The sequence below is a fragment of the Mauremys reevesii genome, linkage group 2 (genome assembly GCF_016161935.1).
Source record: "Mauremys reevesii isolate NIE-2019 linkage group 2, ASM1616193v1, whole genome shotgun sequence".
Lineage (NCBI taxonomy): Eukaryota > Metazoa > Chordata > Testudines > Geoemydidae > Mauremys > Mauremys reevesii.
Window position 1 is genome coordinate 43,627,333 of NC_052624.1, and position 72,089 is coordinate 43,699,421.

Genomic DNA, 72,089 nt, shown 5'->3' on the forward strand with positions numbered 1-72,089 from the left:
AGAGGGAGCAGAATAGCAGATCTAAAGAGCGCATTTTGGGCTCAATTTTTATCCAGGTTCAGATATAGTTGCCTCACTTGGTACTTGTAAAATTGCCTTGAATAGCCTGAGAGGTAGAATTAAATATTTAACATTCTTACACTTATTGTAGCTTTTAAAAAAAACAACCCCAAACTATGACTTCTTTACTCCTTGGTTGGCAGCAACAAAGCAAATGAATTAAGTGGGAGGGTGGAAAGCAGTTTAGTAAAATGAGGTCTTCAACCCACAATTTGAGGACTTCAATAACTCAGACATAGGTTAGGGGTTTGTTATAGAAGTGGATGGGTGAGATTCTGTGGCCTGCATTGTGCAGGAGGTCAGACTAGGTTATCATAATGGTCCCTTCTGAGCTTAAAGTCTATGAGTCAATGAGGAAAAAAAGAAAGGTTTTAATCTTTTCAAACTGGTCCTTTGATGTGGATAATTTTCAGGAGTGGGACCTTTTGTAGAGTAAAGTATCACGTGAAGTTTTATCCTTAGAGTAATCAAACTTTGGTGAATCTTTTGAAGGAGAGGAAGTGTTAATAACAGCAAAGAGTGCAAAGCTGTTAGATACGGCGGGCCAAGGTCTCCATTGTATTGAAATAAGTAATGTGTGTCTGCAAATTGAAGCAAGCTGAAGGCAAACATTCCTAATGTACATTTCTTTAAAAGAAGATAAAGAGCATTGAATCAATAAATCACTGAAAAGATTGTTATTTTGTACAAGCTGAAGGTCGGTGCAGGTCATTCCCACTAACGCAAACAGATCTTGTTAATTTAATCCAACAGATTTGGCAGAGAAACGAAACAGGAATTTAATCAGCAGCAGAAGGTGGTGAACATTTCTGAAAATTGAACGATCATTGTGCCAGACAGTAAACATCATTATAGCAGGGTGGGAAAAGGAAAGGAAAAGTATTCCCCCTTTCATGCGCTTCATTAACTTAATCAAGCTCATAATAAATTATTAAAAACAAACTGCATCCAGAAAAACACAAAACAATACATGCAGGAGCAGCGAGGCAATAAATTAGGGCAACATTTATGCCAGCATTAAAATGCTCTCTTTACTATCCATTCCTTTTCTATTTTGCAATTCTTTCCTTAAATCTGTCTCGCTGCAAAATGTAGGATCAGATGCATAATGTAATATTGTTATAACCCATTCTAAAAAAAGACATCAATTCACTTTTTAACTTTTCTCAAGCCACAAAAAAATGTGACAAATCAAACACTTCCAGATGCTGACTAGAAGTCAATGCCTTGATTTCTACAGCCATTGCCCCAGAAGGAAGTCTGGGATTTGAAGGGAAAATGGTTGTTCAACACACTAGCTTTTTTGTTTTGGTTTGTTTTTTTACAACACTGAAACTGCCACAAACCAACAGTGTTCTCATAATCTCTATCCCCGAAATGCTACTCCATGGACACTTCTACATTTTTTTCTTTCCTGTTCCACAAACCGAGTGAGGTATATTAAAAATTGCCAGTTTGTTGTGACATCATTTGTCAGAGAGGAGAAATTTGAGACTTTTATTGTAGATGTAGGGAAAAAGACATATGGAACAACGTTCAAATCACGTATTCTAGGAAGAGTTAAAGTCCAACTGTTCAGCATCTCCCATGTATATTTTGATGGCAGATCCTCTCTGTGTCAAGAGATTAAATCATCTATCCATTAAATGGCATTTCAGAATTTGCTGAATTTACATTTGATACTAACTCAGTTCCAAATTACCTACAGTGCTTTGGTCAAAACATTAATCTGACATGTTAGAAAACAGACTATTTTTATAGGCTGTAGAAACATAGAGCCTGCCCTTTGCTACATTAGCAGATCAGCACACATTTAGGTGGTTTTGCTGTAGTTATTATTTAGGTGAAAGCACTACCTTATGATACTTTTCCTGAATCCTTCAATAAGGTGCTCAGACACAAGCTGAAATCTTCAGACTTTTCCCCTCAATTACAATAAAGAGTGAGATTAGTAAAAGAAACTAAAGAAGAACGGTGTCAAATGTGTTCACTTGCTTTTGTAGGGTGAACTATTACCATAAACTGCAAATGTATGCACCTGGACTAATCCTATATTCCTTGAACTCACACTCCCACTGACTAAAGATCAGCATGAGCAATGCAGTTCTTCTATAGGTTGCAACTAAAGTGCTTTCCTAGTTTAAGTTTATATGTGTTTCCATGAAGAAATGGTTAAGCCAGAGCCAAAAAGAAAGGAAACATTCTGAAATTGTTATTGATAATACTTTATATTTAAATCTAGTGGAGTAGAAAGAGTGTTATCACCACCATATGCATAATCTGTTTTTCTCCAAGTACAGCACAGTAATATTTATTTAACACTTACGACTTTTCTGCATTATTATTGATAATTCTACCATTTCCATCTAGTAATGAACCAATATAATTATTATGATTGTTTTTTTCCTAATATATTTTACAGATACTTTACTGTCCTTATCTCTGCTGACTATCGATTTATCTCCAATTATCATTCACATTTTTCTGATTAAATTCTTCCTCACAGCTGATTTGGCTCATAATTGTTTTCAGCTTTCAGCTTAAAGCACCAATTATATACTGTTTATTACTGGTCCAGATTTTATTCTGTCTCCACATTATAAATATGATCATGTCATGATCACTTGTACATAGTGCTTCATTTGTGCCAGGGCTTGCCAGCACTGACTCCTGGCACCTCTGGGCTTGCTGTGTCAGTTATGAAAGTAAAAAAATTGCTTGAGCCGCGGCATGTAATTGCTTGAACTCTTTCATTACAAATTAAGCTCTGTTTGTAGCTAAGGTACCACTAACTTTTAACTGTTAAGACAAGGTCTAATATAGAATTCCCAAATGTTAGTTCCTAACTTTTTTCATTAGGAAACTGTCATCTGTAACATTTAGAAATTCCCAAGATGTTTTAGTACTGGCAGTGGAGACCTCCAGCATATGTCACTCAAATTGAAGGATGCATAACCATACGATGAAGCAAGCAGTCAGAAGGCACAAAGGGGAAATGAGTACTAAAGAAAAACTGCCATTACCACTGAAGTGGTTTTGTTTTAATTAACATGCATTCATTAGAGAATATTTACATATAAAACATATACAATAGTTACATTTACACCACATTTGCATCAGTAGCCCTAGAAAATGGGGCTAGAGAGGAATGCACTTTGCAATATCAAGAGTTAAAACAAGCAATTTGATCATTCAAACTAAATCCCTGGTTAAATGAAAACACACACAATGATGAACAACGATACCGTTGACATTTGATCAAGCAGTAGGTAGCTTGGAGGACTTCAGAGATGGTTTGTTCCTCACTGCAAGAGAAATTAGTAACAAAGGCCTTGTCTAGATTAGAAACTTCAGTTATTTGTGATTTAGTCTACTGTTTTGCCCTGATTGAATCACCAACAATGCAGTGCATCCTTGAATCAGCTTAAATTTTGCCCTGCACCCACACTGGGGCTTCTTTAACCTTATTTGAGGGGTTGAGCTGGCAGAGATTATAGTTGTCTTAACTTGTGAACCTCCTTCAGTTCACCAACTAAGATACCCATGCTCTCTCCCTGAAGACTATGGGCACTTCATGACTTTCAGCTCCACTTCTCCCAAGGCAGTCCCATCTGGCAAATCTGTCTGAGAATCAGATTCTGATAAACCATGGGATTTGCAACTATCAAAGAACCTGTGTTTCACCAGCTGCTGGGAGAATTAGAAGTGGCCAGGGACATTTCAAGGGGACCATGGGCAGAGGGGACAATACTGAGGATATTAGGTAACCCATATCTTTCCCCACTATACTACTCAAATACCAAATCATAGGTGGTTCACTAGCTGAGAACATGGGATGGATATTAATAGAGGCAGGAGGTATTTTAGAGGATGACAGCTCTCAGAGTGGACAGCCCACCATTTGTACCAGTGGAATGCATCCACACTGACACTCAGTGGATTGATTGAGTCTTAGTAGTTACAGGTTCAATGATTGCCGCTATAAACTCTGGGGCTAACTTGCAATCATTACCTTCCTGACAATCAGTTGTTGCACTTCCTGTGTAGATAGATACAAGGTGCATCTCAATGAATTGGGTGGAAACACTTTACCATAGTAACTTCTCCAATGTAGCTGTGACTTTAGATTTAAACTGAGGTTTTCCAAAAGAGTCTAAGGGAGTTAGGCATCTAGTTTCCACTGCATTGGCAGTTGGGTATCTAATTCCCTTACACTCCATTGGAAAATCCCAGCCTTAATTCATATGTCATGAGTTTCATATTCATATCTCAATACTTCACTAACATGCCTTTCATTTCCACTTTTACTGGAACAATAGAATGTGTACAAATGAAAAATACTTTAACAAATCTGCTGCCACTTAGAAGTTCATGGTAACTCATCACACTGTACTGCTCACAACTGCCAAGTGACAGCTGGAATAGAATTCACATTTTTCTAGTCCAAAATAAAAAGGTGCTTCCAAACTGAGCTCCAGGAAAATCTCCCTTGAGTGTCATAAGTTTAAGGGTTATCACACGCAGCTTAGCAGTCCAGTAAAGGGCAACGGTACACTTAAATATTAGCCAATTCAGTATAGACGGTTATATGCTGCCCTGTTTACTGACAAAAGTTTGTCATAGGGAAGAAAAATTAGAAAGCTCAAATTTCAGATAAATGATCATACGTAGATTAAAAAAATTGAGATAAGTGAAGAAGATATTTACACAGTCACAGATTTTCACAAATATTTTAAAAGTGAATGAGATTTCCTAAATTAGCTTTTTGTACCCTTTGAAAATACTTTATCCTTAAATTGTAATAACTCTGTCAAATGCATTAGTGTTAATTTAGCTCTGCTATGGGCGACTGTCAAAAAAGGTTTACTTTTTGGTAAATTAGGCTTCCATACACCCCCCAAAATTGTATTTCCTTGTTCTTGAACTGAAATGTTACTAAAATACCTTAAAGTTCAAAACACTTTTGGGTGATAAATACTTTATATCTGATGATCTGTGAGAAAATGGGAAGTTGCTTTAAAAAAGTGATATAAAACAAACCTAACAAATGTTTTGGGGCATTTTTTTTATATTGCTGATCTGTCATTTCTAAAATATTTGAAAAGTTTTGAAATTTTATATCTTTGAATCTGGCTTAGTAATAAAGACAATATTAATAATTTTAATGCAGTTTTATCCTATATCCCTCTCTTACGGATTTTTTTCTCAAAAATACTCCTAAATTTCAACAAATGATAGCTACATTTTAAAGTGTTATTGTACAAACATTTCCAGACTGCAGATCATATTAGTTACAACATACACACTACATTTTATGTCTTTTGTCCATCTTTTTTAGCTTATTCTCAACTATTCCTTATTTTTACCCATTCTGGTTTGTTTAACAATTTATTTTCAGTGCTCATGACAGTGAATTTAGTGCTGGGTGATTTTCTTTGGTTCTAGAGACCTTTGTGTAACTAGTGCCTGATCAAATGCCCATTGAAGTCAATAGGAGTTAACATTTCAGTGGAAATTATTAGTTTTAGAAGTCTTTGGGTCAGACTTATAGAGAACAGCCACAGCATGGGCAACAACAACACAAACTGCCACTTTTCCACCAGCATGACTCAGTCCTAACCTGGAGAGACCCCATTTAGAGATACTCTGTGTCCATTCAGTCCTGGGCCTTTTGTTTATTTTCTCAGAGCCCATGACATAGCTGTGGTTTTTCCTGCTATGTCTCACAAGGGAGTTTCTTCTTACAAATGACATGGAACTTATTTAGCTTTATTCCCTGAAATAAAGAAAAACTACTGAAATAAGAAAAATTACAGAAATAATGAATTAACATGAAAATGGGCTTCTTCCCCTGATTTCTACAGAAGGCTCCTGTCCTGCTCCCATTACTATTTTGAGGGAGTTTCCCCACTTGAACTGGGGAAGGAGGCACTCAAAATTATGCCAGGCCCCTTACAGTGCAGCTAAAATACAATGGTCATGTCCCGAATAGTTTATAATCCAATGTCAGACAAAGGAGAGCAAGCACAGCAGAAGACTATGCAACTACCCACTTAATGAATGTGCATACCCTGGAAAGACCCTTTTCTAAGTATATTAACAGAGTATCACTTCTTGTGGGTGTTATGGTAGATGTGAATCTTGAGGAGAGATTGGATTAAGGAGGGGGTGATGGAATGCTCTCCTAGTACTGGTCCTCTGGGGCAGTGGTTCTCAAACAGGGGTACATGTACCCCTGGGGGTATGCAGAGGTCTTCTAGGGGATACATCAGCTCATCTAGATATTTGCCTAGTCTTACAACAGGCTACGTAAAAAGCACTAGCAAAGTCAGTACAAACTAAAATTTCATACAGACAATGACATCTTTATACTGCTCTAATACTATATACTGAAATGCAAGTACAATATTTATCTTTCAATTGGTTTATTTTATAATTATATGGTAAAAATGAGAAAGTAAGCAATTTTGCAGTAATAGCGTGCAGTGACACTTGTATTTTTATATCTGGTTTTGTAAGCAAGTGGTTTTTAAGTGAGTGAAACTTGGGAGTATACAAGACAAATCAGACTCCTGAAAGGGATACAGTAGTCTGGAAAGGTTGAGAGCCACTGCTCTGGGGAATTACCTCCTGCTCATTCCAATCCCTCTGGAGCACATACAAGATAAGAGTCAAAGATACTTTTTGTAATGCCTGATCGGCCTCTGCCCTGCTGATTTTATGCCTGGGGCTGATCCTTTACACAGCATCTAGGGACTTTGGGACACAGCCATCTTTGCACCCCCATGGCCATCACCATGGATCTGGTCCTTTGTATGACCTTCTTGAGTCCCCTGCCAGCATAGTTCCTAATTTGGGGAAAGCAGGACACCATTGAATAATCAGAGTTGAGCTTACTGGGGTAAATAAATATCAAATACTCAGCTGGAAATGCACCTGACAGTACACAGCACAGAAAATGTATTGTTAATAGTTGGTTATACAACTGTACATACTGAACGCAGGCTAACACTTACAATGGACATTTTTCAAAGTAGTCTAGTCAGTAGAAACATCTACTACTGTTTTGGTTTTGCCAGGATTTAAGGAGACCTAGACAGCACAGCTCATGCATCATCTGTGATCTAAAGAGCCACTGGAGCTACAGCATGCTCTCCTTGTCCAATAGAATCCCCTATACAGGGGTGAAAGTGAACTGGTGACGAACTGGTACGGCATACCAGTAAGAATCTGCACCGGCCCGAACACAGCCCACATTAAAGCACTGCTGTGGCAGCACTTTAATGTCCCTGCCCCTTTTCCCTCCCCCGCTGGCGGCCCTGCCACTACGGTCTGTACCAGCAGGGCCACTGACAGGGGAGGCAAAAGGGGCAGGGACATTAAAGCGCTGCCACGGTCCTTTGCCACAGCAGGACTTTAGCATTGCTGTGCCCCCACTTTGGCAGCCCTACCAGCATGGCCACTGATGGATGGGGATGCAGCAACATTAAAGCACTGCCGCAGCAAAGGACCCTGCAGTCAGAGGTGAAAGTAAGCCGGTACGGTCCGGTAAGGCATACTGGCAAGAGCCAGTACGCCGTGCCGGACCGCACCAGCTCCCGCGGCTGCGGGCAGACCAGAGCCCTTTTAAATCCCGCCCGCGGCTTTGGCAGCCCAAGCTGTGGTAAGGATTTAAAAGGCCCAGAGGTCTGCGGTGGCCGGAGCCCCAGGCCTTTTACTTTGCCCCTGGGCCACAGGGGCTCCCAGCCACCCCTGCAGCTGGGAGTCCCAGGTTGATTTAAAGGCCCTGGGGCTCCCAGCCACAGCTGGTGCCTCAGGGCCTTTAAATCTTGAGAGGCACCGCCTCTTCCGGTTGAGGCCACGCCTCTTCTGGATGAGGCCACGCCCTCTCAAGACTCCGGCAGTACCGGTAAGTCCTGTAAATTACTTTCACTCCTGCCTGCAGTGCTTTAACATCCCTGCTCCTTTTGCCCCCCCTCAGCCACTGATGGGCAGGGGGGCGGGCAGCAAAGGGAGCAGCTGCCCCAGGATCGGTGATTTAAAAGGCCCCGCTGTGCAGTGTCCGGAGCCTGCGGCCCTTTAAATCACCACTGGAGCCCCAGGCGGTACAGGACAGACAGCCTGGAAGGGCTGACTGGGGGAAGCTGACCACAGCTCCACCCCTTCTGCATGAGGCCCCGCCCCTTCCGGGGGCTGGAGCTGGCCCCAGTAAGTGTCTGTAGTTACTTTCACCACTGCTCCTATATATTAGAGTCAAATACTCTCTTTTTCTACAGGAAGGACACTATGTAAAGTCCCCGCCTGAGCTAACCATTCATGAGGGACTGCTCATTATACTACACATGCCTACTCATCTGAACTCAGCAATACTCAAATGGGATTTCAAATGCCCTACTAAAACCTTTGTCCTCTTCCAGATGTAACAAACAAGTGCTCTGTGTGGAACATGTATGTTTTCAATTATGCACTTATCATTAATTCTTCTACCAAACACTAAATTATATTAAATTCCAAATTTGTACTGCCTGAATTAAACAGTGTATTATATTAACAAAAATATTTCAGCTGCTACTTGTGGTCCCTCTGCGGTATAATTACTGTTTCCCTAAAGAAGAAATTAATTGATCTTGTTAACAGAAGTATTTAGAAACAAATATATTTAAAAGTTCATGCGTTCAAAATTCCTAATAATTCCCACAGAAGTTTGGGGACACTAAAATACAGGACTGGACTGAGAACTGGGTCCAGTTAATTTCAGGATTGCAATACCCTCCATTGCCTGCTTTTATCAATTTGAACTCAACACGGTGGTGACCATGAGCATATGTTCAGGTGAACCTGGACCTCAAAGGTGGAGGCCTCACCTTGATGAAGCCAACACCATCAATGTTGGGACTCAACAGTGACTACACAGGTCTTGCAACATTCATAATTCTGTATCTCTACATGAGTTTCTGCAGTTAAGTTTTTGGGGTGAGTTTTTTCTGATTCAAGCATGTACCAAAGATTGAAAATGCAAATAGACAGACCTGGCATATTTAAGGTCTAGTTTTGTGTCTGATGCCTTTGGGTTGGGAGGGAGGAACTCCCAACCCAAAGGCATCAGACACAAAAATAGATCTTAATTATGCCAGGTCTATCTATTTGCATTTTCAGTCTTTGGTACATGCTGTCAATAAGGAACATATTGTTATAAGAGCAGTTCTCACTTGATTCTCCATAAATATGTTGTAAACATACAGGTAGAGTCATTACAATGCACACCTTCTTGAAATAATTTTAACTTTTTTAATTGGAAGCAAGATTACTATAAGCCAGCTAAAAAGGGTGAGGAAGGCAGATACCACCAAAAACACTCACTGGTCATCTTGATTTCAGTTAAAACATGTAAAATTGCTTGAAAAAGGATGCACGATATGGCATTTATACCTGATTGTCTATGCTTTATTAGCAGTGTTTGCATTACACTAATGCTTAAAAGATCCAATCAAAATTCAGGTGCTCTATAGAGAAGTAAGAAAAAGACAGTCTCTTCCCCAGAAAACTCACAGTCCTGGTTTGTCTCAAGATGAAACAGAATGACAAAACAAATAAACGGATGAGGTAATAACAGTAAAACAAGTATGTGTTTTATACAATTAATTGTATTTTCAGCTTGCCACGTGCCTAGCCAGCTCTCATTACACTGGTGATGTGCTTCAGCCACAAACTAGCTCTCCAAATGAGTGTGATGTTTAAAACTAGACTGGGTAAAAACTTTAACCTTTAACCAGTTGCTTTGAAGAGGCCACTGTGTATTCAACACCCTGAAAAAAATAATGGACTGGCAATCTCTGTCCTGGATCTGGCAATTGGATCAATACGGGCAGATCCTTGCACTACTGTGGTGTCTCACTGATTTCAGTGAGGCTGTGTTGGTACAAGATCCACTTTAGTTAGTGGGCCTGATTGCAGGCTCAGGGCCTGTGTCTGGAAATAAATTAGAGATAGGACTGAGGCACGTGGTTTGGATCTGCATCATATTTTCAAATTTGGAGTGCTCAGATTCAGGTTTTTGCTTATACTCCATCTCTGGAATGACTGTCTCCAATCCAGATGAGGAACAGAGGTGTGAAAGGACAGGGAGCAAAGGGAAGAGTAGGGAAATGAAGATGTGAGAAGGAAACAGAGGGCAAAGGAGAAAAGAGAGAAACCGCAGCAACAAAGATGACAGAAAAGCAGACAAAACCTGAAAATAGAAAGATAGAAGATTGAGAGAAGGAATGAACAAGAAAAGAAGTAGAAGGAAAGAATGGAAGTAAGTGCATGGAGGACAGGGGGAAGGAAACCAAAGAGCTGGAGAATGGAAAGGAAGTGTGGAAAACAATTGGTTGAGATCATGCAGAGAGCCTTCCCCATACCGAGGCATAGCAGTGGGCAGGCTCCCCCAGGGCAGAGCAGCCACACATTGCCCCTCACTCTGGGCTGTGCCTAAATGACAAAATTTACCTTTAGGTAATTAAATTACATTTACAGCTCAGTGTGCATCTGCCCTTCTCCTTTTGCTACTGGGTCCTTGGTCTTTGCTAGTACATTTGAGTGTATGCCAGGTCAGTGAAGTTCTCCCCTTTCTTCCTGTAACCTTTCTTTGGTTTCTAGTTGCTTTGCTGTACTGTTCCTTTGATGTTCTTAGATGTAAAACTCCCATAGTACCATTTTACATGGCAGGGCACCTTTTGCTAGTGCAGATACCTCTCGGCTACACCAGCTATGGAGAGGCCGATTGCTGTCTCCTTTTCACAAAGTTTACTATTATAGCCAATATTTAACAAAGCCCAGCATTCCTTGATAGACAGCTCTTCAATTTTATTTTAATTTAAAAGGCAGTACTTCAAAGGAGTCCTTTGAACCAGAAGAGGTGGATACACCTAACCCTTTTGCATACCTAAAAGGAAGTCAGTGCTATGCATTCACCCTGCAGAATGCATTCTTCTCTGTTGTGAGCAAACACCTCTTTATGCCTATAGTCTTTCTGACTGCTAATCACTCTCCCTGCCTTTGTCTGAAGTGTTTTATTCAGGCTACTTTATTTTATCTGTACCTGGGTCATATTTAATCATGCTTTTGTTTTGGGTGTACTACATATTTAATTGTAAGGCCTCTGCTGTTCGCAGAGGTAGGCGGGCATGTCCCGTTCAATGAAGTGAGGACTGTCAGAAGAGATGCCCACACACTCCAGAGACTTTTCTTTTGTTTGTTCCTATGTATTTGTTCTTGGCATCTAAAATGAAGGTCATTATAATTGAAAGTACCTGTGTGCACTGGTTGTATGTGTAACCCCCAAGGAGATTACATAGATTCCTGGAGCTCTGTCTGCTGGCCACTCAGGTGGAGGAGCCAAGGCAAATTCAGAGTCTGCCCGGCAACCAATAGGGAGTGAGATGCCCCTCCCAGGGGGCTGAGGAGAGGGGAGAAGCCATTTTGAAGAGGCGGGAGCCAGTGAGGGCCGGGGCAGGACTGGTTGTGTGGGGAGCTGGTGAGTCCCAGGCCTGCAAGCAGGGTTCCCCCTGCGAACTGGCCTCTAGGGACCTGACCGCAGATCCCTCAGCTGGGTTTTCCTTCCCCACACATGTTTCCCAACTGGTAGCGTTTGCTGAGAAATTTCCCCAGCCAGGCTGGGTTCACCTCCAGCTCCCCTGGTGAGACTAGTCCCCACATGGTCAGCGCTGCTAGTCCAGGGCTAGGGTGTGACTGGAGGCTGGGCTAGGAGGCTACAGTTTGGATGTGAGGGTAGTTGTATAACCTACACCTTGAGCCCTACACCCCTTTGTGATGAGGGAAGATCCTGGGATCAACGCAGCCTGATTCCTGCCTGAGGAGGATCCCTGACCGCAGACAGCAGCCCCTCTGCAGTGACTGAGGAGTCCAGCGTCACATTCAAACCTGAAGATCATTCATGGAGTTCGTGAATGCACTGTCTTTAGTTAGTTAGTCAGGGAATTTGTTTTGGGGACCCTCTACTCCCTGAACTGTGTCCTCACACCAGGGAGTGAGGGTTTGAGGATTTTATAACCTACCGCTTATTACACCTGTGGAGGGATTCACCACCTCCTCCCACTTGTGGGTCCTTTGGGCTGTACTGAACCCAGTCAGCCACACTGCTAAACCACTGCAGAGAATTGTATAGGTCATCAAGGGCCCCCGCAAAGTACGCATACTAACAGGACACTAATTTTACACTTGTTACATCAAGTCACGGGTATTTTAAGTGTGGACACCAGTGACCCTAAAAATAGTTTCACCCTATTTTGTATTTGTTGCCTGTTTAATATAATTGTTGTGTTGAATATATTTTTATGTGTTGTGTTATTTCTTGGAAGTCTCCAACTATCTGGCAAGTAAGTGGGGATTCCTCTGTGGTTAGAATTTTCCGCCCAAGCTGCCCTGATGACCCTGCTGGGAAGGAGCAAGGGGGGTGGAGGCACCGCCAAATAATTTCATAACAAAAAAGAAAAAAGATTCACCCTGCTGAGTGGGTGGCGGGATCCAAAAGAACCCAAACCTGTCCATCAGAACCTGTAAGCGGATTGCCATTAAAGGAGGTAATCAGGTGGAGAGGGGCGCTACCTATGGAAAAGCATAACACACACCAAGATCATCTGCAGTTTATCTATATCCAGTCTCTGCACCTGATGGCACTCAGTCTGTCAATGCTCTAAGGCTTTTTTCATAACTAATTTCTATAAACCAGGTGCTGATCCTGCTTTACATAGAAGTAAGTGGCACATAGGCCCATAATCCTGGATATGTGAGGTTCACACCAGCCTCACTGCCAAGTAGGGTCAAGCTAGTATATTCAGGATTGTGGAGCAGAGGATCCTGCAAGGAGGGGTGAAGTGCTCATGCCAATTCTATGTACATTAGTCACTTTTCTGACAATAACTCCGGGCTTTTCAATGAAGCCCATCAGCACTTAGATACTACAGTGATTGGCTCTGTAGAAAAGCTGAAGAGAGACAAGTAGTTAGGCCCAGTTCACATTTAAAACATGATTTCCAGTTACCAATACCTTTTTAGAGCTGAGCTAATTGCAGAAACATTTATCTGTATCCCCTGAAGCTACAAGGGTGGGTGGGAGGATGCCAAAGGTTAATAATGTCTTGAGGTCACCCTCTTAAGGTGAAAGCAGGCACCTCACTTAACTCCACTGTCTTTCTCCTAGCAGTCATAATCCTGTGGTCTGGTTCTGGGGTACAGGGCAATAGGAGTGGGGGACAAAAAGCAGTCCACACCAGAGAAAATATTTCCCTGACCCCCATCCAGGAGAGGGAAGCAGTCTCTCACACTCTATAGGCAGTTGCATCATAATCAGTGGATCTGGAGCAGAGGATCCACAGATGGACAGTTATAAACAAGACACCAGAAAAAAAAACAATTAAGCTGAAATCAACTCAGTCACATAGGGTTTAATGAAGTCCCACTTGTTCAACATTCAGTTTTATTCATTGCACATAAAACAACAGTCTCAGGTCCCACTCCTTGTAAGACCAAAAGTCAGAGCTTAATCCTTGGAGAATTTCAACCAAGAAAATCAGCCCAGCCCATCTTCTTCCTCAGAGGCTTGGACAAGCAGCATTTGTAAGCTATCAGTCAGTTACTATCTTCTGTCCCACCCAGCCTAGGAGCAATGTGGTCTAGTTCTGCTTGGTTTTAAGTTCCACCCCAACTCCCCTAAGTTCCTCCATTTTAAGGGCCTGACTTCGGGCCCAGCAAGCCTCACAGGTGTGGCAAGCTGGGGAAGACTGTGACCACAGGAGTTCGTTAGCCCTTGCCTGGCTGTTGGGGGAGCTTTCCAATAAGGGCCCCACCACATGGGAGTTCAGCTAAAATGGGCAAAACACGACTGGTTTGGGCCTTGCAAAACCAACCCATTCCCAGTTTTGCCCAGCTCCATATTTTTTAAGTTATTTAAAAGTGACCATGGAGCTTACCACTTTCTGAACTAAATATAAAACTCATGTCTTCAGCTTAACTTGCCATTAACAGTTCTTCACACACATACACGTAAACAAGACCAAAAAAGGAAGAACCCAATCCATGAATCAAGCTATTTCTCATACAGGCTGGACCTGAAGAATGAATGTGTAAGAGAATGGACAAAATAGAGAATTGTTATTTTATTCCAGTGCTTAAGAAGCACTGTTTATTATTATTTGTGCAGCAATAGCATCTAGAGCACAGGTGGGGAAACTACAGCCTGCAGGCCACATCCGGCCCACAGGACCCTCCTGCCCGGCCCCTGAGCTCCCGGCCCGAGAGGCCTGTGGCAGGTGCTGTTAACATGGTTCTGATTGCTGGAGGTCCTGATTGGTTCCCAGCTTCCCTTTAAACCCAGCACAGGAACAGGAAGTTGTCCATGCAACTGGATTCTCTCTGCTTAGGACTGCTTCCCCTGCAATTCCTGGCTCCTACTGATCTCCTGGTAACATGCCTCCTGACACCTGCTTCCCAGTTTTGCCCTCTGGCCTGTCTCAGGCTGAGTGTCAGAGTGCCCAGGTCCCAGTCCTGACACACAGTGACAAACAGTCGCTGCCCTGAAGAACTTACAATCTAAATAGACAAGACAGAAGGCAGGAGGGGAAACAGAGGCATAGAGAGGGGAAGTGACTTGGCCAAGGCCATGCAACTGGTCAATAAGAGAGCTGGAAATAAAACCCAGGTCTCCTGATTCCCAATCTTGGGCACCATTCCAGTAGACCACATTGTGGTGGGGGGTGTGATGCCGGCAGACCAGGTGCCAGTTCATGCTAGGCCCCTAGGCCTCACTGACAAATGCGTAGGTGGAAACCAGTCTGGCTCACCTGTACAGTATTGTTAAAATTGGTATTAGATGTATAAAAATGTTTAGTGTTTAAACTGAAATGCTTGTGAGTTGTTGCTTGTGTTAATCTTACTCATAATATCTGTATCCCACATTATAAGGTAATATTTAAGTGGTTGCTCTGTAACTATAAAAGTATTCACTTGGAAACTGTAAACCCCCACAGTCAGGAGAGAAGCATTACCGACTGTGAAATACTAGTTTACCACAAGAGATGTCATCTATTCTCCAACAAAAGAAGGCCCATACATACCAGACAAGCCAGTGTGGAACATCAGTGGACAAAAGACTTTGTTGATTGCTTCCCCCACATCCATGAAGAGGAGATATGTGCACAAGCATTTGTCCCATCAGCTTGAACACTGGGGGAAGGGAATGAAAATCCTTGTCAAGAAATTATTATCTCTATGCTGCTTGGACTTCAGAGAGAGGGCATGTCTCATAAGCATAAGCAAGGGATCCCTAGCTGTTTAGCTTGGGTTAGCCCTAAAGGACCTAGAACTTGCACATTACAGCAGCTTCTCTTACTTTTTGGAACCTGTGATGTGGTGTATAAACCCCACATTGGACACCAAAGGGTTGAAGAGCAGCTCTGAACTCAGGAAACCCCATCTCTCCATCCATCTCAAGCATGCGCCACCAGGAAGTGGGTCTTAAAAGGAAGCCAACTGGCTCAGTTGGGGGTGGACAAGGCAGGGAGAAGACCATCCCTGGGAGCTCCAGAGGAGGAGGCAGCCTGACCCAGATTGCTTTTACAGGCTGGAGATGGGTTGGCAACACACAAGGTAGTGCTTGCCAGGACAAACTACAGCATGCCATAGGAAAGGGGGAGATAGGAAGTGACCCAGGGAGGCTGACTTGAGGCACTGGGTGAAAAGCTCTGGACAGGCCTCACAGGGCCCTGGGTCAGAACCCAGTGAAATGAGAGGGCCCGGGTTCCCCTACCCTTCCTACTGTGACCACTGTCAGGGTGACCACTTGAAACTTGACCACTAGACAGCAGACTCGGGACCTGTTCACAGAACCTAAGACTGACTCATTTGTGTGTGTAAGTTTACTTGCTTTAACCATGTAAATAACTCTTAGTTCTTGTCTTAATACAAGTAAAGTTAATACAGCTTTACTTAATTTATTATAAGATTGACTACAAGCATTGTCTTTAGTGTGAGATCTGAGGTACACTTGACCTGGGGTAAGTGACTGGTCCTTTGGGACTGGGAGTATCCTGAATATTGTTGTGATTTTTGGTGTAAGGACCCATCTATCACAAAGGCAAGCTTGCCTGGGTAACAAGATAGACCAGTGTACCCAAGGGAACTTTCTGCGATTCCGTGTTAATGCTGTTATAGTGCTTAAAGAGTTCACACTTGATACTTGGTTGGTGAATTCTTAGTATTGAGCTCACAACAATTTGGGGTTTGTGCCCTGCTTCTTCACAGTCTGCCCTGAGGTTGGCACTCATGCTGTTGATCCACTCCAAACAGCCTGACAGGGGGTCATAAAAGCACCTGGATAGATGGGTATTTTTTATCTGCAGAACTGATTTTTTTTTCTACAAGCCATACCTTTCATATGGTAGCCAATCTGATGTGAAAGTTGAAAGTTCTGTTGAAAGAATGTTTATTTGGTTTTTAACATGTCATTAAATTTTCAGAAAAATTAAATTAAAATTAAACAAATTAGATAAATTTGAATTCTCTAACTAAAAGCCATAAAACAGCTTCCCATCATTCTGCATCCAAGATATATGGGCATATAGCCACTATGAAGTTGGGCTTTTCATTCTTAGATCTTGTGTTACAAGCCTCAGCTGGTCACCACCTGAGACTAACAATCCCTTTCCCTGCTGTGGCTGAAAAGATTATTTACTCAGCACAATGGGTGCTTTACAACTCTGTATTCAAAGTCAAACTCAGAGGCTGCCTAAGGACTTGGAAAGCCAATGCAACAGAGGGCAGCTGAGACTTGGTGCCTGGAGATGACAGTGGTGGTATGATTGGGCTCAGAAATTGCTGAGCTACTTTTTTGATCATAGCTTGGTGCTTGTGCAAATCACATCTGCAGCCAATGCAGAGGACATTTTTTATCACAACATGGACTAAAGATTGGCTCTCAGGTAGTACCATATGCAGCTCTAATACTAGAAAACAGATTTTAGCTTTAGGCAGACAAAATTCCAGCATTCTTGAGTTTTTACACTTTAGCTAACTTGTTGAGGTATATTTATTTCCTGTTAGCATCTTGCTGCTGTTATACAAATTCTTTGGATAGACAAACATGGCAGACTGTAAGGATGTTCAAATATTCTGGGCCTGATTCTCAGTTACAGTAAGATTCTCTTATGCTATTCTACCAGTGTAAATGGCCTTAATGTGGGTGGAAAAAGAGCCCTGAAAATACTACCCCCACAGTGGCTGATAGAGACCTAACGTAAGGATTTTATGCCAGCCCTGTTCCCAGCCCCTCATGTAGAAGGTGGATTGGACACATGACTGGAGTGCGCTACGCTACTGCTATTCTATGCTTCTCAAGGTCCTTGGAAAGCAGAGCATAAGTTAGGCTGCCTTAAATTACAACGGAGGTCAGGCAGGATCCTTCATGGCCTCACAATATAGGAAGCACACAAGTGACTTAAAGCCACATTTGTCCCCTGTCCTTTCCTGCTCCATACTCAGGGAATCAGTTTCTTTATATCTGCAGTGATGGGGTCTATATATCTATCATAGTCAGATGACGAAAGGAGTAAAATCTGCAACAGGAGAAGTTGCCTTGGCCATCATTCACCTTCAGCTGGAGTTCATTATCATCCTGTCATAAAAGAGGGATAGTTTAACGGCAGAAGACAATGAGTTTCTAGAAAAGAGGACGAGACCCCTTCTCCACCATAACCAAGCACACCCCTGGACTTGTCTGGGTCCTGAAGCAGAGGACAAGCGTTTGAGTGAACCTTGCTTAAGAGCATGTTTATCTATTCCACAGCGAGGCCTGAAATGCAGGGCAAATGCCTGACTGAGCCCTGCTAGAGGAGATTATATACTATGAAGCCTAGCCACGCAAACAAAACCTCTCTTCATCCTCACCTGAAGTAGGTTAGATCCTGCTAGGCCATCAATCCTGTAAGACGGAGGTAAATGGTAGGAGGTGTACAGAAACCTGGATGCCTGGGATGGCACATGGTGGAGGGGGGTAATGAACTGGAAGGAACATGGACTGGATTAGAGTCTTGCAGTTGTGCTACCTGGTCTTGAAGTGGGGGAGAGGGCACTCTAGGTGTGTGTTGGGGGAGTTAAGGAGGCTTGGAAGCAGGTGCCAGGGATTGCAGGAGGCAATTGCAGGAGGGAAGGAGATTGTGTGGGGAATGGAGGGAAACACAGACTCTTTCTGGTAAAGTTTAAATACTTTCCGTTTTCCAGCTTTTAAAAGTGTAGGTGGTTAAAGTTTTTTTTTCCATCCACTTCCTATAGCCTTCTTCCCTATCCAGGTATAAAACTGTCCCATGCATCCTATTGACTTGATAAACCTACCAGAGAGAGCCCTGCTTTGGTAGGTGTTAAGGTTCACATGTAAGCTGTCCTGAGATCTCTCTCTGTAAACACTTCTTTCTAATGACAGGCTTGTGCCTCTCTGCAAGGTGTAGGTGCCAGGACCAGGGCATAGGCAGTTTGACCTAATGGTGGTAGCTGAGCTGGAATCTGAACATCAGGGACAGTAGTCGCTGAGCTGAAGTCAGAGGAATTGCAAGAGCCAGCTTCAGTAAGCAAGAGTTGTGGTCAGTCAGGCTGGGGTCATAGACCAGAGGTAGTACGAGGCTGGAATCAGGAGGGAGGAATCAGGTCTGAGTCAGGCTGAAGTTGAAGATCGGAGATAGTACCAAGCTGGAGTCAGAGTGAGGCTGGGACCAGAGAGCAGGAGACAAGGCAAAGTCTGTGTGGTTACCCAGACAACTTCCTGGGACAAATCCAGGGTTAAATATGGCACTTGGCCAATCAGAGCTGCAGGATACTGTCACTCTGGCTCCCTTAGAAGGTACTTCCTGGGGCACCTACTCTCCATAGTGCTCCCTGCCTGTAGCTCTGCATGGCTACCTGCAGGCACTGTCAGCTGCCCCGGGCTCTACAGAACCACGTTCTAATGTGCAGACTCTTATGGTGCATTCCATGATTCACCCACTTTTGACTGGAACACAAGGTTACCTCACTTTTATTTCCCAACCATATTACCTTCAGCAAGTCCATCTGGGTTTGGCCCGTGCAACAGAATTCTCTTCAGGAGCCAGGACCAGCTGGTGAACACATTGACAGGGAATAGCTTGTTCAAAATAGTATTTATGTATCCATGGGACCATCACAAGCAGAGAGAAAAGCGTTAAAAATTAGAAAAGCCTAAATGGATATTGTCTTACCTAAACTTAGCCTTTCCTTACTAGTAAGAAGCTTCCACTTTACTCAGGCTTCCCCCAAACACTGGGGTTCGGTGAGGAAGGTTGCAACTCTGCAACTGCTGCCTCTCTGAGACCTGGTCTACACTCGGGGGCGGGGGGCGATCTAAGGTACGCAACTTCAGCTCGAATTACCTTAGCTCGAATTACTTACCCATCCTCACGGCGCGGGATCGACGTCCGTGGCTCCCCCGTCGACTCCACTACGGCCACTCGCTCCGGTGGAGTTCCGGAGTCAACGGGAGCGCGTTCGGGGTTCGATATATCGCGTCTAGATGAGACGCGATATATCGAATTCCGAGAAATTGATTGCTACCCGCCGATCTGGCGGGTAGTGAAGACGTACCCTGAGTCTGACCTTCAGTTAGTGGGTATCTCCTCAGGACACAGGCTTTTATCCATTTCAAAGCCATCTGTTTGAAAGAGGTCACCTAAAGAGCTCCTAAGGTTTTGAGTGGGACTCCTGAACCTAACCAAACTGGTTTATGCCTTTTATCAAGAGGGGACAGAGGAAGCCATACAGTAGACTCCCGGTATTGTCCAGCTGAGAACCAGACAATTGAATTCTGTCCAACTATTGTTTAGGTTCCTGCAGGTTTTAATCCTTGCTCGCCTTTTAACCAGCACTGCAATAACTATTAAACCAACAAGTATACAAATAACGTTCATAAAAATGAATGCAGATAATTCCCAATGTTCTTTACAAGAGGCCTCATATGATCTCTCAGAGCAGGGACTCCTCCTGCACCCTTTACACACCCATCCAATTTACACTTCTAGTGCTTGTTCAAAAAAAATCTTAGAAACTCTCAACAAAAAGAATCATCTTTAGGGTCCACTAGTTGCCTCGACATCTTTACAAAATTAAAGCTACCCCCAGTGATCAATATTGGAAATGTTTTAGACAAGAATCTACACTTGCACATATATTTTGGTCATGCCCTATTGTTTTGTGCTTTTGGGATGACATTAGAACCAGAATTAACATGATTCTAAAGATGTCACTTGATCTTTAGAGCAGATACTTATATACTGTATGCAGCAAAGGAACGCTATTGCCAAGCTACATAAAGCTTTACTGGTTGCAGGTTGTCAAATTTGCTACATAGGAACAGTAAATCCCCACCCAAGACATGAAGACTGGCATACTGGACTGGCCGACCTGACTACAAATTAAAGGAGCACATTCAATAGATAGCAAGCTCCAGAAAACACTTGAGTCCATTTGGGATAATTTCCTTGAATTGGTCAAGATCCCTCCCACAGGCCTACATGAAAGGTGGGAAATAAATCCACACTCTCCTTCCCCATCCCAGATCCTTTTTGTCTCTTTCCTCCGCTCTTTCTTTCTTGACTTTAATTTCCTTTGTTGTTGCTGTTCAATATGTGTGATAAAAATCTGTGTGCTAGGGACATTGCTGTTAATATGTGAAAATCCAAGCACTGGGTAAATATCTTGCTCTTTTATGATGTACAGTACTTTTGAACTTGTTTTATACAATGGCACCTAGAATTTATTTGGTTTGTTAAAAGACAACAGATTGAAAAGATTTAAGAAATAAAAAAAAGTTGGTAAATCTCTGATACCAAGAGAGAGAAGTATACAGAGAATTTTTAATGAAAATACACCCCCAGAAGGATATGAACTCAATACCTTTGAAATACATGGCCGGCACTTTATCCGCTAGGATAAAAAGACTTTGGTTAACACTCATGGGAAGTTAAACATATTTTTTTGGCCACAGGGCCCAGATATCCATCTGTAAATTAAACAGAAATTGAATCTTAACCTTAATCCCACAAAGTTTACAACTATTTATCCTGCCAACGCATACAGGTATATTTTGGGGGATATTAAGGGAGCAGAAGACTTGCTAGTGACTGATCAAAGGCCCAGAAGACTCTGGAGTGGTGTCAGACTCACACTTGGTAACTTTTGTACTCTCTTGTACGGCAGTGGGCAGTTTGAAAAGCCACTGGAAATTCTCTCATACAAGTAAGCACAGCTCTGCTTTGAATGTTAAATTTTCCTTTCTACGCCTTCAGGGCTCATCCTGCAGTCCTTACTCAGGCAGAATTCCTATTGGGGTCAATGGGAACTATCGGCACACTGCGCCTCTCAAAATTATGTGAGATTACAATATGTTTAGCAAAGTATAATAAATCATAGTGATATAGACAAACAGGCCAATTTGTGGTTTTCACTTGTGTCTTCAGCTGTTCATTTATTCCAGGAACGTGAATTTAACCATCATTTAGGGCCTGGTTCTGAAAGCACTAGCAGTCAATGAGAGTACTCACTGTATTAAGTGCTGCAGAGCCCACCCATGAGAACCTTTCTAGTGTTGACTCGGGACCCAGGACCTCATCCTGGAAAGGATGAGACACAAACTTAGTTAATATAGTGTGTGTAAAATTGCTGTTAAATAATTGAGTGAAGCCCAGTATAGCTGAAATGCAAGTGGGGAAAAATTTGGGTATTAATGTTAAAGTAGGTTGGTAACAAGCTAAGGCCCAGTATAGCCTATGGTAGTTTAATAGTTTGAAGTGTTTTCGCCAAAGTAGCAAAGGAGTTAGCATGACTGTTTAATCTGAGGTTATAAACTATAGCGATATATTTCCATATATAGCTTGCAATAAAAAAAGTACATCACAGAAGCACAAATTAATGGATTTGGGGGGATTTTTTTTTAGTATGTGTAACCATAGGTCAACCACATTGGAAACACTGGAAAATGTATGAATGCAGTATTGGCATAAATAGTATACGTCAGCAATCAGACCCCTGAATATGGGTACCCGAAAATGGGTAAGAGAACAAGACCTAAGGGCCAAAACTGATGCATGAATGTTCACAAGTGGAACACCAGGAGTGATTGCATGGGCAATAGCCCAAATGTCAGCTCCTCTTGTGGGTGTGCTCCACTGACTGTTTCTTCCGTCTTTAAAAGCAGCAAAGAGTCCTGTGGCACCTTATAGACTAACAGACGTATTGGAGCATGAGCTTTAGTGGGTGAATACCCACTTCGTCATCCATCTTTGTTTCTAATGGCCTGCATAAGGAGTACATATACACAAGGTTGAAAGTATGTCAGTTCTTGAGGAACTGCTTTATCTTGTACCAGCCTAAAGCTGTAAGTATGCATGATCCAGGGGGTTGTTTTGCTGGTTTTCATACTCTTAATTTTCCTATTATTTCAATTATATTTGCCTGTACTAAATAAAACTCATAATCTCTGTGTGCACTTCACCAATCTCACTTTCTTAATTAACTCTAAGTAGCCACCTGAATAAGGAAACTGTTATTTGTGACCAGTGTATTTGCATCCCAAAGTAATCCGAGGCTACATTAGTGACTTCAGTGGACTTTGCATCGGGCCCTAACCCCAGCAGTACTGTGTTTGCACAATCGGGTCCTTAGCTTTTGAAGATAACTGGTTAAATTAATGCTCCCAAACAGTATAGAGTGAATAGCTGTATCTACCATGGTGGCTAAATGAGTCAGACTGAAGAGATAGAAATTGAACTCCTACTTTACATCCAATGATTGATTAAGTGAGCTGACTACAGTGATATTCACATGATCACACATGAAAAATATATTTCTTTGACTCCTTAATTTCAAGTGATTTTCCTCTGCTCCTGAGCCAGGCCCCCAGATGTCATGAGAGTGGCCTAACTGTCGTGAAATTTTAAAAATAATAAATCTTGGGTTCTTTTTGTTGCCCTTCTGTTTTTCAAGCATGAAAGATTCATGTTTTCAAGCCTGTCTTTGCAACCATAAAGGCTAGAACCCTTTTTTCATTTGTTAATGAAAGCTGAGATTCTCACAAGACTCCAGGAGCTGGGGGGTCTGAGAAAAATTCCACATTCACAAGACTCAGAATAAAACTGCAAGAGGTAGCAACACTGTTATGTCATATTTCTGGAGGTGCCCTTCCCTATAGTTAGTAGAAAGTGCTTAGTAGATCTCTTCTGAGGTCAAACATGCCTCTGCAAAACATGGACTAAGCTCTGTTTATTGTGAATCCATATTATGCCATGTAAATGTTTGTGTTTAATGTTATTATCTGCTGTTTTATTTATATTGATTTGATTGTGCATAATAGAAACATAAGTTTAAAAAAATGAGGAAAACAGATTAGTATCATAAGCTGATCTTTTTACAACTATGGGCTACAATCAGCTCCTCACAGACAGACATTTATTACTCAGATAGTCTCATGGGAATCCAGACTCTGTGTGGATCTGATTATAGCATCGAGGCCATAGAGTGAATCCTCACCCTAATCAGTTCCGTTTGTGCTTCAACCATTGCCTACTATGTGCAAACCTTTCTGGAAAAATAAAATGCCATGAACAAAAGAAAATCAGCACTTCTGATTCAATATTAGATCAGCTAACAGCCAGAGTTTCTGTTCTGGAAGGTCTAATTGATCAAGCGAAAAAACAAGTGCTGATTGCAGAGACACTCAGGAAACAGCTAATAAGGGATGGTGTTATGGTTAATGAAAGTTATCTGCTTTCACTAATAAAATTACAAAGCATTGCATTTCATTTATTTATTTGGTTTTAAAAACAACAAAAGATTGCCTCGATGAAGCTTTAGAAATGCTTTCAGGAGCTGTGGGGCCCCATTTAAAGTGGGAGGGCCATAGAACTGTCCCCCTCCCTGCCAACCCTCCTCCTCCTCTCCCGGTATCCCCTTCCCCAGCAGCCTGACTCCCCTGGCCCATGAGACCTTACATCCACCCCTTCCAAATTTGAGTGAGTGGCAGTGCAACCTGGCACATGGGATCTCAGTATCACTCAGGTTTGGCCCCACCAAAACGTAGTCAAGTCATGGCCCAGGTGTTTTCCCCCTCCCCCAGCTCCGCAGCCTATGCCTGAAATTAATTAAAAACAAAATGCAAAAGTAGTTACAGAGTCAAAACAGCAGCACACTTCTCCCTCGTTGTCCCATACCAGTTCCTAGTCAGCACACGTTATGAAGCAGAACCTTCCTCTTCTCACAAATTCCTACCGAACCAAACATTCCATCCCTTTTCCATTGCCTCCACCTTTTCTAAGTATTCAGTCAAATAGAGAGACTTTTGCAGCATCCCCAGAAGATCAACTGACTCAGGCTATATCTGACTCGGGGGGAGGGCAGGGAGTGGGAGGAAATAAATTCCAAAGCCAATGGAACCTCCTGGAGAATGTCCTGCCAACAGTCCCCTCTCTTTTATATCAAGCTTGAGTGCCTCCATTGATCTCAGGTATGTCAGTGGGACATGGGAGAATGTAGAAAAACAGATTCTGTGAAGAAAACACTAGTTACAGTGTGACAGGAGAATGCACAAGCTCCGTATCCAGTTGCTGTCATGAGGCTCCAAATCCTTCGTTCTATAGGTTGAGGGTTTTATATAAAAAGATGTTTGCAAACCCCACAAAGTCAAATGACCCATCAAACAAGGTTGGGGCCTAACCTTCAAGGCCAAGGTTCCCCGGATGGGGACCATTGCAGCCCAAGGGGTGGGCTGCGGGAGGAGATGTAGATAGAGCATCCAAGGGACAGGGAATCAGTGCATCCTAGTACAGAGCTCCCAGCACAACTTAAAACTGCCCTCTGCCTATGGAAACCCTAAAGACAGGCAGGCAGCATTACCTACCTTCCCTCAGGATGAATCCCCCCCAACATAGGACCACAGTAGAATATAATTTATACCTCCTAGCCCTGGCTCCAGTGAAATGTCTTTAAATCCTTGTTTCAGACTGATAAATGCTCCCAACATAAGCCTGGTTCAGAAGACAATGGGCAAGAAAATGTTCATCCTCAGAAGAGACTTGCCCACATTTCCATACAGAAGTGCTGTGCTAAGGCCCCGGTTAATCTTTAAGTTAGGGATGAGGCAACACAAGTCACTGCAGGGGGAAGGGAATAGTCACAGTGGGCTGTCAGGGGAGAGAGGCTGGGGGATTTGAGAGGCTGGAAGAAGAGAAACTGGAAGGCCAGTGGGTAGTCCGGTGATAGTACACCTCTACCCCGATATAACACTGTCTTCGGGAGCCAAAAAATCTTACCACGTTATAGGTGAAACCGCATTATATTGAACTTGCTTTGATCCACTAGAGTGCGCAGCCCTGGCCCCCTGGACCGCTGCTTTATCACATATCCAAATTCGTGTTATATCGGGTCGTGTTATATCGGGGTAGAGGTGTAGTAAGATTATAACTGGGCACCCCCCAAATTGGTAACACAACATGCATTGAATTATATTTTCAATGCCTGGAATATCCAAAATGTCAAGTTCCAGGCCCATGGCAATAGCTGGCTGAACTCTGACTCCAGACTCCTAGTGTTCTCTGTAGTTCCCCAAGCAAACATCTGCACAAATAATCCTTCTGCGAAAAAGGCAGCCTAAAGATGAAACACCAAATTTGCATTTTAATACCTTTAGCACTTTTGTGACTATCCTGATTTTTGAAATTACATTTAAAACAGCAATAGAGAGGGAATAAAAAAACCATTAAAAGTATGTTAAATATGAAGACAATACCATATGCATTCTGTATTGCAATCACTTGTATAATCTTCCCTAATAAAAGGTCCTTACAGACCACTTAAAGAAATAGATATTGAAATAAGATACTAAAGTCTCTTTACAGTGTTTTTATTTTTATATTCTCTCAGGAAACTTGCAGTATTGCTGGAAAAAAGCCATCAAGGTTGCAATGATGCAAATGAAAATAACTTCCCCTTCGTCCCAAGAGGTGTCTGAATGATCGGTATATTTACTTCTTTAGCTGGAGCAAAACAACTTTCATTAATATTTCAACCTGCTGTTTTGGGGAACTTCAAAGAGCCACATCTTCAAAAGTGCACTCACATGTTTGCATGTGCACAGATGCAACTATATATGTATGAAACCCTCCCAGAACTTTGGGAAAGGTGCCCCTACATGGTGCATTTCTACTGCCAAGATATTCAATACATTTACCCAGTGAAACATAATAATTATATATGTGTTGAACAGTTTTGCATTTTTGGAAAGTCCAAGTACCCATTCACTCGTAAGCAATGGGTGCTTTGCTGTCCGTGCACTATGTACTGTATCTAGCCACAGCAGTGGTTCTCAACCTAGTTACCATTGTGGACCACATCCAATATTACCTGTATGGCCCTGAAGATGTGACATGGGCCACAGCCGTGTGCTGATTGGGCAGCAAGAGGCCCATGGGCTGCAGGTTGAGAATCACTGATCCACAGCTACTGGTAGTGGTAGGATTCAGGCAGTTTGGACTACACACCATAGTCATACCACATCAGGCTGTGACCGCATCAGTTATCATAGCAGAGCAAGCTTGAGCTAGGGCAGTACTTCAATAGGAAACCTTCAGAGAAAATCCACCATGGTCCAAATCTTCACAAATCAGTCCTCTCTCTGCCCCCCTTCCCCTGGCACAGCAGCAGGGGCACAGAAGGGCTAAGTAGGGGCAGGATGGAAAGGGAGCTTGACAACAGGCAGAGCTGGATTTCATTTCACTGAGCCTTCGCCAACAGAATGTGTCTAGGTGACTGTTCTAGCCAGGGTAAGTTAGAATAATTCTGTGGCTGCTCTACCTTGGGCTGGGGGCTGGTTTGGCTTCTTGGGCATCCCCGGATCAGGGGAGCCTAAAGGAGCCTTAAGCCACCTTAGTCTCTGGATTGTACCCTACAATCTTTCAGGTGATATTTGTCTCAGATGTATTATTCTCTTGGCAAAAAGATACACTTATTTTCCACTTTAAAATTGTTTCTTCCATTAAACAATATGCTGCCTGTAGGTATGTCAAATAAGAGAGATTCCTCAAGTAACAGTGCTCAAATCTCCTATGTCTTCTTCTCACTGTCATTCATGCATACCTTGTGGTCTCTTTCTTTCCACCAGCATAGCATTAATCATCCTGCCAGTTCTAGAATAATGTAACTAAATTTAGTTATTAAAATTCTGATAGTGAATTGTCATGTTATACAAAAAAAATTCTTTATGTACCAAAATTCATTTCAGAAATAAAAGCTCCTCAAAAGCTATTTTGTGATGAAACACTGCAGCACTCCCAATTTCATTATGGACAGATCCTTAACTACACCTATTCTTACTGTGGGGGTTTAATTTAAAATTGATTTCTCATAAAAAATAAATGGACTAGTTACATAAAAGGTTCCTTGGTGCACTAAACAATTAGTATGTTCAGGATAGCTCTTTCAAACAGCAGACATCAACAGTGTCTTGATACATAAATCAGTGACACAGTCTACAAACTAAGGATAGGAGGGGCTTCAAATGTTGTGCAGCTAAGTTGTTTTATATCTTGAAGAAAATGCATGTTACAGAGAATGCTGTGCTATCACTTTAAAAATCAAATGTTCTTTTCGTCTGAGAGTTTACCCTCACCACACAGATTAAAAAAGAAGAAATTTTTTGATGGAAAGAAAGGTGAGGCCTGTTTTAGGTTCTCAGCATGCACCCACATAGTGAGGCAACAGGGGCCAGAAGAAATTGGACAAAGTGCTCAGTAATTTTTTAAAGCATCATTAAATGTTAATAAAATGTGAATGTTTGGGGGAAGTATGGAAGCCCCATTGGCAAGGGAGGAATCCAACTCAGATAAACTCTGCATGAAAGTACCTTTTTTTAAATTATTAAATGATTGTAAGTGGCAACTCTACATTGTTCTTTTTCTATCCCCTTTTATGTTATTTTCTTGGTTAAATGTTATTGGCTCCTAATTTCATTTTTTGCTCTCTTATAATGTAAAAGAGTTTCTGTGAAACTAATCTGAACATACTGTGAGCTCAACACACACAGCTTACTGTTATTAGGTACTGCTGCAGAGCAGGTCTGCTTTGGTGTAATGGAAGGGGATGTTGTGTAAATGGTTTTTAACTGTATTTGTTACATAATAGTTTTATATGGTTGTGCCAATTTAAAATAGCCTGGGTTTTAGATTCATAGTTCTCTAGCAGTATAGAAATTGGCATAGCTTCACCATAGCGAAAACTAGAAAATATTCTCAGTATAGTTTGAGTGTGAAAGAAACACAGCAAGAGGCCTGTTGAGAGCACATCAGAATCACAAGCTGAGTGTCCATTTCTTTGCATACAGAAGTGTGCATGGGGAAGAGATTCAGGTTTCCAAAGATTCTGAACACCGATAGATGGAAACTTTAAAGGGAGCTGATGAAATGCTGAATAAATGTGCTACTGGTGCTGGCACTATAGGTGTGACAGCCGGGTGAATTTGGGTGCACTCCAAGGTAAAATATCTTGATCTGGAACTCAAATTGATCATGTTGTACTTTGAACTCTTTAATTGAAGGTGCAGTATTACATTGAGCCTTTTAGAAAATCCAGCCACTCATTTAGGATTTAGGAGCCTAACTTTAGGCTCCTATTTCTGAAAATCTTTCTCCTACTATTTAAACAGAAGCTCAGGTGACATCATCAGAACTGTGGGGACTATGATTTATAGGCAGATTTTCAAAGGTGCAGTGAGCAGTCAGGTACCTAGGATTTGTGCTCCTAACTCCCTTAGGCCCCTTAGGCTCCTGTTGCTGGCACAAAGGCTGCAGAAAAGCGACCGGACTTTCCTTAGGCTCCTGTATGAGCTCATAAGGCTTGGCCCAATTGCTATGGCGAACAGCTGAGCGTCGGAGTCCTAGCAAGAGCAGCTCCTTGTACACAGTGAGGCGGGTCTGACCATTAGGATCATTAGGATTCCACCTAGGATCTGCTAGGGGGACCATATTGGCAGGAGTGGCAATATTAGCTGGATCCCGATCATGCCTTAGTTGTGCTTCTTCTCTTGCCTTTGCTATAACCTGATTCCTCTCCACTTCAGACAACAGGGTCCTCATAAGGATATTACAGTCATCCCAGTCAGGCTTGTGACTGGCAAAACATCCCTCAAAAACCGAAATAAACTTGCTGGGATTCGTGGAGAATTCCCCTGCCTGTGCCTTAAAGGCTGCTAGGTCCACTGGGTTAAAAGGCACATGTGAGTAAACTAGCATAGTAGTGGCCCGGCGCCCCTCCGCTCCCGGGCGAGCCACCACAGTCTCAGTAATCAACGGATAAAGTCCCACTGAAGGAGCAATCTCTGAAACCTGAGGCACCTGGTCTTTATACGGTGGGGGTGTAGGAGCCGAAGGGGACACCGACTCAGCCATTACAGCCAGGGAGGGGTTCGGGGAACTAACAACAGTGACTGCCGAGCCTGTCGGAGTCAGATTACACTCTTGCAACAGATCTGACCTATCTCTCAACAACATAAACAACTGTGCATACATATGTTCATTCCACTTATTCATTCGCTGACAAAACAAAGCTAATTGAAGGATCGTGTTGTAATTAAGTGATCCCTCTGGTGGCCACCTTTCCTGGCCCTCTAGCTGGTACTGAGGCCAGTTTACTGTACAGAATTTTTTCAGTTTACTTTTAGTCAATGGATCTTTTTCAAACACTTTCCAATTCATCAGAATGCATTCTAAGGGTGTACACCGTACCCTGCCTGTACTCTGTCCCTGCCCCATACCTATGGGAAGACACTGGGCGTCCCCAGGTCTTAACAGGCAAACAAAAGGTTAACAGCACTGGACTGTTCCTACCTTATCCACGAGACCGGTTCCCCACCGTCGCCCGCAGCTGCTTCTCCACTATCTGAGCGCGTTGCACCGTAGTGCCTTCCGGGGTCGACCACACCGCGTCTCCGCCGAGGCCCCCGATGAAGTCACCGGTGCGCGCTGGGCATCGGTCGTCGCCGCAATCCGTCGACCTCCAGGAGGGGTCCTGGCAAGGCTAAATTTAGCCTCAAGCCCACCCAGGGACGCCAAAACTGTTGCCGGCACAAAGGCCTGAGGCGACAGCAACAGTGGTTCGTTGCCCGGAGTGCCTCACTCCAATTAGACACACCAGGGTGGAGAAGCAAAAAAAAGGTTTATTTGAGATCTCAAAGCGCACGTGCTCGGAGACACAGACAGGTCTCAGATCAAGCACACCCCATACAAGCAGCTCTCTCTCTTTATACATGATTTTAGCTAAGCATGTCTATTACCCCCAATGCCCAGCTCCCCCCTTCCCCCCCCTCTTCTCCCTCCTTTTTAGTTCCCATACAGCAAATACATTATAAAGTAGCAATTACTCTAAACAGGTTAGATCATACTTGGCAAAAAACATATTATCTCGTTAGTAACTTTTCTTGATCGGTCATTCTGTTTCACTCCCTTCAGCCAGGTGCAAGCAGGCTGTATAATTGCCTCCTGGTACTGATAACTAGTTGCCACACATTCCATTCTTTCCATCTGGCCTGTGGGGTTAATTAAAGTCTAAACATGGAAGTGGTTCGAACAAGCAGAGGCCTAATACAGGGAGCCTTCATTGGCACTGTCATTTTCCACCCCTCTGTCAACACTGGGCCATGCCTGGTGCCACCAACACTCCTAAAAAACATCCCACCCTAAAGGGATAAAATGATCTTAAAGCACAGATGGAGATGGGACACTGGATGGAGAGGGCCAGGGTTCTGAGATGGTACTGAGCATTCTCTCTCTCAGGTGCTTGGCTGGCAGGTTCTTACTCACATGCTCAGGGTTTAACTGATCGCCTTATGTAGGGTTGGGAAGGAATATCCCCCCAGGTTAGATTGAAAGTGACCTTGGGTGGAAGGGGGTTGCCCTTCCTCTGTAGTGAGTGGGTCACTTGTACAGATTATCTCACTTAATCATTTCCCTGCCATTGTAGGGGTCTTGGGCACTGGTGCTCCTTGGTCTCTCCTATTCTCTGCCTGGGCACAGAATAGTCTAGTCTCCTGTGGGTTGTGATTCTTTGATCTAATTTCAGATGTTGGGTGGTGTTGGTGGCCCATGATATACAGGAGGTCAGCTAGATGATCTGGTGGTCCTTCCTTCCATTAAACTCTATGACGCCTCCCTCACCTCAACAAATTCCCAACGTGTCTCTTCATGCCTCCAATACAGTGGCTCTCAACCTATTTATCATTGTGGGCTGCATATGCAGTTCTCTATGTGTTATGTGGGCCACATCCACAAAATATATATACTACCCATATGGCCCTGAAAATGTCACATGGGCATAGGCACCGACTTCATGTGTGCTCCGGGGCTGGAGCACCCCGGAAAAGAAATAGTGCATGCTCAGCACCCACCAGCCACAGCTGTTTGGCGGCACTGCCAAACATCTGATCAGTGGCTACCACCAAACAGCTGCTTGGAGGCTCAGGGAGGGATTCGGGGGGGAGGGCAGAGAGCAGCAAGCAAGCAGGGGCCTCAGAGAAGGGATGGAGCCGGGGCAGGCAGAGGCAAAGAGAGGGCAAGGCCTTGGGGCAGAACACCCCCGGGGAACACTAGAAGTCAGCACCTATATATATGGGCCACAGCTTTGTGCTGATTAGGCCGCAAGCGGCCCACGGGCTGTGGGTTGAGAACCACTGCTCCAATATATCCACTCATTCCCTCCCAAGACTCACCTCTGTGCAGGAGCAAGCTGTATTGGGTTTATGCCAGCTGACTCCTTCCCCTACATCCATCCCAGCTTGTTAGTTAAAGCCAGAATCTGGCTCCTTTCCCTGCCTGAGCAACCCAGAGAAGATGAATCAGAAATGAGAATCTACCCCAAAAAGTACAAATCAAAAGGTAGTTACACAGGCGACATGAATTTACAAAGATTCTACCTTTCCCATATGTTATTCTATATAAACATTTCATGAAGATGTGCTTTTAATTTCTTCATTTCCTTCTACTGATTTCATCTGGACATCATTCTTCAGTCATTTGTAAATAATTTAATTCGCACAAATTAAGTAAGTAATTGCAAATTTTATGAAAACTACATAGACATTCCGAGCTGGAATCATTGAGAAAAGGATAGCTAAGACAGAAAATATCATATTGCCTCTGTATAAATCCATGGTATGCCCACATCTTGAATACTGCATGCAGATATGGTCGGCCCATCTCAAAAAAGATATATTGGAATTGGAAAAGGTTCAGAAAAGGGCAATAAAAATGGTTAGTGGTATGGAACGGCTTCCGAGAAATTAATAAGACTGGGACTTTTCAGCTTGGAAAAGAGATGACTAAGGGGAGATATGATTGAGGTCTATAAAATCATGACTGGTGTGAAGAATGTAAATAAGGAAGTATTATTTATTCCTTCTCATAACACAAGAACTAGGGGTCACCAAATGAAATTAATAGGCAACAGGTTTAAAACAAACAAAAGGAAGTATTTCTCCACACTACGCACAGTCAACCTGTGTGACTCTTTGCCAGAGGATGTTGTGAAGGCCAAGACTATAACAGGGTTCAAAAAAGAACTAGATAAATTCATGGAGGATAGGTCCATCAATGGCTATTAGCCAGGATGGGCAGGGATGGTGTCCCTAACCTCTGTTTGCCAGAAGCTGGGAATGAGCGACAGGGAATGGATCATTTGATGATTACCTGTTCTGTTCATTCCCTCTGGGGTACCTGGCATTGGCATTGTCAGAAGACAGAATACTGGGCTAGATGGACCTTTGGTCTGACCCAGTATGGCCATTTTTATGCTGTGTGAATAAAAAAATCTAGTTTTGTATCTATGGAAAAACTAGAAATCCAAACCACAAAAGTATCTCAATAGCTATTGAATTTCACCCAGTTAGCATTTTCTACATTCAGAAAGAAATGTGGTCCAAGAAGTCACACCTCTTGTTCATCTTCAGTCAGCAGTTCGACTGGGGTTCTTCTGGAATCCCATAGAGAAAATTAATTGTTAAATAATTGCACGGAAAACAGAGAAAACAAGAAAAGAGTTTTTCAATTCTCAGTGTTTGTGAAGTTGGAGGATTTACTCTTTGATGAGTTTGGGATCTAATATGCCATCCATGATATGAGGCTAGCTACAAACATAGGTAACTGCTGCTAATTTTAATGGGAGTTCTCACACATAAATTGCCTAGATATCACTAAGAGGAAGAACGTCCTAAAGTGTAACATTATAATGAACTTGTAATGTTTGTTTTTAACTTCCTATTCACACAAGGATATTTGTTATTTCCTTGAACAAACACTCAATAGTGTCAATTGTATTAAATGCCTTTGAAGGAATTTCTGATTTGACAGTGAGTTGGTGAGTAGCATGGGATGAAGCTGAAGAAAAGAAAATTTAGCCTAGATACCAGGAATTATTTCCTAACAGACAGATCTATTATACTGTGGAACAACTTCCCGAAGGAAACAGTGGAAGCTCCTTTGTGTGGATCATTTGAAACTGGCTGGGCAAAGTACTAAACAGAATAACCCTGTACTAGTAAGTGACAGATGAGATTAACTTCAGAGTCTTTTTCATCTCTGGTTTCTATGGTATATATATATATTATTTTCTAATATTCATCATGTAAATACATTGAAAAATATGTGGTCCATCAAAAGATACTTGAAAGAATTTGAGTTCATTAAGGGGCTAGGGCCAGAAACGGACTTTGAAGGTTCACAAGAATGTTAGTTGAAAACATGTATTGTAGAGTTCATATTTCTGTAAGTCTAGAGGTGGAAGACATTTGAAAACAGGGAAGGAAGTCAAAGGCTGTTAGTTTACACTTTCATTTAATTGTTGATTCTCAGGCAGTGCGAGGGTAGTGAGAATAACAGAGAGGTTGTTTAGACCTGGAGTATATGAACTGGGCATGATGGATGAGCAATGCCTCCAGTGCTTCCAACTAGATAGGAAAGCCATCTTAAACCTCCATGACCTGTTCTCTGAATAGCAGGAGACTAGATCAAGACAAAACCATTCCTGATGGTTGGGCAGCAGTTCTGCAGAAAAGGACCTAGGGGTTACGGTGGACGAAAAGCTGAATATGAGTCAACAGTGTGCCCTTGTTGCCAAGAAGGCTAATGGCATGTTGGGTTGTATAAGTAGGGGCATTTCCAGCAGATCGAGGGAAGTGATCATTCCCCTCTATTCAGCACTGGTGAGGCCTCATCTGGAGTACTGTGTCCAGTTTTGGGCCCCACACTACAAGAAGGATGTGGATAAATTGGAGAGAGTCCAGCGGAGGGCAACAAAAATGATTAGGGGGCTGGAACACATGACTTATGAGGAGAGGCTGAGGGAACTGGGATTGTTTAGCCTGCAGAAGAGAAGAATGAGGGGGGATTTGATAGCTGCTTTCAACTACCTGAAAGGGGGTTCCAAAGAGGATGGATCTAGACTGTTCTCAGTGGTAGAAGATGACAGAACAAGGAGTAATGGTCTCAAGTTGCAGAGGGGGAGGTTTAGGTTGGATATTAGGAAAAACTTTTTCACTAGTAGGGTGGTGAAGAACTGGAATGGGTTACCTAGGGAGGTGGTGGAATCTCCTTCCTTAGAGGTTTTTAAGGTCAGGCTTGACAAAGCCCTGGCTGGGATGATTTAGTTGGGTTTGGTCCTGCTTTGAGCAGGGGGTTGGACTAGATGACCTCCTGAGGTCCCTTCCAACCCTGAGATTCTATGATTCTATGATTTACAGAAAGTACTGCCTGTCTGTTCTGTAGCAGGTTTTCACAAGCTAATAAAGTTACTTAAGAAAGTTAAGCGCATTAAGAGGTTTTACAGTAACATGAAACCAAACCAGGAACTTTTTAACAATAATATTCTTAGGCCGCAGATGGATACAATTGTTTTTGAAATGTTCACTATTCAGAAGTACTTCTGTACATTTTCTGTGTATCTTGACTGCCACCTTTTGGTCAAAGGATATTGTTTTTAACAAGCACTTTTATTACAAAGAGATCTGACTTTCAGCACTGTAACAGGCAACAATATATGCAATAAGATAAAAATACAGTTTTACAGGATCAAAACTTTACAAAGATAAAATAGGAAAAGAAAAGGCACCAAAAAAGGACTGATGATAAAAAATAAATTGTTCTTGCTTTATCCTATATTCTTGATTCATGGACAGGTTCCTTGCTGGTGATTCACACCCTTTTGAAATAATGAGATTGAATATAGATTTATAAAGCTCCCATGGGTGTGTCACATGTGGAGCAGGAGTTCATTTGAGCTTTCCCCTTTAGAGCAACGTTTCCCTCTATTTATTTTCTTTTGATAAATATGTTTTTTTCTGTCCTATCATTGTTCGCATTATTTGCTCTGTATACAGCACAATAGGATCCTGCTCCTTGATTGGGGCTCCTAGGCATGCCTGCAGTACAAATAATACATTGTAATAATTATTATTGTTATGTTTATAATGTGGTAGCACCAAAAAGCTGAGCAAGTTGGGGTTCCATCATGCTAGGTGCTGTACAGATAGATAATAAAAATCATTCCTGATCAAAGAATATACAATTTCAAAAAAAATCTAAACCAGAGGTCGGCAACCTTTCAGAAGTGGTGTGCCGAGTCTTCATTTATTCACTCTTATTTAAGGTTTTTCATGCCAGTAATACATTTTAATGTTTTTAGAAGGTCTCCTTCTATAAGTTTATAATATATAACTAAACTATTGTTGTATGTAAAGTAAATAAGGTTTTTAAAATGTTTAAGAAGCTTCATTTAAAATTAAATTAAAATGCAGAGCCTCCTGGAGCAGTGGCCAGGACCCAGGCAGTGTGAGTGCCACTAAAAATCAGCTCGCATGCCGCCTTCGGCACCCGTGCCATAGGTTGCCTACCCCGATCTAAACTCTTCTCTAACTTTCCTCAGTCCGAGTAACTTGTAACAATCAGCAGCATAGAAGGACTTCCCAGCAGCCAGAGAGCTGCAGGCAGCTCCTACATCTCCCTCCCATTAGTTACAGCTCAGGCAGCACATCATCAGAGACTGGGATGGGCAGGCAGGGGGAATGGCTGCATCACCACCACATGCTCCATTTATCTCCAGCTGGTGTATGGTTTTTAAGAGTCCCTCTCCAGCTGGTGCAAGTTAAAGCAGCCTCCAGGCTGTTCTACCCTGTGCTGGTGATGAGGCAGAGAATCAGCAGCTGTAACTAGTTCCCTGCCAGTCCTGTCCCCCAGTCCTTCACCACCACCATTCTCACACAGTCTTCTGCCCCCAGCAGTCTCAATAGAAAATCTGCCCGATAAAGTCTAAGTTGGTGTCATTTAAATAATAATTGGAGATATAGCTATCTCCTTGAACTGGAAGGAACTTTGAAAGGTCATGGAGTCCAGCCCCCTCCTTCACTAGCAAGACCAAGTACTGATTTTTGCCTCAGATCCCTAAGTAGCCCCCTCAAGGATTGAACTCACAACCCTGGGTTTAGCAGGCCAATGCTCAAACCACTGAGCTATTCCTCCCCACTCATTTGTGTACTGAAGTGATGGAAGCAAGTGTAAGTTAAAGGAGGGGGCATGTTACTTTAATGTCCACCTTGTACATGGTATAATAAATGGCTGCTACATGACAAGCCCCTCTGAAAGCTGAAGCTAGTGCAGAATGTGACTGTTTACTTATTAAGCAGTGTGTCGCACACACAGCATCTGGTATCAGAGTTTTATAATCTGCACTGCTTGCCACTGCCTTTCTGCATGAGTGCAAGGGGTTGATTTGAACCTAGAAAGCCCTGACAGACGAAAGACATTGCATGGAGCGTTAAAGGGCAGTACAGTGCTGCTTCTGAGGGTGGGCCTATTACCCCTTGCTGCTGGCTATGGATACAAACTGAGGTGCTGCAAATTTGCTTTTCTAGGGACACTTGTGCCCCAGTGCTGCAACTTTTGCGGCAGGCTTATTGTTTAGCACATGCCGCTAGTCTGCCCATCCGGGCAAGTGCAGCATTTGGCAGGCACAAGTCATGGGCAGATCTTTGCACAGCCCTTTGAGAAGTCTCAGCAGATACAACAGCCTTGATCCTGCAAGTGCAAAACCCCAAGTTAGAACTCTGACAGTATTACCCATATTGTTTGGGAGTATTTGGGGTGCTGCTGCCCAGGATGTTCTTTTTGTCCAGTTAAACGGAGAGCTTTAGACTTCTAGGGTCAATAAACTCACTTTAAAATCTAGTTACACGATTTGTCAGAAGTTCCCATGTTTGCCCAGACTCTGCCATTTTTAGATGTAGATCACGGTATGTAGCTCTAACCTACTACTGAATGTGTTTGGTATATAAATGGTGTGTGAAAAGAATCAATGACTTTAAAATAAAACTATATAACCTCAATGGTAATATCAGTTCCCTCTGGTACTTATTTCAGCTTGCTGCTTCCTGCCTGTTGCTTCATGGTATGTTTATGCCTCCATTATAGAGTCCTTAATTACAGAGATTTTATTACTTAATTCAAAGAGTTTATTACTTCAGGAAGTAAAAAGCATTTAAAATAAGTGTGTAATGCTGTTCCATTTTATTCCGTTGGTTTATAAGGATATAAATGTTTTCTCTGGGATTTTTGTCTTGCTGGCTATGGCTTAACCCATTTCTGTAAGTAAAACAAATGTAGATTTGTAATAAAAACCCTAATAGGCACGCCTTTTCTTTTGCAGTCTCATTCAGTTCTGTGTCATAGTTATATTAGTGACCACAAGGTGGGCTCACCTATGATATGTAGCTTCAAACAGCTGGCCCCAAGCCTTGCACTGACCTTTGCTTCTGAGCTACACTTCCGGTGCATGAGTCTCCTCTCATTTAGGGCCAGATACAAAGTCCACTGAAGTCAGCAGAAAAACGCTCACTGACTTCAATGGACTTTCGATCAGTCTCTTACACCTGTGAAAACAATATGCTGCTCTAGTGCAGTGGTTCTCAAACTAGGACCGCCGCTTGTTCAGGGAAAGCCCTTGGTGGGTCGGGCCGGTTTGTTTACCTGCCGCATCCGCAGGTTCAGTTGATTGTGGCTCCCACTGGCCACGGTTCGCCACTCCAGGCCCATGAGAACCACTGCTCTAGTGTAAAACTGGTGTAAATGAGTGGAGAATTAGGCCCTTGTTTCACTATTGTTGGGCTGTTTAATCATAACTACGTGACACTTGGAGCATTCTCTTTAGGAAAATGAACAATCTTCATCATAGACAGTCAGCTGTAATGTAGAGTGAATCTCCAAGATCAGGTGCTGTCAGCTCACCCATTGAAATACTCAAAATGGCAGCCTGGGTCAGGTGTGTTGAAGGCTGCATAGCCATAACTGGGGTCAAGCTGCAAAGCCAGGGCATGGAGCAATGACCATGCACTGGCATCACAGCTAACCAGAAAAAAAAAGAAATAGGAGGACAAAGGAAGAGATGGCAAGAGAAGCTGAATAGTTGGAGTAGGGAGGTTATATTACTTCTGTACAGGGCACACGTGTTATTGCTATTGGACTAGTGTGTCCAGTTCTGCTGTCAACAATTCAAGTATGATGTTAATAATCCCCAGCTGAGTAAAAGGTTACAGATTTGCTCTTAATTTCATCTCCTGAGCCGAAGTAGAGAGCAGTTAACTTTTTTTTTCTCTCAAATAGGACAAAATACCTATCAAGTCTTCACCTAAAACTATATATACACCCTTCTAATATTACCACTCCTCATAAGTAATGTTCTGTAACTGGGAATGGGAGAGATGGTATGTGTGATTGCACATGGGAGGAGATGTGTTCACCGAAGAACCTCCCTATTAAGATGAGGTCTGCAGTGCACTATGAAATCTTGAGAACCCCTGCAGTAAATGAAAGAGGTATAAAATATTTAGAACCAGAGTATAGTTTGGACTTCCTACTAGGGATGAAAATGGAAACTGGCTCTATTAAAGGTTGAAAGTAAAGTGAAGGGTATTATTATACAATACAATGAGACCAGGCTTAAATTAATTATTATGGCAGGCCAAATTTAAAGGACCTCAAAGGGGAAAGTTTTTCATTATGGAATGTTTCAGTATCATACATTTACTAAATTTTCTACCAGCTTAATGAAGAATTTTAACAAGTGTTCAACCCCTGGGGGTAGATTTTGCTCTCACTTATACCTGGCTGAATCAGGAGTAATTCCAGCAAAATCAATAGCATTCCACTGGTATGAAACAGGTATTAGCAAGATTGAGTCCGGCCCCTGGTCAGCACTGAACAATCTGTCATCACCATGATTCACTTTTCTAAATTACTATATATAAGCAAAGCACTTTTAGTGTTTCAACCCAGTCTAATCAATTCTACATCACTGGCTCTAATCTATACCCAAAAGGCATTGTAGCTTCACTTATTATTTCTGATTACACATGTACCTACATTTTAGTGGAGGAGGGGAACTCTTATATAAGAAAACTGTTTCTTTTTCTCTCCTGTGTATCTCTCAGTTGTATCTTAATTTTTTCCTCATTATAATTGTATGCATATTTAACGTTGCTACAGTAGGTGACTCATTTATGAAAACCATTGCCACTTATATATTTTCTATGTAAACTTAAATTTGAAATGACTGTATTGCCTGAAGAATTTGTTCCATCGCCTTTTTACCACGCTCTAGTGATCTGTGAAATACTTCATCTCCCTTCCTTTCAAAGGCATTGTATAAAGATGACCTGTTGTTCTTTCAGAGGCTGAGATAATCAGAAAAAGGCAGCATTTGTTTCTCCATCCCTAAAAGCCAGCATACAACAGATCTCAACTTCCTTCAACCACCAACTCTTCCCTCATCCCACTGAATCTTCTTTATTTCAAAAATAGTCACTTTGTCCCTCTCTATTTTCAGGCAAATGAGAGCTGTCATGTAATGCATGATGATGATTAGTCAATCATTGTCACTCCAACTATACACTATGGGCTAGATCCACAAAGGGATTTAGGCACATAACTGCCACTTTAGTCACTTAGTACAAAATTTAGATCCTCAAAAACCCCAATTTAGCCGACTCCTAACCCTGTAAGAATCCAAGTTTCTGCCTACAAAAGTCCCTAAGGACGTCAAAATCCGCCACAGAGAATGTGCACATCTGCTTAAGTCCTGATGTCTGGTGCCTTCCTCAGGCCTAAGCCCGAGTGGGTCTTCCAACTAGGCATTCCCCACAAATCTCACCTGTAGGGCCTGAACAGGCCTCACTCAAAACACAACCACATCTAACCTTGATCCCAGTAGTTAGATCACTCACCCAGTGTGTGGAGCACCCAGATTTCAATTCCCCCTTCTGCATGATTTGAATCCTGTAACAAGATGAACTTCCCCTTTCAGAACCAGGAGGCCCGGGCTGGCCAGTTCTGTTTAAATATCTGCACCCTGCCACACTTTTGCTGAGTGTAGAACTTAAAAAGGGAGGAAAGCTAGCAGTCAGGGAATGAACTGAGTAGCTGAGTTACAGGAACGGCGCTAACTCCCATAGTGAACCCCAAGGAGAGAGTCAGACTGAGGCCAGTGTTCCATGAGGAGCCCAGGAGAGGTGCAAAAGATGCTTCATGATTTTTGTTTGTCATTTTGAGCTTTACTGAAGGGCCCTGGGACCTGCTACTCTGGAACGAAGAGTGCAAATTTTGTTGAGTTCTGTGGTGAGTTGGAAGGAGTTTGCTGCTGGCCTGGGAGAAGCCAGGTGAAAGACCTTTGAAGAGGCCAGTTGGGAGAAGCCATCTTAGGGCCTGTCCAATTACAACCAGATTCCAATACCCCAGAAGCAGATTGAACTTTTAAGTGACCTGGCTGGAGGGCTAGGCCATGGAAGACCCAAATGGAGATGACCAACAGGAGGAGGCAACCAAGGGGAAGGCCATGCAACCAGACACAAGGGGGTACCCCCCAACCCAGCAAATGAGTTGCTTCTTGGCACATGGGGCTCAGAATGGGGAGGGACCTTATTAAAAACCCAGATCAGAGAAAAAAAAGTGTCCCAGCCACTGGGCTGTGGGATATTCTAGAGTGGGTCGTCCTCCTACTGAAACTGTTCCACTTTATATAAATAATTAAGCAGTCATGGGAACTTGGGTCTCCCACCTCCCAGGGAGTTCTCTAGCCACTGAGTTATAGAGTCATTCTTATGTTTTCTCTGGTCCTATGAATATTTATTTATACAAAGTGAAATGGATTCAAGAGAAGAGATTGAGAGAATCCCACCCCCATGGTGAAGACACTGTCCTGAGAGGTGGGAGATGTGTGTTCAAATCCCTGCTCCAAATCAGGCAGAGATGGGGATTTGAATGTGAGTCTCCCACATTTTTAAGAGCAGGTTAGACAAACACCTGTCAGGGATGGTCTAGATAATACTTAGCCCTGCCTTGAGTGCAGGGGACTGGATTAGATGACCTTTTGAGGTCTCTTCCAGTTCTATGATTCAAAGCACTCTGGGCCCAGAATATCTAGAAGATTGCCTGTTGCTCCAGAATGAAGGCCCTGTCAAAAATTCTGCTCCTGAAGCTCATGAAACTTAGTACAATAAAAATAAAGCTCATCTGGAGGAGTCAGAGCTTTCTTGGGAGTTAGTCAAAGACTGTGAAACAAACTCCTGCAGGAACTAAGAGCTATTACAAATCTCATCACCTTCCACTTCAAGAGCAAGGTGCATTTCTTCAACCTGGCCTTCTCCAATATAAATACCTAACAAAGTACATGGGGAAATAACAACCTTAGTACCACTCTGCCACATGTGTAATTTTCCCTGTGGAGAGATGATGAGAGAAGAAACCACATCTGACAGCTGATAGTCGCCTTACTTAATGTTCAGATACTCTGGTGACAAGCACCATATAAGAACTTAGGTAGAATAAAATCCCCTTCCTAACTTAGCACCTATTGGGAAACTGGATGCTTCAGCTCATTGCTAAAGAGCTTGGCACCACTAGACCAGTCTGAATACAGTGAAGCTCATGTAGTGATTGGAAGTTTTTTTCCCCTTCCAGTCTAATGGTTGTTTGATGGCCTCCATATAAGATGAGTTTGGTGGGTCTCCCTTCCAGCTCCGATATCACAAACTCACAATCAACCATCACACTATTTGGCAGACTCAGCAGAGAGGCCAAGAACTGCATGATCCATGAGGAGTAAAGGACCTCTCTTACCTTGAGAGGTATAGTTGCCACCTCTCAGATTAGAGTCAGATTTTGCTGGGCCTAGCAAAAAGGGGATAAAGGCTTTCTAGGTTTGTTTTCTTTTGAAAGACTGTATAGGACTTCATAAATTGGACTCCAGAAAGGAAAGTGTTTTGAATATCTGGCTTGCATGGACTTTTGAAGGGACTCTGAGTGAAAGAGAAACTGAGGCAGGTGTTCCTAAGCTAGGCTGGGCTAGAATGGAGTACTACACATCAGGTACACCCTTTGATACCCCTGTATACAGACACACAGCTGTAATCAAATCAATCCTTCCATCCTGATGTTTATCAGAGACCTGGGACACATCTTGGACTGCATGGTCTAGCCACTGCCCAGGTTTGCAAGCTGTCTAGCCCTTTAGTAGTGGTTTTCCATTGTTTCATCTTTCACTAAACAAAGGGACACTTAATTGTTCCCTTGTTCAGCCTGAATGGAAGTTGGCTGTCATAACCAACAGCTTCAATGAAATGGTATGATTGTTAGGCTGGAGGTTGGGCAATATTAGTCATCTGATAAGTAACTAAAAAAAATGTAGCCCAGATACCACTAAACTAGTCAATTAAGAATTTCTAATGAGAGTTTTGTCATTGATATCTATGGGAGCATGACGGCCTTTGGACCTTAATATTTATATAAAGACTGAGCCAGTTCTCTGTATGTACAGCACTACCCCTAGGTGTAGCTGATTAAAGCAGTCATGTGCCTCCCTTCATGTTCCTACCGCTAGATGTCACCCTGACAGTAGTTTTTTAAAGCGTGACAAAAAGCAGGAAAGGAGAAGAAAATTATATCCCACGGGCAATCTCTTATCTCGCGGCTCAGCGTGGACGACCCTGTGCTATGTAAATCCACACCAAATCAAAGGCGTGGAGTCAAGTACTTCAAATTAAACAACCAAATGAGACTGAGTTACATTAGCAAACCTCCTCTAAACCCGAGTGCAGCCCGAGGCGCAGGCGATTAAGTCTGATAGCGAGTGCGAGATGCGAATAACGTTTTGTATCAATGGCAGTAACTTCCCAAATGCCGACAAGATAATCCACAGTACTAGTGTGAACACAGTCCGGAGCTAGTGTTCTGAATGCATCCCCGAGGTGGGTCAGCTGTGTCAGAACTGCCACAGATAAAAGGGGCAAGATCAGGGCAGACTTTGGGCGTGAGGGTTACGTTAGTAAAGACAGGGCTGCAGAAGTGCTATTTGTCAGCAGGAAGGAGACGGGTTTGGCTGGCAGCGGGGTTAGGGGAGGGAGTTCGGAATTGAATGTGCAGTTGAGGCGAGGCATGTTATAGGATGTAGGGAGGGTATTTGGCAGGCAGCGGGGTATGATGTAGATTGAGACTGGAGGAGGCAGGCGTTGGGGTTCAGATTTATTTTTATTTATTTTTGTGTAAAGGGAGCGCCTAAGTTTGTGTTCTGTTTGGTAGGGCAAGACTATCTGGTAAGAGGCGGGGTCAAAGTGCAGAAGGGTTAGAGAGGCTCCTCACAGGACGATTGGCAAAGATAAGGAAAAGGAGGACAGGGAACAAGGGATTAACTGCCACTGTTTCAGGACCCAGATTTTTCAGGGAGCGGCAAGAACAGCTCAAGACGCTCCCTATTTAGGCTGGGAAATTGAAGGGTGGGGGGTTAGGGCCCCAAACTGGCAGGATCCAGTCTCGCCTTTGGTCTAAGTAGTACAATTTGCAGGGTGGGAGCCAAAAATTGGCTGGATCCCGCGGGATCCAGATCCGTGGATCGGTGGCACTGACGTGCCAGGAGGCGTTGGGGACTGAACGGCTTTGGGGTGAGAGGAGCGGCTACATGTCTCCGCTCTTCACGCGTTAGAACTGGAGGGTGGGGGCCAAACGTGGTTGGATCCAGAAAAATCCAGCTGCCGGATCCGGGGATTTCTGTACCGGCGCAGCACAGGCCTAGGGTTTTTCGGTGCAAAAGGCGCGGTGAAACGTGATCTCTAGTTAGCCCCAATGTGAGGGCTGTGTGGACGAAAATCAGCAGGATTCTGGCAAATCCTGTTTACACCCAGCCCCAGCGGAGGCGGGGTGGAGCCGGATGGAAGCAGAAGGCGGGGCTGGAAAGAGGGAGGATAGGCGGGCTGAAGTCTGGGCATCAGACTTGCAAGGTCGCGTGTGGGCTGCGCCAGCGCGCCTTGGAATCTCACCCTGTCCTGAGCCTGGAGACCTCAACCGAGGTAGAAAGTTTGTAAGTAACTTGAGTTTAATCTCTGCGTTTTCTAACAGCTCCGCGTTGTACGTTCACGCAGACAAATAGCAGCAATAGATGCGCTTTCCCCTGCCTTGCTCTGATTAATCAGATACTTGCTGAGCCGAGCCACTGGTGGGCTCTCGGGAGACCCGTTACAACGGGAGCAGGAGGAGTCCTGGGGTCTAACTTCACTTCACTCTAGAGTCCTCTCCCTCCCCCACTCCAGCGGTAAATTCAATCAGTACTTTCCTGCAACTGGTGACTCAGAACTGGTTTTACAGTCCACAAAGGGAGGGGAGTAAACCCCAGACTCGGGGTGACAAAGTCTTGTTTGGTTTAGTTTTCCAGGCATTAATCTGAGCTGCCTGTACAGAAGTCGCCCGAGTCCTGGGGAAATGTTTCCAGGCAAGGCTCCCGTTTGCAGTAAACAGCAGCTCATTCATATTTCCTGTGCCTGCGAGTCTGGCTGCCACCCCGCTGGGTTGGCTGATTGGAACAGACTTTAGACTATTTCTGTGAAGAACAATGCTTGGTCACGGTTTGTCATACATCCTCACCTGGGTAGCTTTTTAGGGACAATGTCTCAAAACCTGGAGAAGATCTAATCCCATTCTGACTGTAGAGGAAACTCTGAACAATACTTTAACTATTCCAAATACTGTGTGTTTATCACTAGATCTTCCACAAAGTTCAGAACAAAAGCTTTGCTAAATGCAAATGTGAAAAGTTCTTTTTTTTTTTTTTTAGAAACTGTGTGCATATGTCCAAACAACGCCGAGTTCTTTAAAAGAAAAACTTTTGGTTCTTGAAACCTATGCTGTAATTTTGCAAATATAACAGCAGGTTTTCAGATGTAACTCCCACAGTAAGTTCTTGTGACTGGTTGGATCACAGAAACCCCCCTGGGAGCTGCCACCTGATGTGTCCAGTCTACTTCTGCTCCTGTTTTCCCTGCCAGCTCAGGACTTCAGCACCCTGTCTTGCTGGGCCAGACACTTCTGTTTGCTCCAACAAAGACCTAGGGTCTGAATTACTTGCCCCAAAGCTGCAGGTTTACCTGAAAGCAGCTCACAGATGTGTGCTTGTCTTTAACACCCAGATGCCCAACTCCCAATGGGGTCTAAACCCGAATAAAACTGTTTTACCCTGTATAAAGCTTATGCAGGGTAAACTCATAAATTGTTCACCCTCTATAACACTGATAGAGAGATATGCACAGTTGTTTGCTCCCCCAGGTATTAACACACTCTGAGTTAATTAATAAGTAAAAAGTGATTTTATTAAATACAGAAAGTAGGATTTAAGTGGTTCCAAGTAGTAACAGACAGAACAAAGTAAGTCACCAAGCAAAATAAAATAAAATGTGCAAATCTATGTCTAATCAAACTGAATACAGATAATCTCATCAGTTCCAGAATGCTTCCTTTTACAGACTAATCTCCTTTTAGCCTGGGTCCAGCAACCACTCACACCCCTTGCAGTCTTTGTCCTTCATTCCAGTTTCTTTCAGTATCCTGGGGCGGGGGGAGAGGCTCTCTCTTTAGCCAGCTGAAGACATCATGGAAGGGTCTCCCAAGGGTTTAAATAGACTTTCTCTTCTAGGTAGACACCCCTCCCTCTCTCCCCCTGTGTAGAATCCAGTCACAAAATGGAGATTTGGAATCACATGGGCAAGTCTCATGCCCATGCATGACTCAGGACTTGCAGGTAGCAGACATTACCCACATGCTACCTTGTCCTCAGGTAGACTTCTTATGTGGATTGAAGTCTTCCAAGCTCTTTTGTCTAAGTGCTTCCTGATTGAGCATTTAACTTGCACATTCCTTTCCCAAGAAGTGACCAAATGTTCTAAATAAGGCTACTTAGAAATCAAGCAAGTATACAGCCCATGTTCATAACATTCATAACTTCGAATACAAAAATGATACATGCATACAAATAGGTTTAATACATTCAGTAGATCATAACCTTTACGGAAATATGTTACATGGCATATGTAGCATAAAACACATTCTAAGCATATTTCCATAAAACACATTCTAAGCATATTTCCATAAAGCCTTATGGGAGATACCATCACAGTTCTAATCATGTTTATTATTTCTCGTCTCATCAGGCCAAGTCCTGCAGTCCTTACTCCATTGACTTGACAGGTAGCTTTCCCTGAGTGATGGCTGCAGATTTTGGACCCTAGTTTGTTTATTTAGCATAATTCTGCATCAGCTTTTCATGTTACAAAATGGAATGGTCACATCAGAAGGAAAAATATCATTTGGTTTACCAGCTGAGCTCAGAGTGGACAGCAAACCTTATATTCAACAGCAGGAGCTTGTCCCTTATAGTTTTAAATGGTTTTACTGCTTCACTGTAGAAGGTGGGAAGTTGAGCCAACATGCAGTGAGGAAAGGACTTACAACAACACTTTTGTCATATAATAATAATTATGATCTACTTAGCCATAATTCTATTTAGCTATTTCCTCAACAGCTGGGCTTTTAAATGTAATTTTCTTTGTCTCAGTGGGTGCACTGGTTGTGGCTGCTTCTTGCCAATTCATTTAGCATTTACCACAGAGTAAAATTATTAATGTCTCCTATTATGGACCCTCCTAACCCACATCTCATTATTGGACATTCAGCAGATTTTTGTTTTCATTAATGCTGGCTCAAGAAAGCAAATGCACTTTCATGACCCATACCCTATGATTCTTTGTATGCAGCTCCACAGCTGAGACGTGTGTTGCATTGGATGAGAACATGCATTCATTCTCACAGTTTCTTTTTTCAGTATTGCTTATTAGGAATATTTGTATTTCCAGAAAACTGATAAATTGGCTTCTAATCGTTACTTTTGCAACAACAGCTGTCATCCCAGCTGATAACCGTTATAGTAAATTTCACTACATACTCCACAATATCACAAGCCTTTAATAGCAGGCAGGTATTGTTGGGATTCTCATTTCTAGAATATGTAGTATCAGAATAAGAGCTGCATGTCTTAATGCATGACGATCACTTGCCCGACTATCTTTCCAATCCAGATCATGCTCTTGGAAATCTGTGTGAAGTGGTACAAGAAAGGATTATTAGAATGGCAACATTGAAACCAAGAGAGGATAGTGCTGCAGACCCTTTCCATTTTATCCCTTCCCCACACCTTGACCTCACTGTTATGGATTGACATGATCTTCGCAAGTCCATTCAACTTGCTCAGTTTTCCCTGTGCTGCCTCTAATGTCTCAGACAGAACTGAGTTGTCTCATGATCCTCATTCTGCCTAGGATCAGGAAAAAATTAAAGGAACTCCAGTTAAAGCCAAGAGTGCCCCAAGGAAGCATGCACCACTCTAAAGCCACAGGCTGAGTGTCACCTCCATAGGAGGCAAATGGTCCTGAAAACGTATGGCAAATGAAAAATATGGTCATTTCTGCATTTCAGTAAAAAGCGACAAAATTGCAGTAGTGCATTTGAGCACTTGATGACTTACATCCTGTAGTTATTTTTCAGGGTTCCTTTGTAATGGAGAGCGGGAAGACTCTGGATCGGGATGAAGTTCAGAAACCGGAGCCTGGGAGAAATATGGGAAACCATAAAGATTCGGTAACATCCATATAAAAAAAGCTCATATGCATCATGCAATTGTTTGATCTCATACCTTGGTTGTTCTGGAGAATTAACTGTTTTCATAACACAGGGATCTCATCAGCTCATCTTTAAGTCTTGTAACAATATTGTTATGAGGAGCTAAAAAGATAAAGACATTTCATTCTGTGTAGTCAGAGACCGTGCTTAAACACACAGTTTGGGCCAGTGGAGTGGCAGCACAGTTCAGAGCTACATAAGGGATTTGAGTGTGCCCTGCTAGCTGAACAAAGCCCATTAGAAATCATTTTATTCCAGTAAGAAATCCCTGAACACCCCCTTTAAAAGACAGTCTTTTTAAAGTAGTCATCTCACAATGAACATTGTCTTCCTCACTGCTCCCAAAAGAAAAGTCCAGCCAAAAAAAAAATCTTTTCCAGCAGAAATTTGCCTCTGCAGGAGGAAGCTGGACTGAGAAGTTCTCTGTGACTAGAGCCTATTTCTGAACCTGCCTAAAGTCATGTCTCTGGGCAGAGTTCCTCTGGGCCATGTCCACTGGCTCCCTGGATGACTTTGAGAAGCAGAGGGCACAGTCCAGGGTTCTCTGCTCAGTGTCCACCTCTGGCTCCCTGCTTTTAACCATGTGACCCTCACTCCCTTGCCTGGTTTTTTTTCATTTGTTCTCCTCCTTCCCCCCCAAATCTGCTTGAAGCCTGGGTCAAGTAGCTCCTCCCCTTAGGCTGGGGGGAGGGCCCTTTAGATGTGGGCAGGCTTGTGCCCGCCCATCCCCCAGAGCCTCAGTAGGTGCTGAGTCACAAAACTAATTCCTTATTCTGAGGGTAGCTATCCCTTATCATTGATTTAGGCCTTTCAAACCACTTCTTCAAAAGGTTAAAACCTCTGGGCCAAGTTCACAGATGAATTTTAGAGCATATAATTTACCCCACTTTCTGTCCTCTCCGCATGTATGTTACACCAGTTCAGTCTGCCTCTGCTCACCCTCTAGAGCTGCTTATGGAATGTCTACACTGCAATCCAAGATGTGATTGCAGCTCAGGCAGACATAGCCACGCTAGCTTTACTCACACTGTCATTGCTAAACGTATCCATGTAGATGTGGCAGCATGGGCTAGTGATGGGAGTAGGTACTCAAGGACCCCAGCGGGCTTGTATAGCCCATGCTGAACCCTGAGCTGCCACATCTACACTTCTGTTTTTAGCCATGCTAGCAAGATTAAAGCTAGCACGGGTATGTCTACCTGAGCTACAGTCACACCTCCAGTTGCAGTGTAGGGGTACCCCTAGCCTGGGTGCATCTAATGGAGTCTGTCTTCACAGACAGACAAGCTATGTTTTTACTGTGGCATAACTAGCATGTTAGCTGTCCTAGTGTAAAACCTACTGCAGACAAGGCATAAGGTAAACTAGGTCAAACCGCAGAGGAGGGCTGTACTCACCTCGCTGTCATGAAGTAACCATTGCGAGTACCTTGTCTCCACTTAGGATTTTACAGCAAGATCACTATACAGACTTGTTATCTCGCTGTCAAAAACCCAGATACTGTTCTGTCAGTGAATACAAAGCCTTAGGGTATGCCTGCACTTGGAGCAGGGTATGGAATTCCCAGCTCAAGGAGACATACCCTCGCTAGCTCTGATGGAGCTAGCACGCTAAAAATAGAGTGTAGCTGTGGCAGCAGGAAGAGCTAGCTTCCTCGGGTATGTGCCTGTGGTCTTGGACAGTTGCATACACGGGCTGGCTACCCTTCCTGCTGTTCAACCAACCCCTCATGCAACTGGGACTACATAGCTAGCACAGGTATGTCTCCTTGAGCTGGAAATTACACTCCTAGCTTGAAGTAGAGACTCGCACCCAATTACCAGTGAGCTACATGCTGCCCCCTTTCGCACATCATCTCTGAATTTTCCCCTCTGACTTGTGTCAGCACCATTGTCCTATAGAGCAGTTTGGTTCTTGAGAATGATGCTGGATGACAGCCCTGAACCTGCTTTGGGAGCATAGGCACTGACTCCATGGGTGCTCTGGGGCTCAAACACCCAGGCTAAAAAATAGTGGGTGCTCAGCACCCACCAGCCATCCGCCAGTCAGCTGCTCAGCAAGCCCCCTCCTCCCCGTGTTCTGCCTCCTGCCCCCAGCGCCTGCCGCTGATCAGCTGTTCAGCGGCAGGCAGGAGGCACTGGGAAGAGGGGGTTGGAGCAGGATGGGAAGAGGTGGAGTGAGGGCAGGGAACGCTCGGGGGAGGGGGCGGAGAGGAGGCAGGAAGAGGCAAGAGTGGGGCCTTGAGGGAAGGAGCAGAGTGGGGGCAGGGCCTCTGGGCGAAGCAGGGGTAAGCCACCCACCCGGAAAGAAGAAAGTTAGCGCCTGTGTTTGGGAGTCCTCCAATGTCCTAACATGAGGCAGATTTACAACTTCCAAATTACAGTCGCTAATTTTTTTTCCCCAAATCTAGTACAGAGACTTTTCTTCACTGAGTTCTGGACATATGCCAAGTTAGATGTCTTCAAACGGAACCCTTTCTGGCTTATTTGAGGCTTTATTTTATTTTTACGGGATTATGAAGGAACATTTCTTTTGGATTGTGAAGAATAAATGTAATTCCCCACCTCCAGACAAACTTTTACCAGCATCCCATCATTGCATAGATATAAAAGGAAAACATAAATTCTAATCTGTTTCCCTCTCCAAGAGGTAATAACCACAGGACAGTCTTTAAATTCACTGACTGTAATGCATGCTATAGTGTTATGCTGAAGTTCTGGCCTAATTCTGCTCCCACCAAAGTCAATGAGAGTTTTGTCACCAACTTCAGCGAGAGCCAATCAAGCCATGCCTACCTAGCAGAAGAAAATTCAATTTTGTAGTTGAGATGATCTAATTTCACATCATTTGTGAAGGGGGAAATGAGGCAGAAAACTATTAGATCTTGTGTGTGTCTGGTGAGGGAGGGATGGACTCGAGCGTGGAGTGCGCTGATGTGTACTCCTAGCTCTTTGGTTTCTACTGTCTGTGAACCATCAATCAAAAAATTTTCAATTTCTCCTGCAAATGCAGTTAAAATATCACTGGCTGACTAGAATGTTGTATTATACAATCTCTGGCTTCCACTGCCATATGCGTTATTTGGGTTACATTATTAATCTGTGTCTTGAAATTTATTCCTCTTATCAGAAGAGGTCATAATGAAATCTTCTCTTGTGGTAGTTACCTTCCTGGAGTGAAAATCTATTCAGAAGCCACCTTAGAGGATGAATAGGGAACCAGAAATCTAGATTTGAATTGCCTCAGTACAGATCAGCTAGGTACCTAAGTATCTGAGAGTTGAAATCTCACATGTTTGAGCTGTCTTTTCTTTGATAGCTATTATGTTACTGTTTTGTATAATGTAAGAGAAACATATGGTGAACGGGCAATAATGCAGGAGTCTAACATAATTGATGGATTCTTCAATCTCCTCTTAAACTTGACACTTTTTTTTCTCTTTATCCTTTTCAGAATACAGATTTGCAAATCACCTACACCCACGAAGAGGTTGCATTTTTTCATTTACATCAAACACATCATTTTGATGAATTTGAATACCCTTCAGATCAACACTGCAGGGGAGATCTCTTCCCCAAATGGCACTTGCCACTGAAAATAGCATCTATATCCTCATTGCCAATATTTATCTATACTTTTCTCAGAGATGTGGTCCACCCTTTTGTCACTACTAATGAAAACACTTTCTATAAAATTCCAATCCTGGTCATAAACAAAGTTTTACCAGTGGTTTCAATCACCCTTCTGGCACTGGTTTATTTACCAGGGATATTAGCTGCAGGTTTCCAGCTCCACTATGGGACCAAGTATAAACGATTTCCACCGTGGTTGAATGGATGGATGTTATCAAGAAAGCAGCTCGGCCTTCTCAGTTTTTTCTTTGCCTCAATGCATGCATGCTATAGCTTGTGCTACCCAATGAGGAGATCTTACAGATACAAGCTTCTGAACTGGGCGTATCAACAGGTATGATTGGGTCCAAATATCGAACTAAAACTTCTTTATTGACAGAGTCCTGATCTCACATCTACTCAGCTCACACAGAGAAGCCTGTGAGGAGAAAGATTGTCATTTGAATCTGAGGCAGCTGCCACAAAGCTCTTTGTTTAAAAACCAATGGGCTGACCCACAAAATATATATTGCTTCATTTAACAGGCCAGGGTATGTTAAAGTGAGAGACCAGAATCTAATTGCTAAAGCCTCGAGTCGTGTCCTCCAGGTGTCAATCATGGGTCTGCCAATGAATCTGCATACTCTTGAGCAAGTCATTTCTCCTGTGTGGGTTTGAGATTAGCCCTCCTTAAAACAACTACAATCATACCTGCCTCCCAGGTAATTAGTTCTTTGTAAAGTACTTTGAGATCCTCCTCTGACTGTCTTCCTATCTATAAATAACAATATCAATATAAATAATAAACAATAAATAATAAATAATAAATAAATAATAAACAATATAAATAACAAATAAGTGTGAAGTGGTGTTAGTCTTAAAGTCCCATCTCAGGTGCCGACTTCCTCACTTTCCCCTGGGTGCTCGACCCTCTCTCTGTCCCCGGCCCCGCCCCCACTCTACCCCTTCCATGAGGCCCCCACCCTTGCCCCGCCTCTTCCCACCCCTGCCCTGCCCCCATTCCAACTCCTTCCCCAAATCCCTGCCCCAACCCCGCCTCTTCCCCACCTCCTCCCTTGAACGCGCCATGTTCCTGCTTCCTCCCCCGCCCCCAAGTATGCTAACGCTGCCAAACACCTGTTTGGCGATGGCCAGGCAGGAAATGCTGGGAGGTAGGTGGAGGAGCGAGGATGTGGTGTGCTCAGGGGAGAGGAGGAGGATGTGGGGTGGGAGGTGAGGGGAGCTTGGCTGCCAGTGGGTGCAGAGCACCCACTAATTTTTCCCTGTGGGTGCTCCAGCCCCAGAGCACTCATGGAGCCAGGGTAAATGAGCGTAGATGTGTTTGACTCAAAGAGGGTAGAATGCTCTCAGCTTCTTGAGAATTCTGCACAGGCACAAGCTCTTTGCTCCAGAATTTACAAAAAAAGCTGGCCTGAGTGGCCTGCTGGGAATTTCCCTGGCATTAGAGTATCCCCAGGTAGCGTAGTGCTGCTAAGCCACTCACAGCCCCCAGTATAGAGAGTGTCCTGGCGCCATGTCAGGGCAGAATGACTGTGACTGGAGCACACTGCATTGTGATGTTCCCTACCTGATGCAATGGCCTCTTAAGGGCTGTTGCAGGCAGCCATAAATTAGAACAACCTGGAGAATCAAGGTCCTCTGAAGTCTAATCCTTTCCTCTGTACAGACCATTGTTTTCAGGGCAGCTCAATGGGCCAAGTGTAATTCTTAGAGCTAAATAGCTATCCTGGCAGGATAACAAAGTAATTGAGAATGCCTGCTGATTAGCCCCTTAAAAATAGTCCAGGTTAATATATTTCCTGTTAGAATCTTCCAAATATGGTATTTAGCCATAGGTGGAATTTTGTTGTGAAAGAATAAAGATTCTCCTGCTGTGAAGTCAGGTTACAAAGGCTGCAGGACAAGTCTCCTCTGGGTGAAGGCGTTTCTCAAGTCAGTAAACACTTCTCAATCTAGGTGATTTCCCTTCAGCATAGACTGATGCAACCTTTATCATCAGAAGTAAACAACCCAACAGTTAAACGCAGAGACTCAGCTGCCTTCTCACTTGCAGGGCAAAAGCAAAAGAAAGGGAGTGAAAACAAAGCCCAGTATTTCTCTTGGCTTATGGCTAAATGACTCTAATGTAAATAGCTACAATTCTTGGGAACAGCAAGGTCCTGTGTCAGTCTGTCACTTTAAATGTGATGTTCTTTTGGCAGGTCAAGCAAAAAAAGGAAAATGCCTGGATTGAACATGATGTCTGGAGAATGGAGATTTATGTGTCTCTAGGAATTCTGGGACTAGCTCTGCTGGCCATACTGGCAGTAACATCAATTCCATCTGTCAGCCATTCTTTGACCTGGAGAGAGTTCCACTATATTCAGGTACACATAAACATTACATGTGATCTGTGTGCTCTTGGAGGATTTTACATTATAAATTAAGATCAGCAGTAATAGCCTTTCTTTAAAATATCAGAACATCACAGTGTTCGTGGAAACCAGTTTGAAAGTTTACTCAGTGTCCTTTGCCAATTGCTTTGCAACAAACATTCTACTTTATTTGTTACTTGGCAAAAAAAGATTGACATATTGGTAGGCTACAATGTTGTTAAAGATTAGCGGTTGTTAATGACAAGGTGAATCCCCACTCCTCTAGGATACTAGTTCAGATGTCACCAACTTAACATTCTTGGTTATAAAAAATCAGATGGCTGTTCCATGGCCTACTGCATGAGAAATGAGACTGTGGACTCAGTACAGTCCATCACAAAAACCACCCCCACAATTTGCACCTTTGTTGGAGGTTTGGTCATAAAGTCAAGTATTAGAAGGGTGTTAACATGAGATTCTTTTGAGTCCAGACAGGATCAAAGTATGTTGGCAGGGCAGTGGAGAGGCATTTGTACTGCCACATCCTATATAAAACCATTAAGGCCAGATTCCCTGGGACCAAGCCAATTTGCATTCAGTATAGGAGACAAGGTAGGGGGAAAGGCCACCTTCCAGCTCCACTAATCCAGGGGCTGGCCACTGACAGTGATGGTCACTTGGGGATCATTCCATTGGCCAAGTATCATTGCCATAAAATGCATTTCTGTAATACGTTGGCCCATTCCTACTGGCCCAGCCATGCCCTGATGTGCCTGCACAGCACAAAGCAGATGGAAGGGAGGACAAGGATCAGGTCCTTACCATAAACATAGGCTTTCACTCTCCCTCTCCAGCAAAAAAGGTGTGTTCAAAGCAAAGGAACCTAGTTGAAAAGTTAAGGGGTCAAATTCTGCCCATAGGTACACCCAATCAATCCTACATATGTACCAATCTCAGCATCCACATGTGCTTGCTTCGGCCACCTAAGCATCAGTTTGAGGGGCTAGGGTTTTCCTCTAACTTGCATTAGTATTAATTTTAAAAGACTCCCCTGAAGTCAGTGTAAAACTGGTTTAACAGAGTGGTGAATCAGGCTCTGAGCACCTAAACATGAAAGTTTGATTACCTATTAAGCACTCTGCGTTAGGTCATCAATGAGTATCTCCTGACAGTGCAGTGATGAGGGATCATATGTACTGTAACATGAGATGCAATCAGTTGTGGTTAAAATTCTCAGATGTATAGAGGGTAGCTGGGGGAAGGTAGTGAAGAGGGGCCTCTACCTCACAATTTTGGCTATTCATATTAAAGTACTGTAATCCCTTTTTGACCCAACCTGTAAGACAAGATTCAGGATCTAGAGGGTTGTTTCAGGAGAAATCGCAGATACTCCAGTGTTTCTCTGATACAACTCTGTTAATTTCCAAAGAATGTACATAAAGTCCTGTTTCCCTGAACACAACAGGAATCAAATAGCAGGAGACAGTTTTGTTTCTCTCAGTTCCAGCGAGCACTTAGCCCAAAAGCTCTCTCAGGGACACATTCCCAGACAGAGTTGGTTCTGGCTGTGCCCTTGGCCTTCTACTGCTTGTATCTCAGCTTCTGTGGTGTTTTTCCTTCCCTCCTGCTTTTATCACAGACACACACATTTCCACTAAAACAATATCCAGTGAAACTCCTTCACCTGTGTGTCTCTGTTTCTGACCTGTCTTACATCTGCCTTTGTTTTGAGTGATGCTCGTAGTGTTTCAGCGTCTTGGTTCTCTAGAGGAGCTCAATAGCTTCTCATGCTGTCCTAAATGAAAGGGCGGCAGTTATGCCCACCTTCTTCTTCAACTAGGTATCACCCAGCTCATACCAACAGCAAGGTAAAGAAGTCCATCTAACGAGAAGAATAACACTAATTTGCTAGATTAGTCTTGTAAACAAATAATGTATCAATCTGATTTATGTGAAGGGATATCTAGAACATGAAAGTGCAGTGTATGATTTCCCAGTGATTACTATGAAAAGTTACATTTAAAAAAAAACAATTTTTGTTTTCTCGCTGTTGCTTCTGTACTTTTTTTTCTCTGGCTCAATCCTGAATTCCCTGAACATCCTAAATCAAATCCAGTGATGTCAGTGGGAGTTATTTCTGTACAAGGAAGACAGCACTGAGCTCTTCTACAGTTATTAAATTGGGGGTGGGGGGTTATAGCATGGAACATCAGAAGTTCTTGATTGTACTAATTTGCTTTGCAAGAAATTTAAAAAAAAAATCTTACTTCGTACTTATAGAAATAAGAGGTGGGAAAGGCCTAACAAAACATCAAGTCACATCCATACTCCTGCTAACGCAGGATAAAAATGGCATATGGGGAAACTGAGCTGATATCAAGAACGGACCTATGTCTTCTGAGGGAAGTACGATTTGTATGTAGCACCACAGACCACCCATCCCTCTTGACATCTCATTTATACTGCTGCTACATGGAAAAGTTGCAAAAATGTGCCCAAACTTTCTCCCATCAAAATCGAGGAGAATTTTGCCACTACTTTGATGGGTGTAGGATTGAGCCCCTTAGTTACTGAATTAATGGTCTTTGATCTGATCTAAAGCCCAGTGACCTTTGTGGGTTATGCATCAAGCCCTTAGTGTTTACAACATCTGCCTAATAAAGTACATTTTTTACTGTTATTGGGGAAAAAAATAAACTTGTGTTCTTTTCTCTTTCCAGAGCAAGATGGGGTATTTAGCTTTGCTGCTATGCACAATTCACGCATTGGTATTTGCCTGGAATAAATGGGTTGACGTAAACCAATTTGTGTGGTACACCCCTCCTACATTTATGATAGCCGTTTTTCTTCCTATTATAGTCCTGCTTTGTAAAAGCGTCCTGCTTCTCCCATGCCTTAGGAAGAAGATCCAGAAGATCAGATGCGGTTGGGATGCTAACACAGAGATGAATAAAACACAGATGACTTCCAGACTGTAGATTGAATGAGTGTTTATCCTGCTGCCATGTATAGTTTTAATGAGCTCTATGAAATGGTCACATGTTGGGGGTTTTTTGCATGCATGGGTTAAATACTTCTTTTGTATTTTTCATTTCCACTTTTGTTTGGGGGTATGGCATCTGTGTTCTCCTCTGACCTGATCTGGGCTAAGGGAGTACCCTTTACTGAGACAGTGGATTGAATTGGGGTCCTCAGGCATTCACTTATTTCTTTATTCTGAGTCTTATGCCGTTTAAAATCCAATTCTTCATTCCCATAAGTAATACTATCATCAGCCATAGGGAAAGGCAATCATAAATCACTGCTTGACATGTTGACTACAGAGGTTAATAAGATAACAATTTGAAAGAACCAGATCTGACTCTTCTACTATAGAGGGTGTTTCCCAGTGCTTCCTGTGTTTAAGGTAACACGTCACATTTTTCCCCCATTCCTTTTTTCCCCTCTTTTTTTATTTTTATTTTTTTTTCCAATTTGCTTCTTTATTTATTTCTTCCATGCTTTTGGCAGGAGCAAGCAGACACTTACGCATGTGCTTAACTTAACTCGTGTACGTCCTCTCAGTGACTTCAGTGGGGCTGCTGACATGTACGGTGACCAGATCACAACACTAAAATATTGAGACACATTGAGGTGCTGTCAGCCCTGCCCACAGTCCACCCCTGCTCCTCCCAGGCTCCGCCCCAGGTCCCACGCCCTCCTCGCTCGGCACTCCCCACACCGTGCCCTTCCTCATCCCCTGCTGGCTTGCTGCGTCCCTCCTCAGTTCCCCACCCACCACTCGGCTCCTCACCCACCCCTGCCACCCGCCGCTAGCCTCTTCACCCTCCCCACCTGCCACTCCCCTCTTCACCCTCCCCCTCCACCACTCACCCCGATGGCACTGACTTCCCCTCTACTGGGTGGGTGCTCACCCACCCCCCTGCCTCTTCCTGCTCAATCATCCGCCCTCACTCTGCCCCCATTCCACCCCTTTCCCCCAAGTCCCCACCCCTGCCCTGCCTCTTCTCCATCTCCTCCCCTGAGCATGCTGCATCCCTGCTCCCCCATCCCCTTCCTCCTGGAAAGTGCTAAGTGCTGCCAAACAGCTGTTAGGTGGCAGAAAGCGCTGGGAGGGGGGAAGGGAGCAGGCATGCAGCATGCTGAGGGGAGAAGGTGAGGAGCGGGGAGCTTGGCTGCAATTTTTCCCCATGGGTGCTCCAACCCTGGAGCACCCATGGAGTCAGCACCTTCCTCCCACTCACCTCCTACCTGAATATCGTGACAAATGGTGTCCCGATCGTACATTGATCAGGATGCTGGACAAAGAGTTAAATATCGGGACAGTCCTGATTTTATCAGGACATCTGGTCACCCTGCTCACATGAGTAAAGTTAAGATCATGTATAAGTGTTTGCAGGATTGACCTTTACTCTGTACCCAAGGGTGATTTTATTTTTCAGTTAAACCCTTTTAGACACTTTTGACCAAATAGGGTGGAGTGAGGCAGAAATGTCAGAGAATAAACAACGCTTTGATACTTATTAGCATTGACATAGTCCTTACTGAGGATTTTGTTTAGATTGGGTGAGATCATTACTTTTTAAAATATGAAATCAATTCTGAATATACTTACTTTGCTTCTACTGAGATTTTAATCAAAGCTAATGAATCCTCACATTCTCTGTGATAGCAGCAGCTGATTGAATGATATTAGTTGAATAATTCACTTGACAAATGTCAGGATATTTTTCAAATAAATTATGCAGTGACTACTTTTTTCATTATTCACCCAGTGTTAGCTCCATCACTGCCACTCTACTATTTGGACTGATGAGGGAGCACAGAACAGGTGCTGATGATGCCAGGCTGCTGTTGGGACCAATGAAATGAGAGTTGTAATTGCTTCCCTGGACCACACACAATAGACACACAGAATGCACGTGGTAAAATTATCACAAAAAAAACCTCTAAAAATCAGAAATAGGAGAAAACTGATGATTGGTAAAAAGGAATGGATCTAGTGTACATTATACATGGATCCTGTATACCTTAAAACTAATTAGTCTACTATACATTAATGGACCTAGCATACCTAGCAAGACCAATGGACCAGTTAACATTGCTGTAGGGACAGTGTATTTTACATTTCCTGTCTTTTTGTAACTGTAGTCTACTACTTAAATCTTGCATTAAGTATATTCATATGTTGCTTTAGTACAAGACATAAGAGAGTGGTTACCTCTATACTTCACTGACTAAAGAGAAAGTGGATAACACTGTTAGTGGCTATGACTGGTCTGTACTTCGACTGTCTAAAACACAAATATATTTGAATATGTTCAGTGTTTCCAAACCCACTAGCTGCCTAGAATCTCACTGCCAAGCTGTCACTGTGTATAAAAGTCAGTAGTGCCACATAGTGATAGACGTTGTCTAGGGAATTTAAACAAAGGACACTAGTGTGCAATATGAATCCAAGAACATTTCAGACTTATTTACTCTAGGAACAGGGCACATGCAATTATCAGTAGGCCCCCCACCCACTGCCCCACCTCATCCCCTCCCCTGCCACCTCCCCCTCCTCCCCCCCTCCCCTCCTCAGTTCCCCACCCACCACTCGGCTCCTCACCCACCACCCCTGCCACCCCGCTAGCCTCTTCACCCTCCCCACCTGCCACTCCCCTCTTCACCCTCCCCCTCCACCACTCACCCCGATGGCACTGACTTACCCTCTACTGGGTGGGTGCTCCCCCACCCCCCAGCCTCTTCCTGCTCAATCATCCGCCCTCCCTCAGCCCCCCTTCCACCCCATTCCCCCAAGTACCCACCCCAGCCCTGCCTCATCTCCATCTCCTCCCCAGAGCATGCTGCATCCCTGCTCCCCCATCCCCTTCCTCCTGGAAAGTGCTAAGTGCTGCCAAACAGCTGTTAGGTGGCAGAAAGCGCTGGGAGGGGGGAAGGGAGCAGGCATGCAGCATGCTGAGGGGAGAAGGTGAGGAGCGGGGAGCTTGGCTGCAATTTTTCCCCATGGGTGCTCCAACCCTGGAGCACCCATGGAGTCAGCACCTCCCTCCCACTCACCTCCTACCTGAATATCGTGACAAATGGTGTCCCGATCGTACATTGATCAGGACGCTGGACAAAGAGTTAAATATCGGGACAGTCCTGATTTTATCAGGACATCTGGTCACCCTGCTCACATGAGTAAAGTTAAGATCATGTATAAGTGTTTGCAGGATTGACCTTTACTCTGTACCCAAGGGTGATTTTATTTTTCAGTTAAACCCTTTTAGACACTTTTGACCAAATAGGGTGGAGTGAGGCAGAAATGTCAGAGAATAAACAACGCTTTGATACTTATTAGCATTGACATAGTCCTTACTGAGGATTTTGTTTAGATTGGGTGAGATCATTACTTTTTAAAATATGAAATCAATTCTGAATATACTTACTCTGCTTCTACTGAGATTTTAATCAAAGCTAATGAATCCTCACATTCTCTGTGATAGCAGCAGCTGATTGAATGATATTAGTTGAATAATTCACTTGACAAATGTCAGGATATTTTTCAAATAAATTATGCAGTGACTACTTTTTTCATTATTCACCCAGTGTTAGCTCCATCACTGCCACTCTCCTATTTGGGCTGACGAGGGAGCCCAGAACAGGTGCTGATGATGCCAGGCTGCTGTTGGGACCAATGAAATGAGAGTTGTAATTGCTTCCCTGGACCACACACAATAGACACACAGAATGCACGTGGTAAAATTATCACAAAAAAAACCTCTAAAAATCAGAAATAGGAGAAAACTGATGATTGGTAAAAAGGAATGGATCTAGTGTACATTATACATGGATCCTGTATACCTTAAAACTAATTAGTCTACTATACATTAATGGACCTAGCATACCTAGCAAGACCAATGGACCAGTTAACATTGCTGTAGGGACAGTGTATTTTACATTTCCTGTCTTTTTGTAACTGTAGTCTACTACTTAAATCTTGCATTAAGTATATTCATATGTTGCTTTAGTACAAGACATAAGAGAGTGGTTACCTCTATACTTCACTGACTAAAGAGAAAGTGGATAACACTGTTAGTGGCTATGACTGGTCTGTACTTCGACTGTCTAAAACACAAATATATTTGAATATGTTCAGTGTTTCCAAACCCACTAGCTGCCTAGAATCTCACTGCCAAGCTGTCACTGTGTATAAAAGTCAGTAGTGCCACATAGTGATAGACGTTGTCTAGGGAATTTAAACAAAGGACACTAGTGTGCAATATGAATCCAAGAACATTTCAGACTTATTTACTCTAGGAACAGGGCACATGCAATTATCAGTACATTAACACTTGGAGTGCCATCACTAAAACAAATAAAATGAATGAGACGATGTTATCATGGACATAGATTAGGAGCTACCACTGGCTCCTGGTATTTGTATAATCAAAGCATTATCTGCACTCCATAGTAAGGTACTGTAAAATAGTTTACTAACAATGCTACAGAACTACACAAACCAGTTTACCAGATTAGATAATGGGTAGCAGAGTACTTTGAGTTCACCTCCTTCCTTTACCCAACAAACCAACTAGTATTTTTAATATAAAAAATGTACTGGCTGCTAATTTCCTCTCCCATTGTAGTGATGGGGGGTACGTGGAATCTAATTGATTTTATATATTGTTCAAGATGTAACCATAAAACCTGACCAAATTGAATGCCTAGGGCCAAGTTCAGTCATAACACAGGTAGAAATAGCAATGTAGACAGTGAGACACCGCTTAGGTAAGTGGAGTGCCCTATATGCCTGACCCCCAGGCTATGTACCCTACACAGCTCTCTACTCACCCAAGCAGTCCCTCTTGTGACTACACTGCTTTCTGTAGGAGTGTAGTGTCCTACTCCCTCCCTGCTGGCAGAGACTTTCCCCACAGCAGTGAAAGACTGGGGCAGCAGGAAAAGACTCCAGCAGCAGGAAAGGGAGTTATCGAAGCCCTTCACTGTGGTGTGTAGCTACACCTGTAGTGCCTGCCGTAAGTGTAGTCATAGACTTAGGGTATATCCATGCTACCCGCCCGGGTCGGCGGATAGCGATCGACTTCTCGGAGTTCGATATATCGTGTCTCATCTAGACGCGATATATCGAACTCCGAACGCGCTCCCGTCGACTCCGGAACTCCACCACCGTGAACGGCAGTGGCGGAGTCGACGGGGGAGCCGCGGACTTCGATCCCGCGGCGTCTGGACGGGTAAATAGTTCGAACTAAGGTAGTTCGAGTTCAGCTACGCTATTTGCGTAGCTGAACTTGCGTACCTTAGTTCGACCCCCCACACACACACAGTGTAGACCAGGCCTTAGTAACACGGTGCACTGGGGGGCTTGCACTATGTAACAGAAGGTAGTATTTGATCTTGAATGATTATCTATTAAACATCTTGCGCTCTTTGCAGGAGCAGCCCTAGGTTGCTTCTTATTTAAAAGATTTTGATTTGGAGCACTTTCCAGTTGTGTTGCATTCTGGATTAATTGTTTTACAGTTGACAGTGGAATCAGAACCTTAGACACAGAGTTGAAATAAACAGTTCTGAGGGTAACCAGGCATTGCAACACACAGATCTAAGCAGAACCTGACCCTTGACTGTTGAAAGCTACAGAGAGGAGATGGATTAAACGCATGCTTTAAAAAAGTCTTTTAAAGCAATTAGTGTGCTGCCTGTAAAAATGAAGAGAAACCTAATAATACAATTGTACACATGTAGTGAACAGAATTGCTCAGGGGATTAGTAATGGACTTGAAAGCTTTCACTTGTGTTATCTTAACCGCACTTGAACTGGTAATGGTAAGCTCTGTCAGTGCAAAGTGGGGGTTTTCTTGTTCACACTTGGGGCTTGAACTAGTTCAACTACATTAATGGCTGACTGCAAACTGAACTATCAATATAGGTAAAGGGTTGCATTTTCAAGTGCCTATGTGACTTAGGAGATTAACTCCCATTTTTCAAAAGTGACTTAGGCCTAGATGCACGCTGAGATCTAGGTGTTGCAACACTCAGTGTTGTAGAGAGTGAGACAGAATATAAAAATGATTACAAGAGCTCTGAATCTAATTTTTCCAGCATGTATCCAGGTGCATTGTAAGTAAGCTACAATTAAGACCCACCTTAAGTACGTGAAGAAAATGAAGTTGTAGTGACAGTTTGTGTCAGTAATATATTATCACAAGGTGCATTTGATATTCATATAGAGCAAGATTCTCAGCTGATGCAAATCAGAATAGCTCCTCTGACTTCAGTGTCTGAAATTGGTTGAAATCGTAGCTTAAGTTACAAGTATAAATCAGTCTGATGGTCTCAGCCTATTGTAAAGGCAGATGCTTATCCTCCTCACATTCCCACCACATATACTGTGACATTTGAGCATATCTGAGGGTTTCCTCTCTCTGGCTACGTCTACACTACCCGCCGTATCGGCGGGTAGCGATCGATTTTTCAGGGATCGATATATCGCGTCTTATCTAGACGCGATATATCGATCCCCAAACGCGCTTCTATCGATTCCGGAACTCCACCACCGCGAACGGCGGTGGCGGCGTCAACATGGAGAGCCCCGGACATCGATCCCGCGCCGTGAGGACGGGTAAGTTATCGATATAAGATACTTCGACTTCAGCTACATTATTCACGTAGCTGAAGTTGCGTATCTTATATCGATTTTTCCCCTTAGTGTAGACCAGCCCTCTGACTGTCCAAAGGTAATAGCAGAAATGTACACTGGTAGCTGAAGTTTTCATAGCACCCATGAAAGCCATTCCTAGCTGTGGTCATTGCAACCCTTATATTAATGAGCAACAAAGAAAAAAACAAATTATAAACCAGGGGTCTCAAACTCAAATGACCACGAGGGCCACATGAGGACTAGTACATTGGCCCAAGGGCCGCATTACTGACACCTCCCCCCCTCGGCCCTGCCCCCACTCCACCCCGTCCATGAGGCCCTGCCCCTGTCCCGCCTCTTCCCACCCCTTCCCTGCCCCCATTCCAACCCCTTCCCCAAAATTCCCACCCCAACTGTGCCCCCTCCCTGCAGGAGGAGTGTGGGGTGTGGCAGGGCCTCAAGGCAGGGAGTTGGGATGTGGGGCGCAGGAGGGAAGAGGGGTGTGGCAGGGGGCTCAGGGCAGTGGTTTGGGGTGCAGGAGGGGTATGGCAGGGGGTCGGGGTGCAGGGTGTGGCAAGGGGCTCAGGGCAGGGGGGTTGACTGCAAGAGGGGCTTGGGGGGTGAGCTCTGGCCCTCAGAGCACACCAGGGGCAGGGCAGGCTCCCTGCCTGCCAGCCCTGCCCCCGCTCTGCTCCGGGAAGCGGCTGGAACATGGGGGAGCAAGGGCACCGCCCCCAGCATCTCCCATTGGCCAGGAACGGAGAACCGCGGCCAATGGGAGCTGCTGAGGGCGGTGCCCAAAGCAGGGCAGGCAGGCAGGCATGGAGCCTGCCCTGCCTCTGGTGTGTGCCAGGCTGGAGCTGCTCTAGGTAAACGCTGGGGGAGGGCCAGGGGGCCACGAGGAGTTTGCGGGCTGCAGAAAATAAGTATAACACTGGCACATCAATTAAGTGAAACATTCCTAGAATAAGAAAACCAATTCATCTATACCCTCTGTTTGACAGCACAGGGGGTAACCATGAGAGGAAAACATATATATGTGGGGAAACAGACCATCCGAAATGGGATACCAATTTTGACCCCAATTCTGCAAATACTTACGCAGGTGCTTAACTGTACACACACAAATGCACTGAGCTCAGTGGGGCTACCCATGTGCAGAAAGTTAAGCTCCTGCAAATTTGCAAAAAAAACTGGAAAACTGAGGCCTCAACAGTAGCTAGGCCATGATCCTGCAAGTTGTTCTGCATAGCTGGACCCTTGTGCTCATGTGCAGCCCTGTTGACTTCAATAGGGCTCTACATGGATGTAAAGACCCACTTGTATGGAGCAGCTGGGACTGAGGAATTTAGTGATACAAAACCCAAACAGAAGTATTTTATGTCACATCCAAACATCAGAAAATCCATCCAAAATATCAGAAAAGTATATTTCTAAGGAGAGACGAAAGCATTAAGAACAAGCAGAAATACCATGCTTACTGTAAAAGAGAATAATTGCCAAGAAACAGCTTGATCCTGCTGTCCCCCCGTATCTAGGTAAAAATCCCATTGATTTTACTGGGAATTTTGCCTGGGCAAGGACTACAGGATGAGGCCCAAAGAAAGTCAATAAAAAAGCAATACTGGAGTGAGAGTAAAACTGAGGTTCTTACTAATTGCTTTTCTGAATCTAATGCACTTTCTATACCTTATCTGTTTGGTTTTTTGTCCTTCATTTCATGGGGATCAAAACCTTCAAATGATTTAGTATAACAGTGATCAAAGAATACATTTTTTTCCATTTAAAACAGTGTTCTGTACAATTTATCAGGGAACAGAAGAGCCACATCTGCTCCAATATAAGAACAACCTATTTTAAGAGAAATCAGCTTATGTTTAGAGGCTTGTGAAGCATGAACAATATTCAGGGGTATATAAATCCATTTACCCCGGAAAACAATCACTCATTTCTCCCAAGCTTCAGAAATAACCTATTCTTTATCCATACAAGGATTTGAGGAAATTGTTGGTGTGAAAGAAGAATTCCCTGAGTCACAGAATATTTCTTCTGATACCATCTGTAAGTGGACTCTGAAAAGATTCACCATTTCTCAAATGTGCTCCAAATTTTAGATCCAAAATAAGTTTTCTACATTTACACAGCAATGTTTCTCATTTGTCCTTTCCTCAAGTTCCAGCATCTGCTGAGTTTTTGTCATTGTTTTCCCACATTCCAAATATTAGGGCCAGTCTCTGCAGTACATATTCATATGATAAATTCTTGTTCACATGAATAATCCCAGTGATGAAGCCAATATGACAATCCATGCATGACTAAGGGCTATGAGTTCTGGCTCTTCCAGTGTAACAAAACAGTCTTCAAGCACCAGTTTTTCTTTTTCACTTTTTTCATATTGAGACCAAAAAAGGAAATTGAAGGAAAAATTCACCTCTCAGTAATGATGTAATCCCAGTGACCTCACTGGGTTTGCATGTGCCTATCCAAGAAAGGATCTATGACTTTGAGTTTTAGATCGCGGGGGATGGTGGTGGGTTTCCTCTACCTCTTTGCTTAAAGGACAGTATACGTAGAAACAATCCTGATAAAAACCTCTTCTGTTGTATCAGGTTCATTGGAAGCAGCTACAATATATCATTTTTGAAAAATTGACACAACTGTATGCTAACCCTATAGAACAACTTTCTTTTGAGGCTCTCAAAGCATTTTACAAATATTTATTAATTCAGCTCCACAGCACTCATTGAAGTATAATAATAACGAACATTTTACAGATGAGTTGTTAAATGGAGACACAGAGGGTGAAATCCTAGCCCAATTAAAATCAATGGGAGTTTTGCCATTGACTTCAATAAGGCCAGGATTTCACCAAGAGAACTTAGTGATCTTGGCCTAGTCAGTAGCAGATCCATACATAATTTTCTTACTGTAGTTGCTGCTGCTTCTTTGTCAAATCCACTAATCCCTGGCTCTCCTGAGTCAGCATCATGGACACAGGACTTCCTCTCACAAACTAAACAGACCAACTGCTTGGTGGAAGGCTGACTTGGCAGATTGGGAGCTTAATCTTCAGTGGTAAATACAATATGTAAATGTAAAACCTGGGAGATGGGAAACAGGCTATAAGGAAAGAATCAGAGGGAACTGCAGAAGTAAGACTTGGGTGAAGTAAATGAAACTGAATAAATAAATAGGGTATGGGCAGAAAGAAGAGAGGGAAGAGATGAAAAAGAGAATGAATGCTTCTAAGTGGGTAATGGGGAGAGAGGAGAGCAGAGAAAAATAGGGTTGGTAAGGCTATAAGAGAAAAGGATAAAAGAGGAGTGGGTGCAACAAAGATAAGGAGTGTGGTGGAAAAACTAAGGATGTGACAGAATAGAAGAGAAAATAAGAGGTGAGATCATCAGCTGCACAAACCATTTTAAGAATATTTTCCAAGCCAGTCATTCCCACAATTATGTTGAGGTCAGTCATTTTTATGTTTTAATATTTTTTCTATGGATTCCTTGACTGATGATTTGTAGAAAACTAAGGACGCTGGATAATAAACAAAGCAATAAAACACAGTCATATCACTCTCACTATTGAAATGGGGTAAAGTAGTAACTCCAGCTTTGGATTTAAAAAGCCCTAATGTACTCAAAAACAGAACACTACTGAAGTATTTGCTATTCAGGGTCAGCTGTAGAAGCAAAGGATTTAGTCTTACTCCTTTTACGTCAATGGAAAAGCTATCACTGATTTCATTGGAAGTGGGATCAAACCATAAGTGAAGAAAATGAGTGCTGAAGAAATGTGTGTAAAATTCTTATATAGTGGACATAAATAAACTTGCTTACAGGGAAATTAATGAATGAATTTCAGGTCTGATTTTTAAAGGGGCATCAACCTGCCCTCTGGTGTTTTCCCCGGAAATTTGTAAACACAGGTAATTGCATGTCCACTTGATATCTACAAATCAGGCAGATAGATGTCATAAGTAGGGCCCTAACAAATTCACGGCCATGAAAAATGTGTCATGGACCATGAAATCTGGCTCTCCCTGTGAAATCTGTTCTTTTGTGTGCTTTTACTCTATACTATACAGATTTCACAGGGGAGACCAAATTTTCTCAAATTGGGGGTCCTGACCCAAAAGGGAGTTGCAGGGGGGGTCAAAGGTTATTTTAGGGGGGTTGCAGTATTGCCACCCTTACTTCTGAGCTGCCTTCAGATCTGGGAGGATGGAAAGCGGCGTCTGTTAGCCAGGCACCCAGCTCTGAAGGCAGCGCCCCGCCAGCAGAAGCACAGAAGTAAGCGTGGCAATACCATACTATGCCACCCTTATTTCTGCGCTGTAGCCTTCAGAGCTGGGCAGTCAGAGAGCGGTGGCTACTGACTGAGGGCCCAGCTCTGCAGGCAGCAGTGCAGAAATAAGGGTGGCAATACCATACCATGTCATCCTTACTTCTGCGCTGCTACTGGCGACGGCTCTGCCTTCAGAACTGGGCTCCCGGCCAGCAGCCTCAGCTCTCTAGCTGCTCTGAAGGCAGTGCCAACGCCAGAAGCGGTGCAGAAGTAAGGGTAGAGGTACAGCAACCCCCCCACAACTCCTTTATAGGTCAGTACCCCTAAAATTACAACACTGTGATTTAAATAGTTGAAATAATAAAATTTACAATTTTAAAAATCCTATGACCGTGAAATTGACCAAAATGGACCATGAATTTGGTAGGGCCCTAGTCATAAGGATATAAACTGAATGAAATACATTTATGGGAGCCTAAGTGGCATTCAGATTTTAGTTAGAATTGTATGAATTGAATTATATATAGTACTAACAGAAGAAAAAACACCCATGTGAATGAATCAGATACTGTAATGTTTTCAGCTATGTCTATCCAAGATATTCATATGACTCCCATCACCGTTGCAAGTACCGCTGAAGCTCTAATGTATTTAGCCTCACTACACTGCTGTGAGGTAGGGCCATGCTATTAGTCTCATATTACAAATGGGAAACTGAGTCACACAGTTGAATGGGATTTAGGCACCTAAGTACCTTTGTGAACCCCATCCAGAGAGATTAAGTTATGTAGTCAAAGTCTCCCAGGAAGACTGTGGTAGAGGAGGGACTTAAACCAAGGTATCCTGAGTCCCAGTCCAATGTCCTAACCAATGGATCATCCTTCCCCTCCTTTGAATTAAAGACTCCTGTTACACAGAAAATCTGGATCTTGCACATAAACAATAACCAGAAAATAATCAGTTTATAACAGGGGTCTCAAACACGTGGCCTGCAAGGTTATTTTCTGCGGCCCACAAGCTCCTCGCAGCCTCACCCCCCCCCCCCCAGCATTTACCTAGAGCGGCTCCAGCCCGGCACACACCAGGGGCCACTCTGCCACTCCAGGAAGCGGAAAGACCTTGGGGGAGGAGAGGTGCAGGGGTGTGTGTGTTGATGTTGCTTCAGGCACTGCCCTCAGCAGCTCCCATTGGCCGCATTTCCCTGTTCCTGGCCAATTGGAGATGCTGGGGGCGGTGCCTGAAGCAACAGCAACACACACCCCTGCTCCCTTGCTCCCCCACGTTCCAGCCGCTTCCCAGAGCGGAGCGGGGGCAGAGCAGAGTTAGGGCAGCCAAACCACCTGCCCCGAACCCCTTGCCGTACCCTGCACCCCGACCCCCTGCCACACCCCTTCTGCACCCCAAACCACTGCCTTGAGCCCCCTGCCGCACCCCTCATCCCTCCTGCACTCCACACCCCGACTCTCTGCCCTGAGCCCCTGCCACATCCCACACCCCTCCTACACCCCCTGGGGGCAGGGAGGGGGCAGAGTTGGGTGGGGATTTTGGGGAAGGGGTTGGAATGGGGGCAGGGAAGGGGTGGGAAGAGGAGGGACAGAGGCGGGGCCTCATGGAAGGGATGGAGTGGGGGCGGGGCCGAGGGAGGCGGGGGGAGGTGTCAGTAATGCGGCCCTCAGGCCAATGTACTAGTCCTCATGTGGCCCTCGTGGTCATTTGAGTTTGAGACACCTGGCATAGACAAACACCTCTCGGGGGATGGTGTAGGTATACTTGGTCCTGCCCCAGTGAAGGGGACTGGATTTGATGACTTCTCAATGTCCTTTCCAGAGCTACATTTCTATGATTCTATCATACACATGCTTTATGGCAACCAGAAGGTCCTATAGGGGGAAAAAAGGGAAGAGCAGATCTCATAGTCCCATTTCTAAGGTGAAAAGCAAGTGTAACCCACACACACCATGAGCAGAAAAATGAAGGATTTTTTAAATTTTGTTTTGTTTTTGTTTTTCAGCCTATCAGGCCTTTTTTATCCACTATGATGAAGCAATAATGGACACAAGTGCAATTTAAAAATAATCCTTTAACAGGCAGTCCTACTTTCCTTTACCAGGCAACCCTAAAGATGGTGGGGATCAGTTGGGGTGGAAGAGCCTGGTCTGGAAAGGCTGTATCTCTCTGTTGACCAGAACTCAAAACTGGCTGCCTTGAAAGCAGCACACCAAAAACTACTGTGTTTGATTTGTTACCCTGCTGGGAAGGGAAACTTTTTTGTGTTTGTTTTCACTACCCTTCCCAGGAGCTTTGTTTTCCCATGGCCAGAAGGAAGATCCAACATTTCTCTTTCCCTTTGCCAACTGGGAGTTTCTTTGTTAAAGTCCCTCCTTCCAACGAAGAAATAAAAGTTTGTCTGGACCCTGCTTAAAAAAAACAAACAAAAAAACCTTCCTGAAAGAAAAAAGGTTCCTGTTTTCTTTACACTGACTGTTTAGTATTTTTTCCTTTAAAGTAACACCATCATTTAAAAACTCTTGTTTAAGGGCTTGTCTATATTTAAAATGCTACAGCAAGACAGCTTCAGTGCTTCAGTGTAGACACTACTATACCTACGGGAGCAGCTATACCCAAAAAGAAGCAGCTAGGTCAACGGAAAAAAAATTTCTGTTAACCAGGCGCTGTCTACACAGGAATTTAGATCAGTTTATCCATGCCACTGTGGAGTGTGGATTTTTCACACACCTAACCAATGTAGTTAAACCAATCTAATTGTCTTGTCTAGACCAGGCCTAAATGTTTTACATGCTATTGTTACATCTACACACTTTAAGGTTTATGTAATTGGACAGCTCTTGGTTTAGTCAGTTTCACAGAATAGTAAGGCTCCAATTTTGCAATGAGCTTTGTGTGTGGACACACTGTTGCTCCCAGGCAGAGTCCACTGCAAGATCAGGACCTCCCTCTGCTTATGGGAGGGAACTGAACCCCATTCTCTTGAGTTACAAGATAGCACCCTAACTTGTGGGCAACCTTTCACCCCTTTCATCTGTTTGAGTGGGTCTTTCACATAACAATGGGGGAGAGATTTAAAATATATATATATATATGGAAATTGACACTGTAAATCCATAACAATCAGCCGGGAGACCCACGGTCAGGTGTAGTAACCCTTTAACTCATTTTTTAAGATGACTAGATATCAAATTGATGGTGCCTTGTTAATGGGTTAGCAAATGGCTGTGACTCATCCTACAAGGCTATTTGAAAAGTTGTCATAATAGAGCTAAATTTCAGAAAATATATTCTACTACACAAATGATTGGATCATAGCCAGTTAATATTGTACAAGGAGAGTAAAAGGAATACAGTAAAAACAGGTTAAAGCAAAGGGTACTTGTACAGGTCAGCAGTTCAAGTACCCAGGAGATAAAAGTTCAGTGGTTCAAGGATACTGAGGCCCACTCTTGTTTTCCTTGTTAATGAATGATCCTGTGAAGGTCACTTAAAACTAGTTTAATTGCCAACAACCAGAAAATGAAATCAAGAGTACATATCAATATGAAAGAGCAAAGCAACTAAATTCACAACTTTGTTAGTAAGCTTGCCTTCTATTTATGCATTTGATATGTGCAATTAATTCTAGTAACATGTAAGATAATTAGATGAGAAAAAACAATGTAGCCGAGAGTACAGTAAATTACTTCAGTGGGAGTTTGCATGCATAAGGGCATACAAGATCAGGGCCTGAACTGGAACATCATGCAGTGCACAGACCAGAATGTGTGGGACTTAGAGAAGGCAAATTTAACTGGTGAAGGCAAAAAGTTGTGAAACAAGAGACAGCTGCAAACCAGATTCAGAGAGCAATACCTGAGCTGTCTGCTTAGAAAAAAAAATTACTCTCCTTGCTACAGTATTTATCTAATGCAATATCCCCTAAAAGTTTGAATACGCTATGATAAGTATCACTTTTTTTTTTACTGGTTTCAGA

The 72,089-nt window shown here is 43.4% G+C and overlaps 1 protein-coding gene across 7 annotated transcripts; it reads left to right on the forward strand.

Annotated features, from left to right (window-relative positions):
* The first annotated feature begins 42,359 nt into the window (after positions 1 to 42,359).
* On the forward strand, positions 42,360 to 59,595 carry STEAP1 (STEAP family member 1). 7 transcript variants are annotated; one of them, XM_039528100.1, is made up of 6 exons: positions 42,600 to 44,541; positions 48,051 to 48,143; positions 51,639 to 52,151; positions 54,019 to 54,183; positions 56,892 to 57,177; positions 58,947 to 59,590. In XM_039528100.1, the coding sequence occupies exons 1-5, from the start codon at positions 44,392 to 44,394 to the stop codon at positions 57,147 to 57,149; spliced, it is 1,179 nt and encodes a 392-aa protein (XP_039384034.1). In that variant the 5' UTR covers positions 42,600 to 44,391; the 3' UTR covers positions 57,150 to 57,177; positions 58,947 to 59,590. The 7 variants fall into 7 exon arrangements, 6 of the variants coding, with proteins under 6 accessions (XP_039384036.1, XP_039384034.1, XP_039384032.1 ...); XR_005595270.1 differs by having other exon boundaries at positions 42,601 to 44,541; positions 57,071 to 57,177; positions 58,947 to 59,595; XM_039528102.1 differs by lacking the exons at positions 42,600 to 44,541; positions 58,947 to 59,590 and adding an exon at positions 42,360 to 42,557 and having other exon boundaries at positions 56,892 to 58,941.
* The last annotated feature ends 12,494 nt before the right edge of the window (positions 59,596 to 72,089 follow it).

What these genes read in the sequence shown, in the direction of transcription:
- STEAP1 (XM_039528100.1), top strand. Translation starts at nt 44,392, where the DNA reads ATGGAAGCAGAAGGCGGGGCTGGAAAGAGGGAGGATAGGCGGGCTGAA. An exon ending in TCAACCGAGGTAGAAAGTTT is followed by an intron (nt 44,542 to 48,050) that starts GTAAGTAACTTG and finishes GTTATTTTTCAG; the next exon opens with GGTTCCTTTGTAATGGAGAG. An exon ending in GAGAGTTCCACTATATTCAG is followed by an intron (nt 54,184 to 56,891) that starts GTACACATAAAC and finishes TTCTCTTTCCAG; the next exon opens with AGCAAGATGGGGTATTTAGC.